At 41.8% G+C, this 61,003-nt stretch overlaps 1 protein-coding gene across 3 annotated transcripts; it reads left to right on the top strand.

Moving 5' to 3' along the window:
* Positions 1-2,454: 2,454 nt before the first annotated feature.
* mrc2 (mannose receptor, C type 2) lies at positions 2,455-54,988 on the top strand. Of its 3 annotated transcripts, none has more exons than XR_004569358.1 (30): positions 2,455-2,732; positions 7,994-8,398; positions 10,482-10,655; positions 10,794-10,958; positions 11,643-11,756; positions 11,971-12,114; positions 12,206-12,397; positions 12,860-13,014; positions 13,166-13,270; positions 17,020-17,135; positions 17,223-17,371; positions 18,228-18,445; positions 19,174-19,316; positions 19,408-19,501; positions 19,620-19,749; positions 20,938-20,970; positions 21,095-21,261; positions 21,501-21,669; positions 21,754-21,893; positions 28,264-28,372; positions 28,731-28,897; positions 28,988-29,096; positions 29,201-29,439; positions 29,569-29,731; positions 30,165-30,314; positions 30,549-30,662; positions 31,273-31,452; positions 36,757-36,780; positions 36,875-38,906; positions 54,944-54,988. XR_004569358.1 is itself a non-coding variant. In XM_034220039.1 (29 exons), the coding sequence occupies exons 1-29, from the start codon at positions 2,606-2,608 to the stop codon at positions 37,093-37,095; spliced, it is 4,419 nt and encodes a 1,472-aa protein (XP_034075930.1). In that variant the 3' UTR covers positions 37,096-38,942. The 3 variants fall into 3 exon arrangements, 1 of the variants encoding a protein (XP_034075930.1); XR_004569357.1 differs by having other exon boundaries at positions 21,751-21,893; XM_034220039.1 differs by lacking the exon at positions 54,944-54,988 and having other exon boundaries at positions 2,606-2,732; positions 21,751-21,893; positions 36,875-38,942.
* Positions 54,989-61,003: the final 6,015 nt, after the last annotated feature.

Raw genomic sequence — 61,003 nt, 5'->3', positions numbered from 1 at the left:
CTGGCGATTTACTCGGAAGGCTGCTGGGACTCCCAGCAGCTTCTACTGAAGCCAGTCCCCAACTCCGGGGACTTCCGGCCGGGGACTTTGGGCGGCAGTATACGCCGTGAAGTGGTTTGCGGCCTGCCAGTAAACCCAAAGCAGAAGAAGAAGAAGTGACGTCAGCGGCTTAATTTGACTAATCCACCCCCAGGTTCAAAGAGTTCTCATGAACTAAGTTCTCATGAACCTTTGTGGGAAAAGTACTGCGGTGTGAATGCGCCTAATGGTATACTAAAATCCATGTGAAAAAAATTGCTTCTCACTGTTCTTAGGTCAAATATTTATATGTGATTAAAAATGCGATTAATTTCGATTAATTAATTACAAAGCCTCTAATTAATTAGATTAATTTTTTTAATCGAGTCCCGGCCCTAATTTTTATGTATCGAGGCTAAGTTGCTTTGTTTCTTGACATACACTGTTCCATGTTCTTTCACTCTAGCAACCGGTTCCAGCTCCTCCTGAGGGATCCTGACGTGTTCCTAAGCCAGATAAGATATACCATATATTCAGCGTGTTCTGGGTGTACCATGAGCTCTTCTACCAGTCCTGCCCACAAATCTTTCAATAGAATGCACACGCTCACTCACCTCACTGAGACCTTTCTCCTAATGACCCAGAGGAGCACCGGTTCTTATTTGAGCTCCCTCTGGACATCTGAGCTCATTGCTTTATCTCAAAGGGTGAATAGTTACAGCTGCCTACAATCTTATTAGTTCAGTCCCTATGCAAAGCTCAAGATCATGGATATAGTTCAAAAATAGATTGACTAGGAAATCAAAGCCTTGCTTTCAGACTCAGCTCCCTCCTACCGAAGCACTACTGACGCCCTACCAATCCTCCACTGCTGCACGACTGGTGATTTCTGGTGATTGGTCAGATCCAGGCAAGTGCACAGATAGACCTCAGCACCTGCCCTTTTGCCCTCCTGTTAGGAAAGAGCCCTTTTTTTAACAAATCAATTATCGATATGTGAATTATATTAAACAAATTATTTGGCACATAGTAGCAGTATCTTAGCCGTACAATATCAACATCTTCTTATTGCCTATTACAGGAGCATTGTGCCTGACGCCTGAGAAATATGGAGGCGAGAGAGGACATGCGAGAAGAATTAACCGAAATATACTTAATTTCTTTGCATGTATCATTCATTAACTGGGATGTAGCAGTGTTTGAACCAACCCCATTTTTGTTTGAAAAACACACATTTTATTATCCATTAAAGCTGTCATAAAAGTAGTTATTACAGGCATATATTTATTTAAAAGTAACACAAATGGCCAACTTGCCCTTTTATATATTTGGGCCTCTGCTCCTCTACCATCCTCTGCACTTGCCTGGTGGATAGTAGCCATGATATCACCCTGGTTCCAAGAAACTGCTGACCACAGTTGGTCAGAGAATTGTCAATAGAGTGATGCGGGACATCCTGCAAAACTACGCCACACATTTCGCTGTACAGTTGGCGAAGTGAGATATGTTTTGTTGCCGTTGAAAAGATTAAACAATTGTCGATTTTATGACGATTTTACAGCAGTTTCATTAGGCGTCAAATAAGAAAAGGCCCAGGTATGAAGTGATGGGTACAAAGATATGTAATTGATACAATTTGAAGTTTCTCAAACTGTATGTTAATGTTGTAAGGATAAGGATAAACCTTTATTACGTTTTCAAACTCAATCCAAACATAAGCTTTGACTGAAATATACACTTTGATATACCAATTGATATTTGATTCACACCCTCCCTTCAAGCACCATCATATTAGCTTTCCAAGAGAGGCAGAGGAGTATGATGCCTGGATAATGTTTAAATAATGTCCACATCTGCATCAGCATCTCAGGGTGAGTCCTATCCATACTTGGGGTGAGGCCAAACATTTGGTAGAGCTCCGGTTCTTTCTCTGCCAGAGGTAATCATCCAGGTCTCTAAAATTGTCAACTGGGCCAGGGGTCAGCAGACTATGCGCCCAACTTTGTGTGCCAAAAAGACACATGAGTAAAGAAACAGAAATGCTATAGAATTGTTTTTGTGCAAAAGACTGAACATAAATACTTAAAATAATCATAATTATGTCCAGAATGGATTTCGGACGTTTTCAAATATCCGAATCAGATTTGACATGTGATTTGTGTTCATCGTTACTGTATTTGTTTCATTTAGTTGTATTTTAATATATTTTTTCCGACAGCCAAGATTAGCTTTAAATGACTATTTTCAGAATGGTTTTGTCGGATTCTTAAAGACTTTTTTCTCAAGTTGGTGTTGTTTTCTCCCTGACACCAGTCATCGGATGCTATTGGGGGTTCTATCAGGCTCCTGGAGGTCCCCGGACCACATGTTGGGAAACACACACACACACGCGCGCGCGCACACGTTGTTGACGCTGCTCCATTCATCTCACTCTCCTCTGACTCAGGCAGACGGATCTCTAGCGGTCAGACTCCTCTCCGTCTCTGCATCACATCAGAGTCAGACACTGGGGCAGTCCTGCTCCGGATCACTTTTTTTCTTGGGACGTTTTTTTTGCAGCGTGTGTTCGTGGGTTGCAGTTGTGAGCATGCAAGGCAACGGACGTCACCGAACTAAGGAATCAAAGAGAACATGGACAAATTGGCAACTTTTATTTTACAAATGCACTTTATATTTATTCATCTTTAGTCTGGAACTGAAGAGGAGCGTCACTGGTGAGCAAAATATCAACTTTCGCTTAATTCCAGTGATATAAAAGTCGAGAAACCAAGTCGACGTGTTACCTGTTGGGCATGCTTTCTATTTTTGGTAACGACTTACAGTTGGGAAATGTGTTAGAAAGCCGACACATAAACATAATTTCTGCGCATTCTGCAGTTAGTGCTTCGGTATGCCACGAACCAAAAGTCCGAGCAGTGAGTGGAACCAGATGTGGAGAAAAACGGAGGGAGGAGGGAAGGGGCTGCTGGCTTACTGTCTCTATTGTGATTTCTATTTATGTATACGTTTATGTAAAGCCGCAAAACAACGCACACATTGCTTTGTTTGTTCTATTTTCGTGCCGGGTGGTGTTTTTCTTTAGGCTACATTGTAAGGGGTGACGCTTGGTTTGGCACCCTGCGGGCAGATGTGACCTTTACATCCGGTTACAGGCTGCAATTAACACATTGAGCCGACCCTGAGCAGCTACTACACCATTACATGTTATGGGATGCTTTGGAGAGTACAACCACCCACACAATGTCTTCTAACACATAGATTATACTTTTTTTTTTTTTTTAAAGTGTTGTTATTTTTCATCTCGTGTTTAATGTTTCCAGTGTCCAGGCTTGTTTTCAACATGTTATAACTTGAATAAGCTCTCTGCGATGTATTAGTATTATTATACAGTGAACTGTGCAACTTCAAGATGGGTTGCATCATGATATTGTTTGTAGGACTATATTGTCAGTATTAAGTAATTTCAGCATAAATACTTTAAACTCTGGGCAAACTAGGCTACCATAAAGTATGTTCTCTTATTCACCAACACAATACATTATCATTTTTTCCTTTAATCTTACATTTTCATGCACATTTATTGCAAATGCTTCAGCTTCTCTAATATAAATGTTGCAATTGTTTCTCTTCTTTTGTCAAATTAGACTGAATATCACTTTTTTTCTATTTATTTAAAGACATAACCTTACATTTTGTTTTACTTTCTGACATTTTATAGTCCAACCAATTCATCAATTAATTTAGAATACAATAGGCAGATTAATCAATAATGATAATCAATTTGCTGTCCTGGCTCCAAGATGGTGGAATGAGCTCCCCATTGACATCAGGACGGCAGATAGCTTGCACATCTTCCGGCGCAAACTGAAAACTCATCTCTTTCGACTCCACTTCGAGCGTTAGAACTATTAACGAAGCACTTTTATACTGATAAAGGACTGGATTACCTAAAGCCAGTTGAGTAGCACTTGAAATGTTTGGCTCTATGAAACCTGATGTACTTATATGATTCTGTTTTCTTCAAGGTTGTGTCTTCCTGGTCGAATGTACTTATTGTAAGTCGCTTTGGATAAAAGCGTCAGCTAAATGCAATGTAATGTAATGTAATGAAATTAATTGTTTGCTGCAGTCCTATTATGTACTCTTACTTTGATCTTGAAGTTGCATCGAGATAGATACTAAGATTGGTTTACACTTCTACTTTTTACACTCTTATCCCTAAAAAATTGGCTCCTGCTATATAAACGATGTTTAGCTGCTTTATTTTGGAACAAATGTTGCCTATATGCCATCAAATTCCCCTGTTGCCAAAGTTAACAATCCCTCTTAAATTCTTTGCACCACTGGACGGGCTGCAGAAGGATCGAAGGGAAAATAGTCTTTGTGGATTTATTTTACGAAATGTGTTTTTGGATTTTTATTGTTTGCGCAATTAGTTAAACGTTAAACATCTTAGCCTTTTATTATTGAACTCTCATATTTTGTTCAATGTCATTCTAAATTAGTTTAATGCTCTGTGGTGGTTTCTGGTGTCAAACTCACGAGAAACACTGTCATTGATCTTACACTAAACACCTTTCAGAAATGATTAGATCATTTATCTTTATAAGTCAAGGTTCAAGGTTCTTTATTTGTCAAACGAACAGAGCTACAGTGTAGTTATGTCGATGAAAATCTTGTGTCACAGTCCTTACCAATACCATGCATGAGTGTGAATAGAGGAACGTGATGAAAGATTGCACCTTTTTTCACTTATGTTTCTACATTTCAAACACACTTTCCTAGAGGTTCCAGTTCGCTCCGTTTGTGAATGTGGCTGAGAGATGCATACACTCTCTCCAGATAGCCCTCTCTTTCTCTCCTCTGCCAAGGTTCTTGGATGAGCTTAAACCTATCCACAGTTTGGGTTGCTTCAGAGGCCAGACCACCATAAAACACCAAAGAAACAAACACAGCAGGCTGGAATTTCCTAGCTATTTGTTGATTACATTACATCACGCTGGCAAGTTAAAGGCCTGTTTTTTATCGCAGACATCTGTCAAAAATATGGAGAGGTTACGGGAAAAGCCTGCTTGAATGTCAATCCAGATCTTAATATACAACCTTACGAACAACACATTTGAAAAATAGGCTATGTAGTGGTAACTATTTGGCAACAGCAATGAGTCACACTCTACCAAACAATGTGATCTCGAGAAGTGTGTTGAACTTGTATGGTTTCATATCGAAACTTGCTTTTGAGCCTTCACCCACGTTTGCAAGTATTGTCCTCAAACCTGGTCTAGCAGATGACCCCATAGTGGAGGCGGAGGTTCTGGGAATACGTGCCTCTCCTGGCGCGTGTCCTTGGCTGTGAGTTTCAGCCTCTTTCTTCAGCAGGAAACGGTCTCCAACATTGAACAAAAGGTGTGACAGGGCAAAGAAGAGGATGAGATCACAGCAGGAGAGCTGTTGTGGCTTAGCTTCCACAGGGCTCAATGGCTTAAAGTAAATCTGGAATTCTGCTCTCTCTCTCTCTAAGTGCCCGGGAGTTTTCGCACATCAAACATCCAGTTGTGTGCCCTCCAGACTGGAATTCAAAGTTATTTTTGAATTTGCTTCTTGCTGTCAGGATCTGTAGCTTCAGGTTGTCTATAGTGGTTCACAAGCTTTTGCCAGGAACTTCTTATATATTCAAATATTAATACTGAGCTTACATTCATCTATAGGAGTTCATTTAACACTCTCTGTAAGGCTAGGCTGGTACCAGTGTTGGAATCTAGAGCTGACACTGATGTATTTATTTTGTAAAGCTTTAATTCCCGTAGTGAAAAGGACAAAATGTCATACGACCGATATGTTGGCACATGTGTTAACAAGTCAGTGTTGTGTAACTCCAGCTATTCAAGTAGGTGTAGGCTACGTACATCCTGAGCTTAGTTAATAACGTTATTTGTCTATAGTGGAAGACATCACTTTAATTGTATAGTGGAAACAAATTACAGCAGAGAACTGAGGACAAGGCACAAAGGGATTTATATAAACTATCCTGAGGGCTTAAAAGTTTAAACTCAAAATGATATCCATCTTTATTCCATCTTTTTAATAGTTGATTCATCTGTTGCATGACTTTTTAAGCAGAAGTTCCAAAAAGAATGACTAGTTATTCACTTTTAATTCCAAAAATATAATGCTCTTTTTTTTCTTTTTATAAAATAGCTTCCAATTTTAACAGATTCACCAGACAGTGATTTTCCACCGGTTTTTACTGATGTTTGATCGAGGAGTCACTCAAAGATCCTACTGCTGGAAAATGAAGACCAACTGAAATGTTTTTTGATAACTGAACCAGTGTTATATGTTTAACCCCCCTGAGATGTTTTGTGAACAGATTTGAATCTTTAACGATCGAAACAAGCCGAACAGCTGGGTGTTACTGTAAGATATATGGAGTTATAAAAAGAACATGGTGGTGATTATATCTGATTAACCGTAAAGAGCACTTTCAAACATATGCATAACCACTCTCCCACTGCGCTCTCTTTCTGCTTTGCTACCGACCAAAAGACATACACACAGCTTCTGAGAAACTCAACCGCAGAAGCTGAGAGCAAGGAGAGAGGCGTGTCTACCGTCTCCTCCAGATTACAGGGCGTTTTATGGGGGGGCTCTTGATGGGACTCCATTGTCTTTGTGTCTATAAAAGCAGCACAGGAGGTTTTGAGTGTTTGAGCTTAGAAGTAGGAAACAAGAGAGAGCCGCAGAGTGGAGTGAAGTTTCCACACATAGGAGAGTTATGTTTTTCAACCAAATGCACAGTGATCTTTTCCTACCTTCCCCACTTCCTGGCCTCTCACAGGAGCCCGGCGAGAAGGAATGCTGTAGGTCTCATTTTTTTCTCCTCTGATTCTCAGGTCTTAGAGAAAGGATTTATGTGAAGGCATATTCCTTTAAATCCTTTTAGCACAACCTTCATTTAGAATCACTCCTACACTCCTGATTTGTCTCTCTGTTTACCAACTTCACACAGACTCACTACCACGCACCATTATCTTCACAATTATGGCCTCTGGTTACCAATCTCTAAATCCTTCACAAAGAAATATCATAAAGGAATGAAGGAAAACCACATATATTTTTGAGAAAGGGTGTTGCATTTGTTCCCAGACTTCCAGTCACTGAGGCTTGCGCCCAGCCACTGCTCTGAATGTGTTAAGTTCAACACTTTTTTCCATGACTCAGTTTTCTGGTAACATTTAGTTTCTATTTGATATTTTTGTGTAGTATATGAGTATTTGAGAATACTGCAACACTTTGAGTTAACAGCTTGTAGTAAACCATAGCTCCTATGAGAATCACATTTAAGTTGTGTCAACAGTGTACAGCAGTGAGAAGTCAGCAGAATGAAAACAGTCATTTCTCCCCTGGGGATAATTACACTTTCATCAATGTACTCAAGTTGAGAACTGTTAAGTAATTTTTGGTCAATTGTATCACCTAACAGCTTTTTATGATAAAGACCTTTTATATTATGTGTCTCCCAAAACGGCATAGTCAAACCCAACATAAATAGACACCACACAATGCAATGAGAAGCAAGGCCAGGTCAGTGTTGGGTAATTCTTGAAACACGGTACATGTTGATTCAACCCTGATTGCCAACCTTGCATTAAAAACATGTGTAACCACTTTTCACAGTTTCTTGCATGCCATTTCTGCAATCTCTCCCTACTGAAAGCTCTTTCGTGTCATGTGTACACAGGGATTTAGGGTTATTACAAGATTATTATTATTATTATTAATACCACTGACTGAAGTGTATTACGCAGGAACATCAGAGGGCGAATCTCAAACTACTCCCGACCCAGCACTGCAGCCATTAATGGAGATATTGATCCAGCTGATGACCTCTTCTCTGCCACATGTGCTGCTAACACGGAATGTTGCTTTCATCAGTGTTATTGACTGATGCCATTGTTTTCCTCTCTCTGCACAGCGCCGCTGGACTCTGACGATTTCGCTTTCTTCCATGAGGGCGCCCAGGGGTGCCTGGGGGTAAGGGATCACTCCCTGGTCCTGGCATCCTCCTGTGAGGAAGACAACCAGCGCTGGAAGTGGGTGACCCGGGGTCGCCTGTTCAACCTGGGCTCCTCGCTGTGCCTGGGCGTAACCACGGGTAACGCCAGCGCCAGATCGGACAGGTCTCCTCTGGGCGTGTACACCTGTGACCACGAGCCCCCCAGAATACGCTGGACCTGGAACTGTGGCCAGGTGTTGGACAACCTCAACATCTATCTTCCCTCACCCTCATTTTGGAACTCCTCCTCAACCTCCCCCCCTTCAAAGCTCAAGTGGACCATGCATGGTGGGGTAGAGGACCTGTGCTCCAAAACATATCGTGGTAAGCATGCTTATAATCAAATGCAATTTCAATTTGCATAAGAAGGATTCTTCAGACACCTAAACATGGACAACTACACTCAATAATTCCTCTTAAAATAGCTTAATTTTTTTAATATCCTTAATCGTTAGCAAATAATACGGATAATACAATAAACAATAAACATTTGTATTGATTTTTGAACCAAAGAAAAAAGAGATTGTTAAGTAATTCGTTTAAAGACAATTTTTAAAGTTAACAATTATATGGTGAACACATAAACAACTGAGATTTAAATAATATTTTACATGAAGCATGTAGAGATCTGTTTTTGCCTCTGTTTGTGAAAACGTAATTAAAGAATTGCCTATTAAATAATGTAGAAAAAGGGTAGGCTTAAAAAACCTTAGCTTGAAAAAATATCCTCTATGACTACTCTAAGGACCAATAAAATATATAGATATACTTTAAAATATATGTATTTGAACATATATAGAAATAAAGAAAAGATTAAGTAATAACAAATACATAAATAAAAAAACAAGTAAAATCCATGCCAAATTAAGAAATTAGATCACACTGGAGCATCCATTCGAGGTGTACAAATCTTTCTCTATTAAACTGACCAACGCCCCTCACTTCCCAGCTGTGGTGATTCAGCTCCTCTTCTGTTTGGCCGCTGAGTGAGGAAGATAGACTTACTGTTGTGAAGGCCACAGCTGTATCTGATCAAATGGATCTAGCAAAACGTTGCTTCTAGGGCATCTTTGAGGACAAGTGGCTGACTGCCAGTCACAAAGCCAAGGAAAACATAGCTGGTGTTTGTAAACTCGCAGTAAACACGGAGCTGTCCTTGCCCTCAACTTTATTTGTATTTATATATAGTTTTCAGTCCAGATTAAATCTAGCCATGGTGATTTACTGCTAAGCCTCATTTCCGCTGTCAGTATACCATTCTTACCGATATCAAATGTCCCAAGTTGTTAATTGACAAACTGTGATGGAAGACCACAAGATCTCCTGTTACTTTCTTCTTTATCCGACCTCTTCTCAAACTCTTTCACTCATTTGTGGCTTTCTATACCGATCTTCACACATTTCTCTGTAAAGTCAACTCGCTGCTGGAGAGGAATGCCTCTGCCATTAGTCAGCAGAGGAGCGACTCCGCTGCAGCCAGCCAGCAGCGGAGAGGGAGTTTCAGAAATCTGTCCCCCCTCGTATGTCTGCCATACTTTCCATTGGTTTAACATGCTCTGGAAACTACAGATCCAGCCTCTCCCTTGCTTTCTTTGCTTTGCTCTTTTCTCCAAACCAGACCTGGGGATTTTCAGAATCAGAATCTGAATACCTTTATTCGTCCCACAGAGGGGACATTTACATTTGTTAAAGCAGAAAAGCGCCAAAGACAGCTTAATGTTAGTGTTAACTAAGAAGCATGCATAAAAAGAAAATATTAAAGATTAAAAAAACGTTTTAAATGACACAATTTACACAATACACATCCTGTAACAGTTTTGAAGATATAGCAGCCAGGTATATATTGCACAGTTATTAACGGATATTTATATATTGCACATCATTTGTATTTCACAGCACGGGGTGTTATAGTCTGTGTTGTTGTGTGTGTGTGTGTGTGTGTGTGTGTGTGTGTGTGTGTGTGTGTGTGTGTGTGTGTGTGTGTGTGTGGGGGGGGGGGGGGGGGGGGTCTACCAGGTGCCGTGGTGGTTATATAGTCTGACCGCTGCAGGAAGGAAGTATTCATAATATATATAATTTATGGTTCAAAAATTGCCTGTGATATATTACAGATTGTGCTTTGCAACATCAATATTTACATCTAATCCCTTTTGTATAATAATATTTTCCGGACAACCTTCATATTTCTGTTTGTTTACTCTTCCTTCTTCTGACCACTGTTTGACTTTACTGTTTGGACTGTAACATCATCCTCTGTTTTTCGCCGTGTGTTTGATTATCCAAATCCTTGAGAAAACAGATACGGTATTTCAGTTCAGCACAGTTCACAGCAATCACTTTAGGCAACACGAGCACGTCGCTCCTGCTGCGTGCGGGGATTCAAAGTCTCTCCTGTCTGTGTTCCCAGAGATCTACACAATCCAGGGCAACTCTAACGGACGGCCCTGCTATCTGCCCTTCCTGTATGACGGCCAGTGGTTCCACAGCTGCACCAGCATCGGGCGTGAGGACGGTCACCTCTGGTGCGCCATCACCCACGACTACGGCAAAGACGAGCGTTGGGGCTTCTGTCCCGTAGAGAGTGAGTTATGACTTTGAACTTGATCAAACTCAGCAAGCTTCACCACAGTATCCTCTCTCCCAACTGTTTGCTTTGCTGTTATTTCCCTGCTTTCTCCCTTGGCCTAACCACCTTCTTATCTCCTCGCCTCACCGTCAGGCAGTGGCTGTGAGACCTTCTGGGACACTGACCCGCTGACCGACAGCTGTTACCAGTTTAACTTCCAGGCTACGCTGTCGTGGAGCGAGGCTCGGATCAGTTGCCAGCAGCAGGGATCAGACTTGCTTAGCATCACTAAGCTGCATGAGCAGACATACATCAATGGTAAAGATAATGTGCAAATGAAGACATACGTGAACAGAGGCATCCATTTCTGTTTTATAGTAGCTTTATTTTGGGTACACTCCAATCTACAAGACAAAATACACTAGCATATAAAACCTCAGAAAGATACAGTACAAATAAATCAATACTGAGCAAAAGGTTAGACAATGTATCATGAATTGATATACCTGCATAGAAAAGATTGAGAGACATTTTAAGACTTTTCTATTTGTTTATAACCTTCAAGGATGTATTTAAATTGACAGTAATAATGAAAATCTTTTTGAATGTCAGTGAGCATCATATTGTATTTAACAAGTAGCTGTGTTTTCAAGCCTATAAATAGAGCCTTTTTTTCTTATCTTGCCTGTGACAGACATGAAAAATAATCTAAAATGATTAATCTATAAGCCATTTTAGCAATTAAGGAAAATGTTGATAGCATCATGTTTACTTGTATTTGCTGTGCACGGTAATAATAGATTTCTGAGACGTTGTGACTGTTGTCAATCATATAACAATCATGTCGTCCGCCCAACAGTTGACAGTTAAATCCACAGATAACTGGAGAGATTAATGGACTGGACATCAAAGCATCAAAGAGTGTTATCTTTCATTCACCAAAGAAAACGTATTTTTGTCATATTTCCAAAAAATTAAGAGCTGTGTTTTTCTTCTGTTCAGGGTTACTGACAGGCTACAGTGCAGCTTTGTGGATTGGCCTGAATGACCTGGACATCAGTGGAGGCTGGCAGTGGGCCGACTCCTCACCACTGAAATATCTCAACTGGGAGCAAGGTTAGACTGTAAAAACAACTCAACGTTTACTGCCTTTTTTAAAACCTCAAAGCATCTGTGGGCTTTTTGAAACATCTATTTCCCACAGAATGCTGAATAAGCTTGTTTGCTCGTTTTCACCAACACACTGCTCTGAGTTCAAATACACTCTTTTTGGTGATCCCAGTGCTTTTTCAGTCCTTCACTGTTTCTTTTCTTAACTCTCTTCCTACAGACCAGCCAAACCACGCTGAGGAGGAGAACTGTGCCGTGATAAGAACTGAGTCATCAGGTCGTTGGCAAAATCGTGAATGCTCTGTTGCTCTGCCATATGTGTGTAAGAAGAGGCCCAATGCCACCCTGGACCCCTTCACCACTGGTCCGTGTACTGACATTAAAACTAGTCCATTAAGTGAAATGCATCAGTTTAAGTCCAGAGTTTGAGAGGTTTCATCTTTTTACTCCCACAGACTCGTGGGCAGATGATGAGAAATATGACTGTGATGTGGGCTGGCAGGCTTTCCAGGCTGGCTGCTACAAGCTGAATTCAGACAAGATAGAGTGGGATACAGCTCAGAAAAGCTGTCAGAGGATGGAGGCCAACCTGGTCAGCATCCACACACTACCTGAGCTAGAGTTCATCATACGCAACCTCAAGAAAGGTGATGTGACCTGATTTATGTACTTCAAAACACTTGTTAATGTATATTCTTCAGTTGAAATGAACAAAGTGGGAGAACAATGAACCAATCAGTTAGCTGTGCTTTCTTCAGCTTCAAATCTGAACACTTTCTGATAGATTTGGATACATTTCCATTAAAAAAAGTAAACACTCCTGTTATTTATATATATTGTATCTGTTTTATTTGTTTTATGTCCTATATATATTCATGTTGCACTGTTGGAGGAGCCTGTGACTTAAGTTTTTCATTGGCATGACTGTAGCTAATGTGCACATGACAATAAAGCCTTAAATCTTATATAATATCAACACAAAAGGGCATTTTCAAGGTGTTTTCCAGTCCTTATTATCTTCCTTCTTTGACCTTCTTTCTTATTTTATCTTATCTTATCTGCATCCTTTTTCCAGTGGTAAAATGTTTTCTCTCTTTTGCTTCTGTCAGACATTGACCAGCTGTGGATAGGGCTCCATGATACTAATATGCAAATGGACTTCCAATGGACTGACCACACGCCCGTTATCTTCACCTACTGGCACCCCTTTGAACCCAACAACTTCCGCAACACCCTGGAAGATTGCGTCTCCATCTGGGGAGCTGTGAGTCGATCCCCTTCACCCTCACACTGACCCCCAAAGTCAGGGGACTTAATCACCTCAAAGTTATCTCACTGACAGCCAGTCTCCGACATTTGTATATATTTAACAGCTGTGTGCTCTCTTTCTGTTTGTGTCTTGCTTAAATATGCAGGAGGGCCGCTGGGATGACAGCCCTTGTAATCTGACTCTGGCCTCCATCTGTAAGAAATCGGGCACAAAGACTGATGGGAAGCCAAAACATCAAGACTGCAAACAAGTAATACTCTCTTTGCATTTAGTGCTTCATGCTTCATGGTGTTAAAAAGGAAACAAAGAGCAGTATATTGTAGCACTCTTTGTAACTGAAAAACACTTAAAAGTTACAATTTCATGACAAACCGATTTTTTGCCATCATGCAATAACATTCAAACGGCATTGCACTGCATTTATAATTAAGAGAGAAACACGTTTTTACATTTTTCACTGTATCGTTGCTTTGTTTTAAAATGTTATGGGTTTTCCTTTGTCATTCTGTATCAAAACTGGCTTCCTTGTGACAGTTTTTTTATGGCAGCTAATAGATATAAAAAATATATACAAATGTGGCCAATCAAAATTACATTTAGATTTTTGTATACTTATCATAGTAACATTTATTTGTATTAAAATGTTGTTTTAAATATCTTGTACCCCCTGCAGTACTTCAAAGTACCTGTAGATGTACCCATTTGAGAAGCACTACTTTAGATTACTGATTTTGTTCCTTCAGCTCTGTCCTCTAGCATTTCTCTCTCTTATTCCAGCTGCTGGCAGTTTGTAGTGTAGCAGGGAACATAACTATTATTTAGTATTTCAGCCGTTCACCTTTGACCGCCTTCCCCAGAACTCTCTTTCATCTCTCACTTGTCCACTGGTCCACCAGTTCACCCCCGGCCTCTAACTGTAATATAAATCAATCCATTAAGACGGTGAGCATGCAGCCGAGACACACTGATGCTGCACACTCACACTCTTCCTTTGTCTTAAGACATGGTGACATATTTGTCATTGCCCCCCCCCAAAAAAAGAAGAAAAATCATTATATATATATTTTTTTAATTGTCATTGTGTCTTCCTTCAACAAGTCCGGTCAGTACAAACAACAAATTGTACCACCACTGCTTGTGCCAACATGATGAACAAAATCCCATCTGGAGAATATATCTACATCTGTCTCTGATTTCCCGGACCATAATTCATTCCATATGAGACTTTAAGCCTCTCATACCTGACTTATCTGTACCTGACCACTGTTTTCTATGGTCACTGGCCAAGTAAGTTTCCCTGTCCTTTTTCCTGTAAAGTGTGACATATGTTATCACATATAGGGATAGAAGCAAACAAAGTGTGTGTTTGTGTTCTTTATACACTTCAACAATGTCATATTTTTGCTAAATGTTTTTGATGAGTCATGCTGTTTCTCAGCTGTCACATTTAACAAAGATCTTTGTACGGACTGTTTGGTGTAATGAATCTTCCCTCTCCCTGGAGAGCAGGACATCATGTGATGAGGGTCATTAGGCATGGCACATGCTGCAGGGCCCCGTGGCAGTTTGCTCTGTATCGAGCAGACGAGATCAGTTCACGCAACATGTGAAACAACAACGCCAGAAAGCCCGCTGACTGCTTTAGCAACATTACACCACATGATCCCCAAATCACATACCCCATCATGCACTCGGCTCATTACTCAACAAATATAAAGGATTGCTCATCACTGTAATGTTGTCATGTTGTTTACTCACTGGAGCAGTCACTCATCATACAAGTGTTGCGTCTCTGCTTCCAAAGATAGAGATGTTATCATAAGGATAACTCAGTTTCTTCATGTGTGAATAAACAGAGTGATGAGACAACACTGATCAGCGGCAGCCTTCGGCGTTAGCAGCTGCTAAGACCCCCTCAGTCGCCAGGGGGCCCCTACCATCATTTAAATGTGAGCTTTGTTGGTTGTGTTCATTTTTGGGGATTTTTTATTTTCTGTTTTTAAAGAGACCGTTCCTGATTAAGTTCTAGATGTATTCCGAGATTGGATTTATAATAACTGAAAACAATGAGAAAGGGGTTGCTATCGACTAACCTTCCAATTACAGTACATGTAAAGCACTTTGAATAGCCTTGTGTTGAAAAGTGCTATATAAATAAACTTGCCTTGCCTTGCCTTGCCTTGCCTTGCCTTGCCTTACATGTCATTTGTTAGACGCTTTTATCCAAAGCGACTTACATACATGTGGACAATCCCCACAGGAGCAATTTGGGGTGCGGTGTCTTGCCCAGGGACACAACGACATGCTGACTGCAGTGGGACTCGAACTTACTATCCCCTGATTCGAAAGTCCAGCACACTATCCACTGAGCCACAGCCGCCCCTCACCTTCCAATTACTTTCTAGATTAATCAATGAATTGGTTTAAATTCAGAATAAATTGATAATGTCTCTCCCAGTTACCGTGGAGCCCATGTTGATGTGTTATACATTATTTAGCGGCTATGGAGACAGATATTTCACTCAGGAGTGGGTAGAGACCATTAATGTATGCACTTTCCATAAAAAAGACAATGCTTCTTTGCTGCATAGGCCAGGCTTATATTACATTACATTACATTACATTACATTACATTACATTGCATTTAGCTGACGCTTTTATCCAAAGCGACTTACAATAAGTACATTCGACCAGGAAGACACAACCTTGAAGAAAACAGAATCATATAAGTACATCAGGTTTCATAGAGCCAAACATTTCCAGTGCTACTCAACTGGCTTTAGATAAGTCAGTCCTTTATTAGTATATAAGTGCTTTGTTAATAGTTCTATCGTTCGAAGTGGAGTCGAAAGAGATGAGTTTTCAGTCTGCGCCGGAAGATGTGCAAGCTATCTGCTGTCCTGATGTCAAGACATAATTATATATTGCTTATTTTCAAATCATTTAATTTACTTGTTAATTGAATCAGCTTCTGTGTTATTTTAGTGAAGGATAATACAAATACATAATGGACATATGGGTGGAAATAAGTGTGGTGTCTCATAGCATTACTATATCGTAATAGATTCTAGTTGCAATTTGTGTTGATGATGTAACATGTTATAGGTATTAATAATGGCATGTTATAAGAATTTTATAATTCAACACTGATGTAGTGACTGTAGGGAAAGAAAGGACAATAAAGAGAGTCAACAAAACTAGAGTTTGAACGGATCAGACCTCTCCAGCTGTAATCTTTGAGGTTTTTGACTAGATGCCAAACGTGGTTGCGCAAAAAGCCTGAGGTTGGGCTTATTCACACAATGCTGTATATTAACTGTCTCTGACTATCATTCTCCTGCAAAATATCACCTCCTCTGACCTCCTGCGTGTTGGCAGCGCTGTGCATCTGTACACGTCCGCAGCTACAGTAGTTCTGAGCTGTCAGCAGGAATCGAGGCCAGGGAAAAGTTATTTCTGCATGCCTAGACGTGTTCTTTTTATTGTTCTGTACTTGGCATACACTTGACTGGCTTAAATAGACCCTTTGTGACTTTAAGGATGTTCTGAGTGAATCATGTATGGTTTTACCTCTGTAAAGCAGAGGCTGAAGTACATTTACTCAAGTATTGTACAACAGGTACTTTACTTGAACATTTCCATTTATTGTAGCTTTATACTTCCTCACCAATACATCTCTGTGGAAAATGTTGTATTTGTTTTGCTCCACAACATTATCCTGGTAGCCTTAGTAACTTTACAAAGATTTATTTGTAATTTCCCTGTTGTCCAGTAAAACTCATGTAATTGCAGATGATTTTAAGTGTTTGCGATAAACTGATGGATGAAGTGTCTGTTCATGTGTTGAGAGAATTATTCTACTTGTTAAGCCGAATAAACTATTGAAAACACCTCTCGGTTAGAGTGTTGAGAAGCGTTGTAAAATTATATTCTCTTTGAAAGGTTAACTTATTATTTTTTAAATTGTCCATATCCTGTTAATCTCCCTTCTCTCCACAGGGCTGGAAGTGGCACAGTCCAGCGTGTTACTGGGTGGGAGAAGATCTGTCTGTCTTTGATGAAGCCAAGAAGGCGTGTGAGGACCATGGAGCCGCCCTCGTCACCATTACTAATAGGTAGGAACAGTAACACTTACAGTCCCACTCACACAGATATCAGTTTAGTCAGTGCTGCCTTTCTAAAAGAAACCCTGTAAATCTAAGGTTCGAGCAGGCCTTCGCCAACAGCCTGGTGCTGGGACGCTCTGGAGACTCCTTCTGGATCGGCCTCCATGACCAGACCAGCCCCGGCTCCTTCCACTGGCTCAGCGGGGATGAGGTGTCTTTCACCAACTGGAATCGTGATCAACCAGGTAAGTCACTTATTGAGTGTGTGTGATTATTTGTATTGTTCATGACCTGCAAAATGATCTGATTATGTGTACAGGATGCAGGATGACCATACTGGGATTGTTGCAGTATCTTTTCCACCCACTGCCTTTTCATTTCTTCATTCTTTATGCTGTGAAGAGTTCTTTTTAAAGTCAATAATCATAACAATTTTTAATTTAATCTATTAATAAGAAACTGGATAGGTCCCAGGTGTTTCATCTTTAGCCAAAATATAGACTTCGAATGACTATATCGTGGTATCCTGATTTGGCTGTGAAGCAGACTTGGTAAGATCCAAATCTATGAAAATGATCAGCAGTTAAGAAAAAGTCCCAGCAAGGGGTATGAGGAATGAGTCAGCACACTGGCGAACACTGCTTGTACAATTCGGGCTATCAGGAATCTTCGATTTACTGTCATTTCCAAACCAGACTAGCTGACTCAAAAACCAGTTGTGGGCGAGACCTCTGGCTTTCAAGTCAGAGATAGATCCAAAAAATATAAACTGTCTGAACTCAGCAGGGACTATGGCTGCTCTTTGATGCTTTAGTAGACTATGCTGCGAAAGACTTTGGTGTGAGTTATAACTAAACAAAAAAATGTCATCATGTAGAAGACTATTCCTATGTACACACCATTAGAAAAAATATGATCCATAACTAAGATCAATAAGGAAGATTAGAGAAAGAAAAACCTAAAAAAGGAAACATTGCCTTTGTTTGGAGAATGTAATCTAACATGCAACACTTAACATACATTTTCCTCAAATATTTTACATTTCTTTATTTCCACAAGTTTCACCATGGATGCCTCATTCTCTATCTTTATCTATTTCAGTCAGCATCCACGGCGGATGCGTTTCCATGGCGATGGGCTCCGCAACAGGTCTGTGGGAGGTGAAGGAGTGTGCGTCATCAAAGGCGAAATTCATCTGCCGTCAGAACCAGGACACGTCTCTGAGCCCCGAGCCCCCCGCCCCGCAGCCCACCCCCAGCCTCAGCGGCGCCTGTCCCAGCGGCTGGAAGAGCAACAGCAACCTGCGCTACTGCTACAAGGTGTTTCACAGGGTCACTCCAGCACACTTTGGTTTTTAGTCTTTCATTTATTCAGTGTTAGACTTAAATGGCTAAACTGGGTAATAGACCCATTTATTATTATTATTTATTAGATCAATCTTTTCTCATTTTATTGTGTACACATCTGAATGGGTTATATGTAATCTGATCATTCTGACAAAGTGGAATAACTATTTTTTTTTGTGATTTAGAAGCAGAAGTTCAACTTCTTCATAGTTAAAAACAAGATAGACTTCATAATGAAGTAACTCTAAAAGTGTTCATTATGAAATGCTGAAATACATCTTGCAATATTCTGTCTTTCATAACTAAAAAGGATAACATATCTCATAAAAACATTAGGCAGGATAATTTCTTTAACATTTCTCATATCTGAAAGTGTATTTTTCAAAGCTTATAATAATGTATAGATAGTTAATGAAAATGTGAATATTTTCAGAACCAATACCAAATCCTTGATCCAATGAGTTACTCATTAATATTGTGAGCTGCTATGCATAAACTTTACCTACAATTATATAGTGTAGAATTTAAAAAAGGACAATTGAAATCATTAAAGTCTATAACAAAAAATAAGTTTATCACAGTTTTCACTGTCAAGTAGTAGACACAAAAGTTTAAGTGACACAACTGCTAATTCGAATGCTGTTACACTAGTATTGCATTTCATTTAAGATCTATTTAACACCTCTATCTCGTGTGTGCAGGTGTTCCATTCCTCCCAGCTGGAACAGAAGCTGAGCTGGCTGCAGGCTCATCTCACCTGCCGGAGACACGGAGCCAACCTGCTGAGCATCAGCAGCCCCGAGGAGGAGCACTTTGTCCTGCAGGTCCTCCACGAGGCCTTTGGGTGGGTGTGCCTCTCTGACCGGGGGGCATGTGGTGTGATATGGTGATGATGACAATGATGATGATGATGGTGATGATGATGTGGTCCACAGGGAGTCAGAGGATGAGCAGCACTGGTTTTGGATTGGATTGAATCGCAGAAACCCGATGGACAACGGCAGCTGGAAGTGGAGTGATGGAGTGGCTGTGAGTAAAGACAAAATGCAACCTAAAGATAGAGAATGAGGCGTCCATGGTGAAACTTGTGGAAATAAAGAAATGTAATTTTGAAGCATAATCTGTTTACTCTTTGCTTGTGTCTTAGTTCACGTACCAGAATTTCGGCCGCTACTACTACAATGTCCGGCAATGTGCTGCAGCAGACCTGGGCACCATGACCTGGCTGGCCATGCACTGTGACTCTGAGTTAGACTGGATCTGCAAGATCCCTCGAGGTAAAACAACACTGGAACACTTCTTTGATCTAATAGTTTGAGAAACCGGCTCGAGATACACTTTTTGTTATATTCCATGGAATGCTCTTAACATCCCGATAGCAATGAATATCTAAAGTGCTTTGACAAAAAATCCATTAAAAAATGCCATCTGTGGAAGCCGTAGTACTGTAAAAAGTACGACCAATCATTTTAGTCGGCTCGGCTAAAGTAACTGGATGGCCTACCTGCCTGTCAGCCTTCCATCTGTGCACAAACTTATCTCGTGCCCTCATTGGTCATGTGCGCGTTCGTGTGTGTTGGAGGAGGGGCTCTGTAAGGAAGTGGCAGATTTTCTCTGGTCGTGTATTTTCAAATTCTAGCGATCTCGAGCTTACATACCCTACCTTTAACAATAGACATAATATGTAATTTGTATTCTCTTAATCAAAACAATAATAAAAGAGCTTCATTGACAATTCAGTCTTTCATTGTTCATCGTTCAGTAGGTTTTTACCAGGAGCAAAATTATCCACAGATGTTTTCTCTTTTACAAAATCAATGGACTTACTGATTGAAAATGGTAAAAACTTTTACAACTTTTTCAGCGGTTCAACAGTAGAGAGGAGAAGCTGCGAACCATCCAGAAATGTTTGCTGAAAGTCTTTTTTGATTAACTTAGGTTTATTGAATAAACATTTTTAAATATAAAGTCAAAATGACCAAGATCTAAAAAAGTGTACAGTAAAAATGTTGCTCAAATTGGATAAAATGGTAATTTAAGACAACTTCTGGCAGACAACTTCAAGCTGACGTATGTGCAAAAGGATGACAACTCCATATCTGGTTGACTTATCGTAAAAAAAAAAAACAGTTACCTCAAAACAAATATGGGATTCATCTTAATCTGAAAATTGTTGGGATAATTTCATTAAACAACTCAAAACATTTTCAACAAAGGTCTAGACATTTTTAGACATTTGAATGCATAAATGTTAAACACTTTACCTTTAAATCATCTGCCAGAATTAGTCATTTTTGTATTCGTTTTCACACTGAACATTTTCTAATAATCTATATATATACCCTCTCCACCCATAGCATCACTCTGATACAAGTCTCTCAAGATTTACAGTTTTCATTCATTGCATTTAGAGTCTCCCACATTATGTATTTCATGAATGAAATCTATGATGGGTGTTGTTTCAGGTACTGTTGAAGCGGAACCAGAAGAATCTGAAGGTCAGTGTTTTTCTCTAAGCTTTGAACTTCTCTCAGCATGCTGAATTGATTTCCAAAGGGCTTCTATCTAAACCTTCCTATTATGTCTCATGACTATCTATCTTTCTTCTCTCCCCCCTGTCAGGCAGCACTTCCCCGGAGTGGGTTGGCTTCCAGGAGGCTGAATATAGACTTTTTGACCATCGCAGCACTTGGGACCAGGCCCGGAGGATTTGCTCCTGGTTTGATTCCTCGCTGGCCTCCGTCCACTCAGCTGAGGAAGAAGCTTTTCTCGCCAACACTTTAAGCAAGGCACTGCACACTTTATCAAAAAGTTCATAATTGTTTATACGAGATGACATTATCCAAAAATGCAAATAATTACTTGTTGTTAAGCAGGCAGTTCCGTTTAACGAGGGCAAAACTCTGTGAAATACCTTACAAGCAGCAACCTGTTTGTGGTCTTTGTAATTATTGTCTTTATTCTGCATGGCAGACTTAAAGGCTGTGAGGCCTCAACACGCCTTTCACAGTTTCTATCTCACGTTTAGATGTCGAAGGCACATGGGGACAACTGGTGGCTGGGGCTTCACACCTACGAGAATGATGGCCGTTTCCACTGGTCCGACCACTCGGTACTCAATTACGTGTCCTGGGCCCTTGGTAGGCCCCACCCAGTCAGCCGTGATCGCAGGTGTATCCACATGTCTGCCAACAAAGGTAAGAACAGCCGAAATGTGAGACCTCAAAAGACATATTTGAATACACATACATGAACATGTATTTTCCACTCCAAAACAGCAGATTGGGCTGATCAGAAGTGCCACTCTGACCTTCCCTACATCTGTAAGAGAGTGAATGTCACAGGCACCATCCCTCCAACCCCCTCAATCCCACACCCACCTGCAGGCTGCCATGACGGATGGTCTTCCTTCCAACATAAGGTAGAGCTTCAACACACTATGAGATCATACTGGGGGTTTTATCATTTTTATTAATCTCATTCTGAATATTTATGTTCCGAATAGGTACCACTTTACAATAAGACTACCCTTATAAAGGGTTTACGAATAGTTTGTAATTCATTTATGAATTAGGTTGTGAACACTTTATAAATCATTAATAAGCTTTTATAAGACATGAGATAAACATGGCAACTGTGACCGGTTGCTTGCCAAATAGTGAGCCCACATTTATCTGTACTGCTAAGCCTTATATGAGCTTACTTCATCTTCCTCATCAGTCAGCCAGCATCCTTGGTGTCTGTTGTTCACCGAGTTGATTCTCCCCCCTTCCATCTTGATGTTTCTTGGCATCTCTTATGACCATTTATGAATGAGTTACTAACATGTATAACTGCCAAAAGGGAGCCTTATTGTAAAGTGTAAAACACATTCCCATGTATTAATGAGTTACTACCATTTATAATTGGTAAAAGAGAGCCTTTTTGTAAAGTGTGAAACACATCACCATCTATTAATGAGACACTAACATTTATAACTACTGAAAGGGTGCGTTGTTTTTAAGTTTAATACACATGTCCATTTATGAATGAGTTATAACATTCACGCTGACCTAATACACATTTTTCACATGAAATGCAAAGTAAGATACAACAGAACCAAGCAAAACATTTTATTCACACATGAAGAAAATCAAAATAATGACTATTTAGTATGACTGATACACATATTTAAACATCAAAGCTTTTCTCAGACATAAATGAAAGACTTGGTAAGACATAATGGTACTCAGACTGGAAAGGCTTTGTGTATATTCTTGAACAAGCGTCCAAGCAGTCCATCAGGGTGAGCAGAGCCAAGCCAAGATGACCATTCAAGAACCTTGAGGTGTTCCTCCAACAAACTCTCTGTACGGTTTCCTATCAGTCTACGGACATGTCCTTTGACGGTCGACCAAGCTCTTTCACTATGTTGGGTATGACTGCCAGTCTGGGGGTTCACAAACCACCTGCTGTGGTTTATGGTGTAGTGGTTGTACCCCATGTTCCTCATCACTCTCCTGTATGCCCTCCACTCATCACTCATCATGCTACTTCCTGACTTAACATGCCGTCTAATCAGAGGGACAAGGTGGCATCTTGATCGTTTCTCCACTAGTTTCAACACTAGTCTCCGCCTTTTGTCTTTAACTCCCATCATTCCGAAGACCCATTTATTCCTTCTCCAGGTATGTCCAAAGCGTCCACGATGTGCATACTAAAAATCATAACATCATCTTAGTTAACAACAAAATGCACACAATTTACAGTTAAAATTGTTGCACATCATGTTTCAAAATGCCATACTGTATAACATCATTTAAGGATAATTATACAGTAATGGTCCATATTGATTTTTATTATTTTGTGTTATTCTCTTACAAGAAATCCCAGTCTATAACTGCCAAACATAGGAACTGGGTACAGTACCTTCTCCCAGACATAAATACTCAAATAAAATAGTTTACTTTATCAGCATTGGTATTACCAATGCTTACTATTTATTTATTTACAATTAATACAAATTAATACAAATAACAAGTTTTGGGTTCGTTCTTCAGATATGACTGTGACGTTAATGTGTAAGCTTAATAATGAACTACAGCTCAACCAACCATATTGTAATATCTAAGTAATCATCTTGAAATATCCATCCATCCATCCATCTTCTCCCGCTTATCCGTGGTCGGGTCGCGGGGGTAGCAGTTCCAGCAGAGAGCCCCAAACTTTCTTTTCCCTGGCGACATCAACCAGCTCTGACTGGGGGATCCCAAGGCGCTCCCAGGCCAGCGAAGAGATATAATCCCTCCACCTGGTCCTAGGTCTACCCCTTGGTCTCTTCCCAGCTGGACGTGCCTGGAACACCTCCCTAGGGAGGCGCCCAGGTGGCATCCTAACTAGGTGCCCGAACCACCTCAACTGGCTCCTTTCGACGCGAAGGAGGAGCGGCTCAACTCCGAGTCCCTCCCTGATGACCGAACTTCTCACCTTATCCCTAAGGGAGACACCAGCCACCCTGCGGAGAAAACCCATCTCGGCCGCTTGTATCCGAAATATGACAAATTATTATTATTATTTGTAATATACACACATCTTATTGTGAGGTTAATTTCACATATACTACACCGCTCTTCAACACTACTTTGACGTTAGCTTGTCTACATAATCGAGCATAGCAAATTTAAACTAGAGAATGCAATTCCTGAAGAAATTGCTAGTGGGAATGCTTTATGCTGAAAAGCTGACGCTAAACTGCTATGCTGAAATGTAATGTGTAAGAAGAAAGTAAAGAATTTAGATTGAAATGATACATGAACACTGGGGGCTTGAATGTGTGATGAGAAAAGAAAAGAAAGTAAAAAGGCTTGGAAAAGCAGCAGAATATTTGAACTGCAAACTTTTGAACTAACTTGATGGTGAATGATCTATCGCCATGCCAACGGCATTTGATGACATCCCATAATACACTTAGATGCGTTGATGCTGCATCGTTACCAAATATGTGAAGTTTTGGGCCATTTGGAGCATTTTCACTGAAGTTATGAGAAAACCGTGTTTCATGGCGAGCATTGTGTTGCCATGGCAACGACATTTGAAGAAATCTCAAAACTGTCCCGTAGATGTCTTCACGGCTAGACTGTTAGCACACATGTGAAGTTTGAGCACTTTTTGAACATTTTCATAGGAGTTATAGCGACATCATCTTCCATGGAAACGGCATATGATGAAACCCCATAATTGACGTAGAGCTGTTGAGGGCTGGACCGTTAACCATTATCTGAAGTGTGGTGCTGTTTTGACCCTTTTCATAGGCGTTACGACAACATCGTGTTTTATGGAGAGGGGTGCGTTTCCATGGAAACGGCATATGGTGAGATGTCAGATTTGACGTAGAGCTGTTGAGGCATGGAGAGGTGATATACAGGTGAAGATTGTGGGACGATCGGACCGTGTCCATTGGAGCTACAGCGACATTGTGTTTTATGGCGAGGGATGCGTTTCCATGGCAACAACCTATGGTGAGATCTCAGATTTGGCGTAAAGCTATTGAGGCATGGACCGGTGATATACAAGCGAAGTTTGGGGGGCGATCGGACCGTGTCCATTGGAGTTACAGCGAAATCATGTTTTATGGCGAGGGATGCGTTTCCATGGAAACGGCATATGATGACACCCCATAATTGACGTAGAGCTGTTGAGGGCAGGACCATTAACCATTATCTGAAGTCTGCTGCTCTGAGCATGTCAGTTGGAGTTATGACATCGTCGTGTTCCATGACACAGGTGTTTATATTTGAGCTAACGACGTGTCCAGAGATCAAAGGTTTCCATAGTGATCAAATAAATGTGGCAAAGGCTCAAATTTGTTGAACAACACATTTGTAACAGGTTTGTTAATTGACCAAAAAATATGAACAGTTGGAAGATTGAAAATGGGATTATTATTATTAGGATTGTTTGTGGGTCATTGAAAAGTAGAATAATTTAGAAAGATGTGAACATTGAAGTTTCTATTTTAGAAAAGCTGACACTGTAGTGCATCGCTGGTTTTAAAAGTGATTTATAAGAGTCATGTTTAAAGATGTGCAATACTTAAAACGTTTATAAAGATCCTCTGAGTGTGTGTCATTAGTTAGCTGATAAAATGTTAGGGATAGATACCTTGACATATTGACTACAAGAGCTTGAATCAAACAAGCAACCTTGTATTTGAAAGATTAACTCACATAGCAACAGTCGCACCTGGTATATAAGTGGTGTGGCTGAGTACTTTAAAGGGTTCATGAATAGAGGGGACTTGAATGTGAAATAAGAACAAGAAAATAAAAGTCTAAATGCATGAAAAAGCAGCAGAATATTTGAACTGAAAACTTTAGAACTAAAAGCATACATCACCAATAATGTCTAAAATATGTGGAACATGTTGAAGTCAGTATGAAGTCTCCATCAGACGGAAAATAATAGGCTGACACAGTCTGTTAAACTCCAGTGACCACGTCATTAGTCTGCTGCTCTAATTATGTCAATTGGAGTTATGACATCATCGTGTTCCATGACACAGGTGTTTATATTTGAGCTAACGACGTGTCCAGAGATCAAAGGTTTCCACGGTGATCAGTGAGAGGAGAGCATTTTCATTGTTCTGAATGAGAGATAAACCTGTTACATGTGAACGTTTTGTTGAAGAACCCTAACAGATATCTGTGAAATTTGAAAGCGTGAAGCATGTCAAGGAACTTGAGCATCTGAAGTGTACTTTTTTGTGTACTTTTTTGTGTACTTTCGGGTCAATAATGTGGCCTTTTTGGCAGATTAACTAAAGGTGTGCGGCTGCTGTGGTGGGGAAAGGTGAGGCTGCACTTACAATGGGTTTTAATGGAGACATGTTGAAAGTTGTTGTCACTTCATGCCCTCAAGAGGCATTTTGTTTAATTATTTAGTTTAATTTTTTTTTATCTTTCAAGCTACGAGATGTTTTCCTACGTTTGTCATGAAAATGTATGTCTCGGGAATGTAGGGTTTGGGAATTATGGCAGGTTTAAAAGAAAATATGAAGGCAAAATTAAATCTGTCCTCCACTCTAGCTGTGACATCACGCACTCTAAAATCTGAAGAAGGCCTCTTTTAAAAGTAAGAATCAGATTTAAATTGTTGTGTTACATGAATACACGAAAAGATGTGTAACATTTTAAAGTTGGAATGAGGTTTCTGAGTGAAAGTATGAAGGAGCAGTTAGCAGTTGAAGAAGGAGTAGTTAGCCGTTGAAGTTGCATGAAGATTGTTGAAGTCTGAAGAGTTTCTCCATTGACTTCCATGTTAAAAATATGATGTATTATGGGATGTATCTCTGGAATTATGAAAGTTATGAATGATAAAAGTAATAGCCATCGATTCCGACCGAGCTGAACGTTTTGATGTTTGAACGGAGTTTCTGCGATGTTCAATGTGGGAGGAGAAGTTGCGCAAAATAACCCGGCGGAATAATAAAGAATTTTGTGCGTAGCATAACAGATAGTTGGAATGCTGTGTCAGCATTCCCACTAAATTAACCTTAGCAATGCTTAAAGTTACCTACCTAATAAAATATCTCTCTAACTTACAAGGATGACCTTATTTTACCAACCTCAACCAAAAGCGATTTATTCAACAGTAGCCTATTATCCGACTTAATGCTTAACACTTCTCTATTACGTTTTAACTTGGACGCCACGATTAGCATCGATAGCACAGATGTAGCTACCACTTGCTTACATGCTAACCCAAGCCTTAACATTCATTACGTTAGCTGACTAAAAACATAAGCAACACATAAATAAAGTACTCGAATTTCACTTACCGCAAAACCGCATTCATGCACCGTCTGTTTTAACCGCAGAGCGAGTCACAATAGTCAGATATAAGCATGAAGAATAGTCCACAAGGCACCAGCACAACAAACACGGCCCGAGTTTAAGTTATGTTCCCCGGATGAGCTGAGCAGGCGGAGCCCCTGTAGCATCACGGAGCTGCTAGCAGAGAGACAGAAAGCTAACCACAGCAGTCACTGGAATTACCTGTCACTCAATGTGACCACGCCCTAATGTATGCATAACTTTAAGGCTTAATATGACTCAAACAAATTATAAATGGTAGTAACTCATTAAAAAATGGAAATGTGTTTTACACTTTACAAGGCTCCCTTTTGGCAGTTATAAATGTTAGTAACTCATAAATAAATGGTCATAAAGAAACATCAAGATGGAAGGGGAGAATCAACTCAGTGAACCACAGATGCCAAGGATGTTGGCTGATGAAGAAGATGAAGTAAGCTAGGTAGCCAATATAAGGCTTAGTCATCTTGCCAAATAGTGAGCCTGTGTTGATGTATGAAAACTATGTTAGAACTGGTTTATAAATGGTTCTTAATGATTAATAAAGTGTTTACAACCTAATTAATAACCTAATTATAAACCCTTTATGAATCTTTTATAAGGGTAGTCTTATTGTAAAGTGGTACCCATGTATTTGCATTGCATTTGTTCTCAACTTTGACTATGTACGTGTTATCTTGTTTACTTACTTTAAACAATGTGTGTGCAAAGTCCAACTGAACAAAATGTAAGAATGTGAGTTTATAAATAGTACAGTGCTTGGTTAATGATAGTATATAGAAATATAAAGGATTCAGGGTGTATCAAATGCATCAAAGAAATATATCATATAGGCAGGTAAGAAAACTGTTGTTTTCAGGCACCTGCTCTGTTTCCAACTCAACCTAACCTGATCAATATTAAATTAATAAATGATTGCAATGACTTGTGGTGTTTCTGCAGTGTTTCAGAGCATTTGATCAGTCACACCGACTCACATGGTCTGCAACCAAGTTGAAATGTGAAACGCAGGGAGGTGTACCGGCAGTGGTGTCCAATCATTTGGAGCAAGGTAATAACAGCATAATACAAAACATCCAGCACAATGTTAAACAAAGGTTCATGAATTAATCTCTCTACTTGAATGTACATTATTCATCTTTCAGATCCTACTACTTTTAGTAGATAAATGTCTGGTCTGAGATGGTGAGCATCAGATTGATGTAGTATGTTAGAGCATGAGTCTTTTTATTGACCCTGCCAAGCAGAATATGTTGTCGGCTAACTGACAGACAACCGTTTGCATTGCTGCATCCCTCTGTGCACTCCAAGTGTCATTTTAGTTTCAATTGGAATCGCTTTATTCATTACTGAGTCTCACTGAGTCTCACTGCCAACATTCACACTGATGCAATCAATTCCTTTCTCAGCCTTCGTCACCACCCTGCTTCAAAATGCCAGTGTTGACCTATGGGTGGGTCTGACCTCAGACTCTAAAGGTCATTTCCAGTGGGCCAAGCCAGGCCTGTTGAGCTACACCAACTGGGCTCCTGGAGAGCCCCTCGACAACAGCGGACCACACCACAACAGGACCCCGGTACTCCCACAACACTCGCATATAAGCACACAAGTTGTGATGTTATCCTCGACCTGTTCCTGTTCTGAAAATGTTTCTGTCCTCTCCCAGGGAAACTGTGTGGTGATGATTCATGGGAACCCACAGAAGAACACCGGCATGTGGGCCTCCCGAGCCTGTGAGATGGAAAGTAATGGCTTCATCTGTCAAAGGCAACAAGGTATGATGTCCACAAACGTTTTCTGCTTTAAAAAAGTGTGGAGAATTTGGACCACAAAGAGAAGTTGACTTGAACCATTCTATGCAACTTTGTAATTTCTTCAGATTCAGGTCTGCCCCCAGCCCCGGTCCTTATCCCTGCCTCCCTGTCAACGCCTGTTGAGCTGGGTGGAGTGACTTACCGGGTTGTGGAGAAGCGTCTGGACTGGATCGGAGCCCTGCACCTCTGTGAATCTTTGAATGGGACCCTGGCCATGTTGAAGGATCCCTACCAGCAGGCTTACCTCACACTCCTGATCAACAGACTGCACCGGCCCGCATGGATAGGACTCTACAATTATGGAGTGAGCCTGTTACCTCACCGTGTGTCTGCTTATAATATTAAGACACATGTTAAGACGTTTAGAGGTACACAGTTGCAAAGTTATTGTCCTGCCTGAGGAGACTGTTTATAGCAACTTTTTTTTTCTCAGGGACGGAGATTCACCTGGCTGGGTGAAGAAGAAGTGACGTATACAAACTGGAAATATGGGGAGCCGCATCAGACAGCTGGATGCGTTCACATGACCACTACTGGGCAGTGGACCAAGAATTCCTGTGATGATAAACTGGACGCTGCTATCTGTCAAATGAGTGGTACGTTTGTAATGTAACAAATTAATACAAATCAATTGCAATTTTGCAAACATGCACAAACCAAATCACCATAAAGCCACACACAGTGCTATTGTTTGAAAACACTTTACCTGTCATTTTCTCTGATAACATGTCCGCATCCACTAAATATTTGTCCCCCTTTATTACTGACTCAAGAAATGCAAAGTTCAAACAAAGGAGTTTTAACAATGAATAGACAAAGTTGTACTACTTTTTCACCCCCTCCAAACCAATATACAGATCTAAACCAACCGTTTACCTGTGCACCCTCAAACAATATCAGGCCTAAACATTATTATGAATTGTGACACTTTTTTACCCATATTACAGCATTTTCTGTGTTATTATTTTGCAGTCTAAAAAACGTTTGTTGCATTAACTGTATTAACTATTTTGTTTTTCTCCTTGCCAGATGACCCTGTGCTGCACGACTGGGTCTTCCCTGGCCAGTGCCCCCACTCTCTGGGAGAGTGGGCGTGGGTGCCTTTCAGACACAACTGTTATGCCTTTAATCTGCAAAGTCTTAGACTGCAGCAGGATGCACGAACATCCTGTAAAAAAGGTAGGAAAGAGTTTCATAAACTCCCTCGTCCGTACAGCTCGTGATCCTGAAAGCCAATTAAGTGCAACACTTCTGACCTTCTGCACTGCAGACATAATTGACAAAATGCATCAATATGTCTAAATTTAGAACAGCTATTCACTGAACTGCACCGTTGTTAGACATCCTTACATGATCAATTCCATTTTCTCTTTTGTTAATTCTCTGTGTTTTCTTCCCTTTTCTCTCTTCTAGTGGGAGCTGAACTTCTCTCTATCTTGGACGAGACAGAAAACGGATTTGTGTGGGAACACATCCAGAGCTATGCAGAGCAGGCGCATGGAGCTTGGCTAGGCATCAGTGTCAAAGGTCCTGCAATGTTGCATCAGACAGTTACATCACCCTCTACAGCTGCAAACTTATTAACCTTCAGATTTTCAAAAGTTGTTATAATACAAGGTTATTAATTTAAGGCTGCTTATAAAGATATTTTGTAATTCTTCTTCCAGATAAGTCAGAAAGTTTTACCTGATCGATTATAATTTCTTTAATAGAATAATCATGAAACGTCTTAATTAAATACAGGAAACCTAATTAAGACTAATGCTCTTCTGTCAAATAAATGTGATAAAGGTCAAATTGATTAATTCCAATTGAATTATTATCTCTTAGTGTAATTGGATAATTAAAGTAAAACACCCTGAAATGTGCTTGATAAGCTAATGGGAAGAACTGAATATATTGGCTAAAAAATAAATGTGAAGCAGAACAGGATGTAACTAATTATTTTGTCTTAAGATAACACTATTGAAACAGTTCTGCTTGAATGTGTTTGACACTCCACTGAATGTGTTTGTGTGTGTGTGTGTGTGTGTGTGTGTGTGTGTGTGTGTGTGTGTGTGTGTGTGTGTGTGTGTGTGTGTGTGTGTGTGTGTGTGTGGTGTGTGTGTGTGTGTGTGTGCTTGTGTTCCTACTGCAGGTAGAGGTTTGGTTTGGGCCGAGGACACAGAGATGTCCTACACCAATTGGGAGGCACATGATGTCGCCTTCTCTGTTCTATCTCCAAACTCCTGCTTCTGGATCGAGAGCAACAGCGGCCTGTGGAAGCCAGGCTCATGCAGAAACCGAACACATGGAGTCATCTGCAAACGCCCTCGAAGTAAGCACACACTTACAGTATAGCCATGGGGAAGTTATTCTCAGAACCACTGTAGTGACCAAATTAAACAATTTTTAAGGTTTCATGAATGCTGAAGAAGCTAGAGAAAAAATATTGGCTTATCAATTGAAAGAGGTTCACAGGGTACATCCCTATTTTGATTGTATTGTTGAAAGAAAATAAGTGAAAAATGAAGCAGCAACAGAACAAAACACATGTGTGTAAGGTTGCAGAAACAGTGGCACAGGAAAACACACAGGATGAGATGAAGTGCAATTAAAACTAGAGAATGCAATTCCTGAAGAAATTGCTAGTGGGAATGCTTTATGCTGAAAAGCTGACGCTGAATTGCTATGCTGAAATGTAATGTGTAAGAAGAAAGTGAAGAATTTAGATTGAAATGATACATGAACACTGGGGGCTTGAATGTGTGATGAGAGAAGAAAAGAAAGTAAAAAGGCTTGGAAACTGCAAACTTTTGAACTAACTTGATGGCGAATGATCTGTCGAAGTTTTGGGCCGTTTGGAGCATTTTCACTGAAGTTATGAGAAAACCGTGTTTCATGGTGATCATTGTGTTGCCATGGCAACGACATTTTAAGAAATCTCAAAACTGTCCCGTAGATGTCTTCACGGCTGGACTGTTAGCACACATGTGAAGTTTGAGCACTTTTGAATATTTTCATAGGAGTTATACATTACATTAGGAGGTTACATTACTCTCTCTCTTCTCTTGATCGCCCTCTCAATCTTCTATCGCCCTCTCTCTCTTCTCTCGATCACCCTCTCTCTCTTCTCTTGATCGCCCTCTCTCTCTTCTCTTGATCGCCCTCTCTCTCTTCTCTTGATCACCCTCTCTCTTCTCTTGGTCGCCCTCTCTCTCTTAGAGAGACCCTAACCCCTAACCCTAACCCCCTAACCCTAACACTTCACTGTAGGGTTTTCTGCCATGTCTCCACTTTAGTTTGACTCTCTCTCTTATCTTCTCTCTCTTCTCTTGATCGCCCTCTCTCTCTTCTCTTGATCGCCCTCTCTCTTCTCTCTCTCTCTCTTCTCTTGCTCGCCCTCTCAATCTTCTATCGCCCTATCTATCTTCTCTCGATCGCCCTCTCTCTCTTCTCTTGATCGCCCTCTCTCTTCTCTTGATCACCCTCTCACTCGATCACCCTCTCTCTTCTCTTGATCGCCCTCTCTCTTCTCTTGATCACCCTCTCACTCTTCTATTACCCTCTCTCTCTTCTCTTGATCGCCCTCTCTTTCCTCTTGATCACCCTTTCTCTCTTCTCTTGATCGCCCTCTCACTCTTCTATCACCCTCTCTCTCTTCTCTTGATCGCCCTCTCTCTCTTCTCTTGATCACCCTCTCACTCTTCTATTACCCTCTCTCTCTTCTCTTGATCGCCCTCTCTTTCCTCTTGATCGCCCTTTCTCTCTTCTCTTGATCGCCCTCTCACTCTTCTATCACCCTCTCTCTCTTCTCTTGATCGCCCTCTCTCTCTTCTCTTGATCACCCTCTTTCTCTTCTCTTGATCGCCCTCTCTCTCTCATCTTGATCGCCCTCTCTCTCTTCTCTTGGTCGCCCTCTCACAGGAGAACACTTCACTGTAGGGTTTCTGCCATGTCTCCACTTTAGTTTGACTCTCTCTCTTCTCTCTCTTCTCTTGATCGCCCTCTCTCTCTTCTCTTGCTCGCCCTCTCTCTCTTCTCTTGATCGCCCTCTCTCTCTTCTCTTGATCGCCCTATCTCTCTTCTCTTGATCACCCTCTCACTCTTCCATCACCCTCTCTCTCTTCTCTTGATCGCCCTCTCTCTCTTGATCACCCTCTCACTCTTCTATCACCCTCTCTCTCTTCTCTTGATCGCCCTCTTGATCTTCCATGGAAACACATCTGAGGGATGCGTTTCCATGGAAACGGCATATGATGACACCCCATAATTGACGTAGAGCTGTTGAGGGCAGGACCATTAACCATTATCTGAAGTCTGCTGCTCTGAGCATGTCAGTTGGAGTTATGACATCATCGTGTTCCATGACACAGGTGTTTATATTTGAGCTAACGAGGTGTCCAGAGATCAAAGGTTTCCATTGTTCTGAATGAGAGATAAACCTCTTACATGTGAACATTTTGTTGAAGAACCGTAACAGATATCGGTGAAATTTCAAAGCGTGAAGCATCTTAAGGACCTTGACGGCCCGTCTACACTACCGGCATCAAAAAATCTTGAAGCTGGGCGTGTCTGAGGCTTGGCGATTTCTCGCACCCAAGGCGACCAACAACCAATCACAAATCTCCCGCCCGCCCCCGACATACAAAGCAATAGCAATGTTAAAAAGAAGTAAACTGGATATAAAATCCCCAAACAGGCAAAAACCTACCAGTTTCATCCACTGTCTCTGCCACCTCCCTCCATGCCTCGCTCCTCCGGTTTGTATCCCGGTAGATGAACAGAGACTGATCATACAGCACCGGGTGATTCACTACCGCTATAATGAATTTTCCCTCAATTTTTTTGAATATGAGGAAATGACCTGCGTAGTCTCTCCCAGCATACACGAGGTTTGATTGGCTAGCGCTTGTACTGTCAGATTTGCATACGCGGGATTTGATTGGCTGATGCCAAGCATCGAGCCTCAAAAGTTGAACATTGTTCAACTTTTGATGCCGATAGATGCTCGTGATGCTTGCAAAGCCATGCCATGCTCGCCACAATGCAGTTCGGCGAAGTTTAAAAATCTTCTACGTCACCCCATTCAAATGAATGGGCGAAGCGTTGAAAGCATTTTTCGATGCCTGTAGTGTAGACGGGCCGTGAGTATCTGAAGTGTGCTTTTTGTGTACTTTCGGGTCAATAATGTGGCCTTTTTGGCAGATTAACTAAAGGTGTGCGGCTGCTGCTGTGAGGAAATATCAGCCTGAAATTACAATGGGCTTTAATGGAGACATGTTGAAAGTTTTTGTCACTTCATGCCCTCAAGAGGCATGTGACGCTGACAATTGAGCGGCCCGACCAAGCAAGGAGGCAGAGGCAGAACGTCCAAAATACAACCCGGTGTGGGCATTTATTAAGTCATGAACACATGACACACAGCCTCAATCCTGCTGTATCTCCCTGATCACAGCAACAAGGATCTCCCACCCACCACCCCCCACACAGACAGGGAAACAGAGCCTAAATACCCACACACTAATCAGCAATTAGACACAGTTGAGGGGGGAGCAATTAGACACAGGTGAGGGGGGAGGAGACAACACAGGGCACCAGGTGAACACAATCAGGAGCAACAGACAAAACGGGTTTGGGGAACACCCCCAAACCAAACCACATGTGCAATGTTACAAGGCCCGAAGCCGTCAGTCCACAGTGACGAAGTTACCTTCGTCACATTTCCTCCTTCCTCTCCCGAAAGAGAACAGTACCTCATTCCTGCGACACTTATGGATCTTGGCCATTTTGCTCTCCTCCATGTGTCTCCACTCCGCCCGGTGTTTCTGCGTCTCTTTCTTCTGGATCCTCTGTCTCTTCTTCAGACTCAGTTTCTTCCGGAGACATTTCTTCTTTTTGCCCTTCGCGAGCAGAGAGGCGTCTGCGTTTGTTGTCTCCGGCTCCTTTTCCGTCTCTGCATCGCCCCCTGCTGGTTGGTCCTCAGACTACACCTCCTCCTGACCGTCCACCTTCTTCCCCCTTCTTCTTCTTCTTTTCCTCCGCTGTCGTTTCAGCTGGACTCACGAGACCCTCCTCTTCCACTGCACCCGGCTCCATTTTACTTTTCTTACCCTTCTTCTTCGATGGAGTGGCCTGAGGCATTTGTTGCTCTGCAGCCGGCACTGCCTTTTGTCTGTTCTCTTTTGTCAGGGAAACCTGTGCCTGTATCCCTGAAAACGGCTGCTCCATGTTTCCCAAATGGCACTCCTCCCGCTTGAATCTGGCTGTCTCATACTGCATGTATGACTTCATAATCTCCCTCAGTTCCTCCATCGTTTTCACCTCCTCACTTGGTCAATCCCACTTCTGACACCAATTGTGACGCTGACAATTGAGCGGCCCGACCAAGCAAGGAGGCAGAGACAGAACGTCCAAAATACAACCCGGTGTGGGCATTTATTAAGTCATGAACACATGACACACAGCCTCAATCCTGCTGTATCTCCCTGACCACAGCCTGCAGCAACAAGGATCTCTCACACACACCCCCCCACAGACAGGGAAACAGAGCCTAAATACCCACACACTAATCAGCAATTAGACACAGGTGAGGGGGGAGCAATTAGACACAGGTGAGGGGGGAGGAGACAACACAGGGCACCAGGTGAACACAATCAGGAGCAACAGACAAAACGGGTTTGGGGAACACCCCCAAACCAAACCACATGTGCAATGTTACAAGGCCCGAAGCCGTCAGTCCACAGTGACGAAGTTACCTTCGTCACAAGGCATTTTGTTTAATTATTTTTTGCTTAATTATTTGTAATTTTTCAAGCTACGAGATGTTTTCCTACGTTTGTCATGAAAAAGTATGTGTCAGGAATGTAGGGTTTGGGAATTATGGCAGTTAAAAAAAAATATGAAGGCAAATTTCAAGATTTCCTATACTCTAGCTGTGACATCACGCACTCTAGTTAATGTTAAAATCTGAAGAAAGCCTCTTTACCAAGGTCTGAACAATGTTTAATATCTTTAAAAGTAAGAATCAGATTTAAAAGTTGTGTTACACGAATAATGTCATAAAGACGTGTAACATTTTAAAGTTGGAATGAGGTTTCTGAGTGAAAGTATGAAGGAACAGTTAGCAGTTGAAGTTGCATGAAGATTGTTCAAGTCTGAAGATTTTCTCCATTGACTTCAATGGTTAAAAATGTGATGAATTATGGGATGTATCTCTGGAATTATGAAAGTTATGAATGATAAAAAGTTATAGCACTCGATTCCCGACCGAGCTTCACTTTTTGATGTTTGAACAGAGTTTCTGCAATGTTCAATGCGGGAGGAGAAGACCGGCAAAATAACGGGCGGAATAAAATTAAAGAATTTTGTGCGTAGAATAACAGATAGTTGGAATGCTGTTAACAGCATTCCCACTAAATGAATGCCAAATACCAAATCAATCAAGGAAAAAACATACTCTTTGGGACTCCAAAATATATATATTTTAATAGGTGGGGCTATATAAATACAGTAAAGTGATCTAATTCTTTCCACTTCTTCTTAATCATAGATGTATGTTACACCACTCCCACACTAACAACACTAGACTAACAAACTGAAGTGATCCAATTTTACTCACTGTCAATTTTACTATTTTCAGGTGCTGAAACCGCAGCTGTCACAAGTAAGTATGTTTACTCGGGGTGAATAATAAATTATTTCACCTGAAAGTGGATTATTGAAACTAATCCTGTTTTACATCTTCCACCTCTACCTAGTGGACAGTGACCACCTGCCCACTCTGATTGTTGTCATTGTGACGTCCCTGGTGCTGTTGGTGCTGATCGTTGGCATTCTCTACTTCTACCGCCGGCGAACTATCGGGTCCCGGGGGTCCTATGAAGGGGCCCGGTACAGCCGCACCAACTCCAACCATGCTGAGCAGGTAGAGAAGAACATCCTGGTGTCGGACATGGAGCTGAACGAGCAGGCGGAGTAGCACCATGACACTGGAGAGGCTGAATTCAAAGTGTGGACTGTTGACTGATCTTTTGTTGTCTCATTTGAAACCAAAGAAAGATTTTTAAAGTGCTGAAGGGCTGTGTAGAGCGCAGCAGATGTTTAATTTTTTAATTGAATTCCCGCCTTCCAAATCCTCTTTTGCCAAGACTTAACAGCCCTATCAATATCTCTGCAGGAAACCACAGATCCTTCCATATGTACATCTTTTCCCCAAAAGCATTCATGGATGGATCCACTCGAAGCAGGATAATTCAACATTACTCGTTTTTTATGAAATAACTCCACAGTATTTACTCTGGTGCCAATGTCAGCTTTTGTTGGTGTATATTTCCTTTGTGGTTCCCTTTTTGATTGAAAAACATACATAGCAAAACATACAATCACAGATCGACACCATTTGGCTCTGTCCTCTAAATACACAGTCACAGTTTTCTTCAGGAACAAATTCACTTTTTAAATGTTTCTGTTTTGCCATGACAGTATTTACCTGACATTGGGGTGTTTTGTTGTTATTGCATTCCTGTTATTCCCATTCATTTGTCATGATCTGTACTGCTGTGGGGAACTGTTACTGATGATGCATGTCTGTTTTTTGTGAGTCTGCCTCTCTCCTCCTCTATGATCTGACACGTCAGCACCAGCTGTCAGACAAGTAGAGGAGGAACAAGTCCAAATTTGAATGTGTGGAGGGTGACAGGGACCATTGTTAGTGGTGACCGTCTAAGGGCAGTACACTAGAATTGTGGACATTACTGATACTAAGTTCTGTCCTTAGTATTTAAAACTGGACTTTAAGTAGACTACACAATCAGACTTTCAGCTTCCATGGAATCACCTACATTTAGGCACTTTCTACTACTAACTTGATGTTATTAATCCACTTGCCTTTCGTCATTTCCGCTAAGGTATAGTTGCTGTTCAATGATGCCAAACGTTTTTTTTTGTTTTTTTTCATCTGGTGCTGTTTCAGCATTTGTAAGGGCAGTATTCACTTTGTATGCACTATTGAAAAAGTAGTGCATCCCGGGCGCTGTACACTAGCTGCCCACTGCTCCTAGTACTAGACTCCTGGTACTAGGATGGGTTCAATGCAGAGGCCAAATGTCACTGTGTGTGCTGTGTGCTCTGCATGTGTGACTATTAAAAGAGGGTTTCATCCCTCCCCAATTCTTCTTCTTCTAAAAAGGGTTTGCAATTTGATATTTTTCTGATGCATCATTTGCATGAGCCGGATTTCACTTCTCTGTATGGGCTTTTTGTAAGATATTCTTCTGTATCTCTCTCTTGGGATTGATGCTGGTCTCATTAAGTGTTTTGACTTTGCATACCACTGGTAATGCTTCGCTACTTTAATGGGATAACAAAGAAACTTGAACCTCCCATTGCCCCACAAAAGAAAACTTCCCTTAGGTGAATGACACCACTTTGAGCCAAAGAAAGTTTTTTATGAGTACATTCACAATTTTGTAAAAACAAAACCTCATTCCGTTCTTCATCCCTGTCATTTCATGATTTCACATCTGTGCAGCGTAATGACCACATTTTTCTGAGTTCATTTACTTCCCCAAACTTTTTTTCCCTTGGCTGAAGTCTCTGAGTTCATTTCTGTCTTTCTGCTTGCACAAATGCTTTGGAGACATTTCAGTCTTTTGGTGTCTTAAAGAGCTGCTGTGAAAAAAACTGCTTTTTTTGCTCTGTGAGTTGGACTTACATAGAGGGGGAGGGGAGGAGGAGGTGTGTGTGTGTGTGTGTGTGTGTGTGTGTGTGTGTGTGTGTGTGTGTGTGTGTGTGGCCTAGCATTACTATACTTGTGGGGACCTAAATCTGTTTACACAGTCATGTGTGGGGACTCGCCTCCTTTATGGGGACAAATTGGAGGTCCCCATGAGGGGAATCATTCATTTTAGGGTAAAGACTTGGTTAGGTTTAGGATTAGGGTTAGGGTAAGGTTAAGGGTTAGGCATGTGTTGGTTATGGTTAAGGTTAGGATAAGTCTCCAGGAAATGCATGTAAGTCAATGTAATGTCCCCTGAAGTGATGTATACATGGTATGTGTGTGTGTGTGTGTGTGTGTGCACGCACGCGTGAGTGAGTGTGTGCAGTCTCCAGCTGTGGAATGTTGAGTCGGCAAGAAGAGCTCAGTGGCACGTCTGGAACCAATCAGAGAAGAAGGGCTCAGGGACATGAAGGGTCAGAAAGAAGATTGAAAAAAAGGAAAATGAGAAGAAGGAGAAAAATGGGGGAAGAAGAAAGAGTGTGAGGAGGAGTCAGGGATGTATAAAGAGAGAAAGGCAGGGAAGGAGGAGTGTAAAGAGTTCAGTGGTTTGTCCCAGCCTTAGGCCGGCCTCTGCTGGTAGTTTTACTGTACAGATGTGTCTTTATTTGCAGAATGATGTGAACTGTTCAAGGGGATGATGTGAAAGTCAAATACCCTTCGGCGTCTGCAATGCAGGCCAGCTTTTGTCCCCCGAGAATATTAGCTGACACCTGTTCAACTTTTTTGAAAGTTTCTGTTGCAATTTTATATTAAATGAATAAAGTCTATGTTCTCAAAACTTCTGATTTCACGGTTATTTCAATTGTATTATTCTTAGTGGAGCATGGTCTCATGTGAAATTGTAACACGAACAGGGAGAAACATTATTCTATCAATATCAGTCATCTATTTGGTTAAACATAATGGTCATTTTTCTCTGTTGAGAGTTTTAGAAGTCAGATGGAAAATGAATTAAGGACGTGATGCATAAAATGTGGCGGTAATGTTGGTGTCTTTCCACAAGATGGCACAATCCGCCTGCTGTATGGGACACATCCTCTCACACAATTGTCTCTCAGTGCCCAGGAAACTGTGTTTTCCATGAACCTTTACAGAAGGGTGGGTTTATACAGACAATGTGTAATTTGTACCTGATAAGATGTGGCTAGTTAGCATTAGTTAGTTAGTCATTGTTTTCCAAGTCACAATAAAGTCTCAAGTTTTTGCAAAAAAGACTGATGCTAAGACAGGCACGTCACAAGGCATTCACTTTGTTTTATGAGGTTTAAAGTCAAAATGCACTCATAACAAACTCTAATCTGCACATTTTGCACATTGTAGTTAGTTCCCCCTTGATCTGATGATCAGATGCACAGGCCACTGCGCCACCCGTCCCCCTCATGTGCCTCAACTTCTTCAAGTCAATCCCTCTGGTACTTAAGTAATTGTTGCAGACAGGGGCGGACTGGCCATTGGGAATTTTCCCCGGTGGGCCGGTGCCCTGTTGCGTGGGGGCCGGAGGGCCACATTTAGGGAAACTGGGGTTCAGGGGGAGTGCTGTTACGGCTGTACACCCGTAGTTTAGAATAAGGGGGAGAGAGTGACGTCTGCACTTCAGAAGTTACGCGGCATGTGGAGAAGAACGTGTTGCCCAACATTCTGTTATTGAGTTTAGGCTAGTTAGCTAGCAGGTTTATTTGTTTGGGTGCTGCAGTCCACTTTGTGCCTCCACTTGCTGTTCAAATACCATGTTGAAAGAAAAAGTAAATCTGTTTACCGTTCTGTTTTACTATGGGTGGTTGAAGAGAAGAAGCAAGAACGAAAAGAAGAAGAGAGAAGAAGACAGAAGAAGAAGAAGAAGAAGAAGAGCAGCCGAAGACCGAAGACGAAGGAAGCAGAAGACGAAGAAGAAGAAGAAGAAGAAGAAAAGCAAGCCACCGAAGACGCAAAGCCTCCGCCGCCCGCCACCGCCCCCGCCCGCCTTGGGCGGGCTGCACCCCTCTTTTAATGGTCACACATGCAGAGCACACAGCACACACAGTGAAATGTGTTCTCTGCTTTTAACCCATCCTAGTACTAGGAGTCTAGTACTAGGAGCAGTGGGCAGCTATTGTACAGCGCCCGGGGAGCAATGGGAGTGAGGGGGGAAGGGGGATGTCCGGTGCCTTGCTCAAGGGCACCATGGCAGGGCAGGAGGTGAACTGGGACCCCTCCAAGTAGAAGTCCACACTCCAAATGTAGGTCTAGTCGGGGACTTGAACCGGCGACCCTACGGCTCACAGTCCAAGCCCCTACTGACTGCCATAGATTTAGTCCCTAATTTTGCTCTCAAAGTGCACCAGATTGATGCATTTAACTTCAACATTTTGCCTGCCCACACCTCCTGTTAAATTGTCTCACCCACATTGAGGATGCTTCCTACGACCATGTTTTATTCCATGCGTCAAGTCAGGCAAATTGGGTCCAAATGTTATTGCATCAATGATCTGTTAACATTAAAATCACTAAATATATGCTGTAACTATGTTGCTTAGGCAACTCAAGGGCTCAGGTAATGTGATTACTATATGAATAATGGTCCAAGATAACATTAAATGCATAGGATTTTTTGTTAAGTAACATACTTTCTTCGCCGGCCGGCCGATACATGCCGCGCATTAAGTGGGCCTGTCTGTCAATTAATCCCCGGGCCACTTTTTCCCCCCAGTCCGCCCCTGCAGATGCAAGCCATACTTCCCCCCCCCCCTCTATCATTCGTACAGGAAGGCAACACAAAGTGGATATTTTATACCCAACACCTGGTGCACCTCTGCAGTATCCAACCAAGCGGCAAACTGTGGGGTAGAGCCGGGAAGCCAATACGGAAGTGCCACACACTGCAGTTCATATATTGGCCGATAGGCGATGGCTGCAGAAAGGAGCAATTTCCATAGACCCCCCATGTTAAAATGCCCGATTTTACAGCAGAAAAAAAACATGTTTCTTACCCCTGGCTCCATACATTTTATTATCGATATAGTTAGATTCCACCTTCATGATTATGGATCTGTGAGTGAATTGTTTTCTAACGCGACCCTTTATATTTATATTAGGTCTTAAAGTTTGTGCATACATTAGGGCGTGGTCACTTTGATTGACAGATACGTGCCTCACTGTCAGCTAACAGCAACTTGTCCAATCTGCTAGGCTACAACCATAGAGGCTACAACGTTAGTTAGTTGTAGTTACTGTACTTGATCCTTTAGCTGTGTTCGTGGTGATCGTGCCTGTTAGGGAATATTGTTACAAATACCAGTTAATTAAAATGTCGTGCTGTGCGCTTGATGTACTAACAGATCTTCCAAGAAGTCTACTTTCAGCTTTTTTCGGTGAGTAAAATGATAATATTACACATGTTAACCCCGTTAGCAGGTGTTTGTGTGCTTGTTAGCTTAGCCTGTTATGTAGCTTATTAGCCAGCTAAGGACGTAACCCGTAATACATATATACAGTTTAGTTTATGATTCAGCCTTGGGTAAGACTTTTATACTATATGGCTATGACCAGGGGCGTCGCCTGGACCTGGAAACATTCGGGGCTTAGCCCACAGTGGCAGCGCTACAGTCACATTTTCTACTGCAAGACTCCCCACACGCACATACACAATTGCGCCATCTGGTGTCACAAACGTGTGCCTGCATTAGCTTTGTTACGGCAATGGATTGTGGGAGATTCTCATAACACGTTAGGATCTCTTGAGGGTAAGGTGCCTGTATTATCTCGGTGGACAAAATGTATGTTTTTATTTTATAAGGACAATAACGTACTGTTGTGTTTGTTTAGTTTAATGTTAATTGTTTAATGCTCACAGTCACAGCAACATGTTTTTAGTGTGATTGGCTATTTCTTTTATATGATTTATCAACGTGATCATCAATAGCTAATCTGAGCACCAGAACCCAGCTCACGTGTCCTTTTATGCTGTCCATTGAAATGCAGGTATGCGAGTTTTGTACACCAGTTTATTTATGTTTAATGTTTCACATTGCTCCACATGATGCCTCGACTACAAAGTCTTCCATGTTTCTACGCTTCTTCCTCTGTGTCTCAGTTTCGGGAATATCAAGATCATTGCACAGGGCCTTGGTCTTGTCATAGACCTCATGTGCTTTCTCGTTACTTTGGTAACTTTTCAGTGTGTTCTCAACTGCTGTTTTGTAATCTACTGCCTGCACCAAGTCAATTGTTTCTTTCTGCAGGTATTTGTGCAGGCCCTGAGTGGTTGAGAGCAGTGTCTGGAACAGGACAAGCATGTAGATGGTACTGAATTTGCAAAGCTTGCTTTCCAGTCCCTTTACTAGAGGGGCTGAAAGGCTCCCTAAAGTCTTGATCAAAGCAGGGAGGTTTTTGACATGCCCAGCGAACAAGTTGTTTGTCCCCTACCTCTAGTTGTTTCTGAAATGTTTGCAATCTCTGATGGTGGACAAGAGATGTGGAGAAGAAAGAGTAGAGACACTCCAGGAGATCAACGCAGGTATGTGAGTTTTGTACACCAGTTTGTATAAGTTTAATGTTTCACATTGCTTGTGAAAAATATACTACCACTATACGATCACTGATGTTTTGTTGTTGACTGGACACTTATTTTGTAAAAGAGATAGCATGAGAGGATCTCTTAAGCAATGCAGCTCACGTGTCCTTTTTATATGCTGTCCATTGAAATGCAGGAAAGTAATCACCAGCTCTGAGTGATCTGTTGACGAGGGGACACTACACCGGAGTTACATAAGCAGAGATAAAGTGCTATTTTGGGGGGAACTCACCTCCTCTGGGGTCCCCCAGGAAGACTTTTTTTAAATACTGAAGTTAAAAGCATCAATCTTGTGCACTTTGAGAGCAACATTAAGAGATATGGATACATCTCTCAACACCCATATGTCAAAAAGAAATCAAAGAATCAGAATCAGAAACGGGTTTATTATTTAAAAAACACTTCATTTTCCAATTAAATCATAAACTATGTCAAATTATTAGAAGTAGTTAGTAATCAGATTAAACAGAAAAAAGGGATGGAAGGAGGAAATAATAATCCCTCATCTCTTGCTGTTTGCGGTTGAAATGATCTCTTTTGCTGGCCAAACATGCTGGATGGAAAGCAGTGGTGTCTCACTTGCCTTGGCCCTGTATCTGCAGTCCCTAAATCAGTCATGTTACTCATTGACTCTTGTCTGTTCTGGTGTTCCTGTTCATTGTTGTCTCCATTGTCGTTCTTGTCTGTTGTATCTCCTTCTTGTGTGTCCCTTTCTCCTGTTCTCCTTTCTTCATCCTCTACTCTGTTTGGCTCATCTGTGATGACTGTGTAGGTAAACACAAACAAGTATGTATCAGTTTCCAGCTCTGTCAAATAAATGAATTTCAAGATACACACATTTGTCTTCATTAAAATGAGTGTCACCACACTGTCACAAAATGTAATACTAACCAATTGAAAATAGTTACATCTCTTGTAGATATCACTGTTAGAGTAGTTATCTGCCAATAGGACAGAATCATTCCTATACAAATGCAGTTTGAGTAATTCACTTAATATATTTACTTAAAACTTGAATATAGTCATTTTCACTTAATACTCTAATATAGTCATCTTTCTGCATTCAACACTAAGGAAAGCTGTACAAATTGACATGATAATGAGGAAAAAAGGCCTCCGACAATGCAGATCATTTTTTGATCATATCAATTTTAAGATGCGGGTCAAGGCTTAATATTTGGGAGCATAGTGTCCCTTGCTCCCTTTCCCTTTGATCTGAAATATTTGTATAAAAAGCTTGTTAGCTGGCTGTCCATCTCATAATGTTCACATATAAACTAGCTGTCAATAGGAAATATAAATCAGAATAATTATATTTTCATGCAAAATCTGTCACAAAAAGAGGTTGCACATTTAAATGCAGGTGTTGTTATGGCAACGTCAGTGGCCAGACAGCCACAGTTACTGCTGCAAATACGTTCAAACATGCTGTCGACACGTAAAGCAGTGGCAACTATGCCACCATTTCAGCTGACTTTTTCTCAGAAATACTGTCACATAACATCCATATATATATATATTTCAGTGCTAGGTTGATGCTTAGCTAAGCTAACTATGAAACACTTTAACTGACAGGACTCAGGAATCAGGATCAACTGTGTACTACTGTAAGGTAGCTTCTAGCTTCATGTCGAACACAGACAGTAAGTCAACATTTCCCAGAGAGCTTTCTTTGAAATCACCAAGTAACGCTAAAAAACACAACATTTAGATTGTATGACTAAGTGTTTATTTAATATATCTGGCTAGCTATAGCTACTTGCTAACGGTTTAGCTTACCCGCGCGATTCAAATTAACGTCAACGTAGCTATAATGTATGCTTTGCTTACATGTTCGCATAACTTGTAAGTTTACTGACAGGTACATACCTTGTTCATCTGGCTCTGGGGTTGTTGTGTGAGCCACCACCTGAGAATTGCCGTCTTTTTTATTAAAGAAATGTCTAATCTTCAGAATCTCCGCGTCCGGGGCTGACAGTTTAAAGTTTAAAGTTTAAACATTGTCACAGAGGAGATGTACGTACCTGTCAGCCAATAAAACACGTTTATTTCCATGCAACTCTCTGATTGGTCTGGTGGCGTCGTCTGCCTCTGTGTTGCATTCACTGAACATGGGAAATTACATTCCTGCCGTCCGTCCTATAGGTAAAGTAGGTTAATGTATTATATTATTGAGGGAGAATTTGTCCGGGGCTAAAGAAAAAACATCCGGGGCTAAAGCCCCGGATGCCTACCCCAGGCGACGCCCCTGGCTATGACGCCCATAATGCTAAACGGGAGCAAATGTTAAAAGGGGTGGGCCGCCGGAGTCCACGCCGCCGAAGCTAACGGGGCTGCAGGGTGCTAGCTCGCTAGCGCGTCCCGGCGGCCGTAGCTAGCACCCTGGGGCTCCGTTAGTTTCGGCCAGCGGCGGAGTCCGGCGTTATAACTGGAGATCAAGGAATGCATCGTAACGCGGACTTGGTTCGCCTGCAGCCCGCTGTAGTATTAGCTAAATAAATGATGTTGAGCAACGCTTATTAAGCTGAACACCGCCACAATTATTCTGCTATGTATCGGTACTTCTTTTATTTTATTAACGTGTGAATGACAAGCATTAAGAATAATACCAAATAGCTAATTATCTTGCAGATTGTCTCGTTTGATTTTGAATGTAACGTTTATATAGTGGAACTACACTGTTTACATTTACCAACACAGACTATATAGAAATATTTGTAAAAGTTGTTCATGCGTTACTAAGTGAATATGGCATTAACCCTCCTGTTGTCTTCGGGTCAAATCTGACCGATTTACTACTTTCATCAATCATGTTTTACATTCGATTGATACTGAGAGCATGTTAGCTTAGCTTCTTAGCCTGAGCTAGGACTCGAACGTCACGCTCGTTGGCAGCAGGTCCCGCCTCTTTGCCCTTATTTGGAGAAGGCGGGAGCTAGACTCTGACGACACCGTCGAGCCGCCTACTAAGGGCTTCACGGGCAACTCTGCAGAATCCTATGGGTGACGTCACGGACCCTACGTCCATTTATATATACAGTCTGCAACCATAGACAGGCAAAGAGGCGGAGCCTGCTGCCACCGAGCTGAAAGTTCCAGAGCTAGCTGAAGCTACCAAGCTAAGCTAACATGCTCCCCATCTGCACGCTGCCGTCGCATTTTACGTTTCTAAGGTAAGCGGACATGAAACTATACAGCAAAACTATAAATAATAATCTAAGTTATTGAGTTTTAACATAATACTTCAGAATCTTAAAACCCCTTAACGTTTGTATGCAATTGTGCTAAATTCAACACTGGAATCAAGCAAATATTAATATGTTTGCATGACATTAGTTAATTATATTTTGATATCACTTAACTATACGTTTAATACATTTAAGTCAAGCTAAGGTACATGTGATGGTAGCTAGTTAGCGCTCTTACCTGTGAGGCCTCCTCCAAACAGCATAATAACCAGACTATATCATTAAAACTAAGTACCAGTTCTAGTTCATTGACTTTAGACAAACAATTCAAAAGATAAAATGTATTTAAAGACCAATCTTTATTTGAATGTGCCTCTTAACCTGAGATATTAGTTATACAGTAATAGTATTGACAATCTAAAAAAACTGAGCAACTCAACAGTCAACTTTATGTTTCTTATTGTCTAAAGCATTTATTATTTTCATTTTCCCAATCTCATATTCAGTGTGGACGGATTGAGACAGCGTGGTGTCCAGAGAGCTGCAGAGACTTCAGGGAGAAACCTCCGTGTGATGGACGTCCTGTCTGTTGGTTTGGAGAGGACCAGGCCTGATGGAGGAGCCCATGCTGGGCAAAGCTGATACCAACTGCACAGGCCTAGTCGGTCACTTTATTTGACTAAATGTGTTTAATACATTTAATAGGTTTACACCTTCTGTCCATATGTGCTTTTTATTTAAAACATTTGATTAACTTTTGGTTCACATTTCAATAAATTATATTTGTATTTGCACTCCTTTTGTCCATTATTCTTACTGAAAATATTAGATTACACATTCACATCTGACTGAAGATTGGCCCCATTTATTTATGACGTTGCAAAACAAGGTACATGTTGTGAGGCAAATATAAATAATCAGCTGATGGAGTGTAGATGTGGAAATAGCTGCATTCGATCAGCTGACTGTTTTTACAATAAAAGTAGTTTCTTAGTGAATGTCCTGTACTGGTCTTGAAATCTCATAACATCAGCTTTTAATGTTCCTCTTGGATGTTCTTCTTGACCCTCAGAGAAGGAGAACATGTCGTGTCTTTCAGGCATGTCCTTTCCTAACAAAAATGACAGGAAACATAAAACATATTATTGCAGAACAAGTGTGTTATTTATGAAAGCGGTGTGTTTGTGTGTTTAGGGGCTGTAGATATAATTATTTTGTAATTGTAATGTTTTTTTTTTATTTCAACAATGAGCTACAAAGACAATCAGATTATGAATGAACAGTATGAAGTTCATCAACATTGAAATATATGTTATTATCAACATAATATTTAACTGTTATCAAAACGTAGTGCAACTGTAGAAGCTTGCTCTGTTGTCTCACTGAAAGAATAACTTTTACCACGTTTTTTACAGACAATATTGAGAGATAAATAGCAGCAGTTCTCACTATGTGTTAAATATATTTGCCTTCAATACATTAAATTAGAAAGCTGACAAAGTCATATTGATTGTTATCATCTAAATGTAACTTTTTGCATGGAAAAAACCCTCAACTTAACTGATGTGTAGGTGATCTAGTATTTAGTATTGTTTAATGGAATGTATATCAGTGTATTCAAGTCAATACTTCATTCATTTAAATCAATATATTTCTTGATTCTTTGTACAGTATGAAAAATAGAGTCTTTGTACCTGTGCTGAAGTTCACTGCTGTGAGGAGTCCAGTTATGTCTCTCACTCTCTGGTCCAGCCTGTCTGCATCACCTGGACACCTTAAACAAAGAGATATATATATATATATATATATATGTAAAGTACCATGTGTACAAACAATATAACTGATTCTCTTCTGTTGAACATGTTGGATTGTGTATTGTCCGAGTCAGGGTCCTTTTTATTTTACTGTAACTTTGGAAATTGTGTTACCAATGCTTACTGTTTATTTGATACCCATTTGGTAATGCAATTAATAAAAACAACAAGGTTTGGGTTCGTTCTTCAGATGACTGTGACGTTAACGTGTAAGCTCGATAATGAACTCCAGCTCAACCAACCATATTGTAATATCTAAGTAATCATCTTGAAATATGACATTAATAATTGTAATATACACACATCTTATTGTGAGGTTGATTTCACATACACTACTTCGACATTAGCTTGTCTACATACTTGAGCATAGCCAATTTAAATTAACCTTAGATGCATACAGTTCTACCTATATAATAAAATATCTCTAAGTTACAAGGATGTAACCTTATTTTATCAACCTCAAACTGAAGCCGTTTGTTCAACAGTATTATCCCACTTAACACTTGTCTATTTAGTTGTAACCTTTATACAGTCTATGATTTTAACTTGGAGGCTACGATTACAATCGTTAGCACCGATGTAGCTACCACTAGCTTACATGCTAACCCAAGCCTTACCATTCATTACGTGGCTGATTAAAATCATTAATACATAAATAAAGCACTCGAATTTCACTTACCGCATTCATGCACCATCTGTTTTAACCGCAGAGCGAGTCACAATAGTCCGATATATAAGCATGAAGAACAAACAACCCCGGCCGGCTACAAGTTGTGTTTGCTGGATGAGCTGAGCAGGCAGAGTCCCTGTAGCTAGCTACACGGAGCAGCTAGCAGAGAGACAAGAAGCTAACAGCGGCAGGCACTTGACAGAGCCGTCACTCAATGTGACCACGCCCTAATTTATGCACAAACTTTAAGACCTAATATAAATAAAAGGGTCGCGTTAGAAAACAATTCACTCACAGATCCATAATCATGAAGGTGAAATCTAACTATATCGCTAATAAAATGTATGGAGACAGGGGTAGAAACATGTTTTTTTCTGCTGTAAAGTTGGGCATTTTAACATGGGGGTCTATGGAAATTGCTCCTTTCTGCAGCCATCGCCTATCGGCCAATATATGAACTGCAGTGTGTGGCACTTCCGTATTGGCTTCCCGGCTCTACCCCACAGTTTTCCGCTTGGTTGCAACATCATATCGGAGCCAGTAAATAGCTTGTTATTCAAATCAAACTGGCTCTCTGTAATCCATCTCACTTAAGATGGGTGTCACAACTCATCCAACTGCATGCCGCAGTCACTCAGTTTTAAGCATTCAGGGGTTATGTACTCCAGCATTTGTTTATAAGTTTCACAGCCTCGGCGCTTGTCATTATTAATGTGTCCCTGGAGTATGAAATCTATCTACTGTTATTCTGTAACACCACATATTTCTATCTGTTGAATTTAAGACTTGGCTCTAGCTGTGATAAACATTTTACCATTACCCTTATTTGTATGATGTAGTTGCAACATGTAGTCTAAATATTCTTGTATGTTTGTTGTGACACAACGCTTGACATTTTTACAGACATATTTTTCTTGCTAGTTACCTGAACATTTCAGGTGCAAAGTATCCCAATGCTGAGGAAAACATTTAAATAAAAATGTTTCCCTTGCAACAGCTAAAGGAGTTTGATCGTGTGCGTGTGTGCGTGTTTGCATGCTAAATGTTGCCATTGTGGTGACACGTTATTGGACATAATTCACCTCTCGTATTGTGTTGCCACACGGACCCTTTAGTGGGAACACCTGTAGCGTTAGCTTCCATTTCTGCTAGCTCATCAAGCAGAGCAGTTGATGTGATAACCTCTCTGTTATTAATGGCTAATAAAGATTAGAACTCTGTTCTTAATACACCGCCTCCGACTCCCTTTTCCTGGCACTACACTGGTGACCAGTACGGGGGTGTTTTCTAAGGTGGACCTGGTGCGTGGATACCAGCAGGTGCCCATGCACCCCCTGGACATTCCCAAGACAGCAGTGATAACGCCTTTTGGAAATTTTGAGTTCCTGCGGATGCCTTTTGGACTCAATAATGCCGCTCAGACGTTCCAGCGCCTGATGGATTCGGTGCTGCGGGACCTGCCGTTTGTGTTTGTCTACCTCGACGACATACTCGTCGCCAGCGCTTCAGTGCAGGAGCACCTGTCCCACCTCCGAGCCCTTTTCACACGGCTCAACGAACACGGATTAATCATCAATCCTGCAAAGTGCCAGTTCGGGGTGTCGGACATCGATTTCCTGGGACACCGCGTCACCAAGGGCGGTGCGACACCTCTGCCAGCGAAGGTGGAGGCTGTTGCGGCTTTTCCTCGCCCACTCACAGCCCGGTCGCTTCGTCAGTTTCTGGGGATGGTGACTTTCTACCACCGTTTCATCGCCCGGGCCGCACACATCATGCGGCCGCTGTATGAAGCGCTGAAAGGCAAGACCCCCGTCCAGGAGATCGACTGGACAGCAGAGGCGGACGGCGCTTTTGCTGAGGTCAAGACCGCGTTGGCTCAGGCGGCTTTGCTGGCACACCCATCATCTACGGCTCCCATCTCCATCACCACGGACGCGTCGGACTACGCGGTCGGCGCAGTGCACGAGCAGTGGGTGGAGGGCGCTTGGCAGCCGCTCGCCTTTTTCAGCCGCCAGCTGACGCCTAGAGAACGCAAATACAGCGCCTTTGACCGGGAGCTCCTCGGACTTTATTTGGCCGTGCGGCACTTCCGTTTCATGCTGGAAGGCCGTGAATTTACGGCGTTTGTCGACCACAAGCCGCTCACCTTCGCCATGTCAAAAGTGGCAGAGCCTTGGTCGGCACGTCAGCAGCGGCAGCTGTCCTACATATTGGAGTTCACTACGGACATTAAGCACGTGGCTGGCAAGTCGAACCTGGTTGCTGATTGCCTCTCCAGGGTCGTCATCTGTGCCGTCCAGTTGGGCCTGGACTATACTCGCATGTTGGCGGACCAGGTCACAGATCCCGGCGTCCAGGCTCTGAAGGTGGAGAGCGCGGGGCTGCGCTTGGAGGACGTGGTGTTCGGCGACGCAGGCATTACTCTCCTGTGTGACGTCTCTATGGGCCTGGGGCGGCCTATCGTCCCTGCCAGCTGGAGGCGTCCTGTGCTCGAGGCTGTGCACGGCCTGTCACACCCCGGCGTTAAACCTTCAGTACGTTTGGTAGCGGCGAAGTTCGTTTGGCAAGGACTGAAAAGGGACGTGAGGACTTGGGCCAGGGAGTGCGTGGCTTGTCAACACGCTAAGGTGCACCGCCACACGAAGGCCCCGTTGGAGCGTTTCCTGGTGCCTGAGAGGAGGTTTGATCACGTCAACATTGACCTGGTTGGTCCATTGCCTTCCTCTCAGGGGTTTTCCTACCTCCTCACCATGTTGGACAGAACGACCCGTTGGCCGGAGGCGGTTCCGCTCGTTTCGACATCAGCCGCAGACGTTGCCCGGGCCTTCATTACAACATGGGTGTGTCGTTTTGGCACCCCGTCAGACATTTCCTCAGACAGGGGCTCTCAGTTCACGTCCGAGCTCTGGAACGCTGTGGCAGACGGTTTGGGGGTTAAGCTGCACAGGACTACCGCTTATCACCCTCAGGCTAACGGCCTCTGCGAGCGCTTCCATCGCTCCATGAAGGCGGCCCTCAAGGCTGGCCTTACGGACGGTAACTGGGTCGACAAGCTGCCCTGGGTGATGCTGGGCCTGAGGACCGCACCTAAGGAAGATCTGCAGTGTTCTACAGCGGAGATGGTCTACGGTCAGCCGCTGAGAGTTCCGGGGGATTTCCTCCCAAATGCATCAGCTCTCTGGTCTGCCATGGCCCAGCGAGTTTTTCTGCGTGACGCGGCGGAGGCTTTCGCTCCAGTCCCGACTACTCAGCACGGTGCGCCAGGGTCTCGAGTTCCCGCGGAGCTACGCTCGGCTGGGCACGTCTTCATTCGTCACGACGCACACAGAGGCCCCCTGCAGCCCCCTTACGATGGACCTTTCCGGGTTTTGGAACACGGTGAAAAACACCTGGTGGTCGACATGGGCGGTAAGGCTGAGCACGTCTCGATTGACCGGGTGAAGGCTGCTCACTTAGACGTGGACCGGCCGGTGGTGCTGGCTCGGCCGCCGAGACGGGGCCGACCCCCGGCTTTGATTCCTGTCAGGGAGTGTGGACCTGTTGTTCCGGTCCCTCCTCTGTCAGGGGACGCACGGGCGGAGGTCGCTGTACCGACTCCGGTGCGCAGGTCTCGTGGGGGCAGGCGGATTGTTCCTCCCCGCCATACGGATTTTGTTTACACGTGAATTCTGGGGGGGCTTGTGTGGTGACACGTTATTGGACATAATTCACCTCTCGTATTGTGTTGCCACACGGACCCTTTAGTGGGAACACCTGTAACGTTAGCTTCCATTCCTGCTAGCTCATCAAGCAGAGCAGTTGATGTGATAACCTCTCTGTTATTAATGGCTAATAAAGATTAGAACTCTGTTCTTAATACACCGCCTCCGACTCCCTTTTCCTGGCACTACACCATCATCTTTCATGACAGGAAGACCTGACCTATACCTGGATTCTTTGAAGCCCATCTTCTGACTATACAGTTTTTGTTTTAATGAGTATAGGATTCTTTACTATGTTGCTTTCTCCTTATTTCCTCAATTCATGATGCAGTAATGGCTCACAGAAAGGTCACCTTGTTAATGTAAAAGTGTTAGTGTGAGGTTAAAAAGGTTGAATAATGAGGATGATTTCATGGTAGTGTGTGGGCTTCTCTTTGCACATGCATAGCATCTATAGCTACAGCAGCAGGCCTCTTGAAGGCTTCTTGAATTCATCTGTTTAGGATTTTGGAATTTAAAGATATAGCTGTGCTGGTGGTCTCTGCTCAGGGAGTGGAAGATCAACATCACTGCTTTATTCCTCCTAGCCTTCTCTGAGGTACTTGAGTAAAACACTTCAAAATGGATTAACCAACAAAAGAAAATAGAGAGGAGAATAATACACTTCAAATAGCTCAGCTCATGCCTCATCAATGTCTTCTTAATTTGTAGGTTTCACTCTTAGATCAGGCTCTAGTGTTTTTCATAAACCCTTGCTGTTTGCTCCTCCTCTTGCTACTTCCTCCGATCTGGCAGTGTTGTCATTACAGGTTTAGGGAGGAGAACCATAGAGAAAGCAGCGTTAACAAGTACAATTAAAAACCCATTCACCCTCCTCAGTCTCACATGGAGACTGGCCAAAGGAGAAGCAGCTGTTAGGCAGCAATAAAGGAGGCAGACACAGAGGAGAGAGAGAGAGAGAGAGAGAGAGAGAGAGAGAGAGAGAGAGAGAGAGAGAGAGAGAGAGAGAGATGAGAGAGAGAGAGAGAGAGACGAGAGAGAGAGAGAGAGAGAGAAAGAAAGAAAGAAAGAGCGAGCGAGGGAATAATTCAGAAATAGACATAAAGAGTTTTGAAAGAATAGGATTATGCACTTTTCCCCTTGAACACTAATATTGGAGTGGGCTATAACGACAGAATTGCTGTTGGAATACAGTTTAATCAATTGCTTTTAATGCTCCAAAAAGGAATCTAGGGGATTGTCCATGCACTTTCAGCAAACTGCTCATGCTGATAACCACACATCCCTTCAATTTAATTCCCACTCACAGAAGAATATGTAATGAAAGTACAAGATGCAATGTAGTTTGCATGCACAGCAATGTAGGTGGACTTGGATGTGATCTTAACACAAATGTGTTTTGCTCTTTATAATTTGTATGGCTTAATTCTTTAGTTGTAATTTAGTCCAAGCACTAGACACAATGTCTGACCTATGGTTAATTCTTATTCTCTCTTTCTCTACAATAATTCTCCATTGCTTTTTGTCATATGATGGCTGATTAAAAAACCTGTAGGTTACCTCTGGTTTTATATAGCCGTGCATAACCTAGTTTCAGTTTACCTGCATGACTGCATGCCAATATTGAGATATGTGGCTCTGACATTTCTGCTACAACCTCCATGTCTACAAGGGGTTGGTGATATAGTAAATGTGTCTACTGTTTATCACAGTGTGGTATTTATTTGCGAGGGAGTGGTCAACACTCAACAGTGCCAGTGTGAAAAACGCAGGCAACAACAGTGCAATACAATAACGAATTATGTCATAATGGGTTAAGTTTAACATTATTGTTAAACCGGCGAGAGTTCCTAAACTTCCTGAACATTTAGTGATTTGAATGCACCGCCCGGCCACTACGCTAAGTGACCCGAATCGAACACACCCAACACATTTCGTTACCAGCTACATGCTCACGGTGGCTAGCATGCTAAACATCAACAATGATAACTGGTCATTTCTGCGTTCGCTTCTGAGAGGCTGAGTGCTGTGGAGGAGTGGGTAGAGCAGACTGTGGACTTCGCGGTGCTCGCAGTCATTTTCAGACAAGTGAGGATACACCAACACTGTAGCCTATCTCTCCAGAGGTGTGTGTGTGTGTGTGTGTGTGTGTGTGTGTGTGTATGTGTGTGTGTGTGTGTGTGTGTGTGTGTGTGTGTGTGTGTGTGGTCTAGCATTACTATACTTGTGGGGACCTAAATCTGTTTACATAGTCACGTGTGGGGACTGGCTTCCCTTATGGGGACAAATTGGAGGTCCCCATGAGGGGAATCATTAATTTTAGTGTGAAGACTTGGTTAGGTTTAGGATTAGGGTTAGGGTTAGGTTAAGGGTAAGGGTTGGGGGTTAGGCATGTGTTGGTTATGGTTAAGGTTAGGATAAGTCTCCAGGAAATGCATGTAAGTCAATGTAATGTCCCCTGAAGTGATGTATACATGGTGTGTGTGTGTGTGTGTGTGTGTGTGTGTGTGGGGGTGTGTGTGTGTGTGTGTGTGTGTGTGAAGCTTACAAACAGCAGCTCTTTACTTGTGTGGTTATTGCTGCATCCCCTGTGGAGTTATATTATTTGGACATGTCCCTGTTGTATGCCTTTGTGAGGTTTAATTATGCTGTTAATTCTACAAGAACGGTCAAGCTATTAATTGTTGTAGCTTTGCTTAAGATGCTTGTTGAACCCACTTGTTATTTAATGTATGTTACGCTTGTTGTGTTGTCTTGTGTGGTTGATACCAATAAGGGTTACACTGAGGAGGCCGGTTGTGTGATTGATACTGAGTTGTTTAGTATGCACGGCTGAAAAGTGCATAGAAAAAGGGTATACGATAACGCCTATTTCCAACCTGCCTACTCTCTACGTTCATCTGGATTCAGTCACTTGTTGTCTACTAACCATACAGTCTATGCTACTAACAAACCCTACTTTTACTTGACTATAGTATTATCGTACCCTGTTGATAAATAATCATGACATTGAGCACTTTGTGGAAATTACATTGAGACATAATATTTAAGTAAATTAACCAGAAAAAAGTATCTTTTGGTGGTTAATCCAGTGAAATTAGTTCAAGGTATATCATCGCATTAAAGCAACAACCGCTTGAAGCTAACAATGTCATTTGTCAAAATCTTGCTCATTGAGCTAATGTATAATACTATTAAAGAGATAGTTATCTATCACTATAACAACATTTCTGAAGGTTGACACATTGATGTCATTATTGCCCAGTCTCACACAATACATTATGGATTGTAATGGGAATTGGTGCACAATGCAAAATGAAATTTGAAAAACAAATCTTGACTCATTGCTGCCTTCACTTAAGCTAATTTCTACAAAACAAACAATCTTAGTGACTGATACGTCAAATCCCCATCCAATAAAACCTACGCTATCTGCACGGTTATATAGGGACAAGTCAGAACACTTTGGGTGTGTGATTCAGATGAACTGCAGCTTTGAACCCAGCTGCTGTGCCTGGAGACTTCTACAAGGGAAGCATTTCTAATAGTCTGATGTTAGCCTTTGACACCATAAAGACGATAATGTCCCTTTCCTTGTTATCTGCAGTGGCTAAAGCTCCTAGCTGAGATTGCTTCTGGTGTATCTTCATGCAGTTACGAAAGCTCTCTATACACCTGTTGCAGGGTGCTCAACCAGTCGATCGCGATCGACCGGTCGATCGCGGGGAGATTCCCAGTCGATCGCAAGATGTGTCTAAAAATAGAACAACAATATTCTGTTTTATCGTTAATGTCCTATAACATAATCTTCCTGTGCCAGAATAATGCACTTGAACGCATCAAAGCTTTGTGATTGGCCGGTGTGACCCCATGTGTCGGGGCGTGGCTGGTGGGCAGTCAGTGGGCACTATTTCGCTGACTTCTGCTTCTCAGGTCGATTAAATGAAATCCTTGCTTCCCTCACTTGCGTCGTTTCCCTGCGTTTAGTCCCTCCCACCAGGGAAGCATGGAGGGACGCAAGGAAACCACGAGAAGCAGGGAAATTAGTTTTAAGAGCAATGGGACGTCCTTTCCTCCGGAGCGTCACGTGAAGCGACGTCCGTTTGTGATGACGCTGCACAGCTGATCGTCTGACAGCAGCTCATGTCCCCGTTATTTCCACACACCCCCCCCGCCTCTGTTAGTACACATTTACTGACACAAACATTTGTATCATCTGTTGTAGACCCCAATAAATAAAATAAGAACTAATTCTCAAAAAAGATAAACGCCATTCTTAAAATGTATAAACGAACAATAGTTTGATTAATATTGATTAGAGTGCACTAAAGAAATAACATAATTGAGAGAAGAAAAAGAGATATGTTATCTATCAAAACCCAGTTGGATTAACATTCATTGGATTGCACACTTTGTGTGTTTGTGTGGATATGTAGCATATTAACATTTCAATAGCACTTAATGACTGACTGAATGGAAATGACAATAAATGAAAATGTAAAACGAAAAAAGCGATCATGAAAATGTTTCCAAAAAATGAATTAAATGATTTTTGACCACTTTGTTGTTCAGATATATCACATATGTGTAACTAAATGATACATGAATTGAAACAAAACACGGTATAAACTGAGGAGTGACTCTCGTGAGGTTCATGTGTTTTCTTCACTCTGCTCTCATGTCAAGAAGCATCAGATCAGTGCATGCACTGCCTCGTCCAATCAGTGAGCGATACACAGTAAGGGGGCGGGGTGAGTATCTGAGGATTTCATCGAAGGATGGTCTGGTGGTTCCTCGGTTATCGCTCCTCCATGATCGCTCCTCGCTCCTCGATCCTCGGTCCTCCGGCAGAAATAAGAGCCATGGGACGGTACTCAAGATGGCGCAGGCAAATCAACTTCCGGTGAGACCGAGGACCGAGGAGCGAGGAAATGAAAATAGTCGACCTGAGAAGCAGCCATGTCCGTGTCAACAGGAGTGACAGTCCGCACACACACAAGACCGCAATTATGGCAGAAGCAAAAAAGCCCAAAATATATAATTTTTACTCCGAGTGGGAGGATGATTATGTTTGTATCTCTTCCAATTCAAAGTCCATCTGTCTCATCTGCAATGCGAGCGTGGCTTTATCGAAGAAGGGTAATTTAGGAGCGGCATTTCAAAACAGTGCACAAACGCAACGAGACGGAATTCCCTCCTAATTCTGCCCTACGCTCCCAAAAGGGGAGGGGCCTGAAAGGACAGCTAAATGCACAGCAGTCCATTTTCACCAGGCCCAACAACAAGAGCAAGGCTGCTACCATAGCATCTTATCGTGTCAGTCACGTTCTTGAGAAACACATGAAGTCTTTCGAAGACGGCGAAGTTGTGAAAGAAGCTTTCCTGGAGGCTGCGACGCACTTTTGGGGGACAGTAAAAATAACAGGTTTCAACAGGTTTTTGATATAATAAAAACTCAAGTTAGATACCGTTATTAATCAGCTGTAAGTTTTTGTTTGTTTGAACTTATTCATTATAATTATTGTACAAAATGGTATAAGAATGCAAACTTAAATTGATTATAGTCTATTATCAATTCAGGTTAAGAAACTAGAGTTGCTTGCATTCTATTTTAAAGGCATTTATTTGTATACTCTACTAAAATGCAAGAAAAAAAGGGTTTGATTAATTGTGTCTTTGTTATTGCACTTTGGCAGCAGATTCCTGTGTAGCTTCAGATCTGAGTTGTCTTATTAGTAAGCCTAATTTATACTTTTGTAGCAACACTATTTTTATATAATGGCAAATAAAGAGTATTTTCTTTTTTCCTGTGTCATATGTGGCAGCACTGTTCAATGTTTCTTGAAAACATTACTGTAGTATGTGACGTGTGAATAAACTCCAACTCTGTATCAACAACACTGTTGTGTAACTTCAGTTAAATACTTGTATGTGTGTAGATTAGAAAGAGGTAAGATAAAGGATCTGCAGTATTTTATGAAGTATTAATCGTACAAAGGTCAGTTTTATACAAGTAGAAGTGTGTATTTACCTGGTAGTAGGCTGTCAGTAATGGCTACGCCTCTCTATTTGGACTGGTAGATCTCTGCAGACTGGCAACTTTAAAAGTAGCTCTCGGTTCAAAAAAGGTTGGGCACCCCTGTGCTAGATGCTTGTCATTGCCGAATCCCTCTGAACTGTGAGTGAGGAGTCAATATAATAATCTCCTTGGCCAGTGGGTCGCCTGATAAACACTTTGCCGCCACACTGAGACACACAGAGATGATGCACTTCACTCTCAGGAGAGAAGGCCAGCGAGAATCACCCATTGATTTTTTGTCAAAGTGATTTTTTGTATTGCCATGAAAACAACCCTGTGTGCCAACTTCTTTAAATTGGGGATCAAATGCCCTAATCTTTGTCCAAATCAAAGGCTGCACACTTCAAAGTGGCTGGGTCAGCAGAGATACTCAGAACAGCAACGCAGAACAGGAGGAAGAAGTAAAAAAAAAGCTTTGTTGGCCAAACTTATTTCACTTTCTTTCTTCCACCTCGTCTTTCCAGTGAGTTTTCGGTGGCGTTTTTTTTAATAGTTTAGGTGTGTGTGTGTCTCTTCCAAGAGAGAGAATTTGGCTGGGCAAAAGGATGGATGGTGTGTAGAGGCCATTGGTGGAGATGGATGGGGATTTGCAGGACTGGAGGCCGGGTGTGGTGCAGTTATCTCCTCTGTGCAGATGAGAACATGTCTTTGCCTGCGGGACGCTGCTCTTTCTCAGGCCAAGGACAGCATCTGTGTGGTGAAAGGGATTATGGGCTCCCTGTTCCCAGCCTCTGCCTGTTGGGAAGCTGGGATCTGCACTTGGTTGTTTTGTGTGTTGCCCATTTTTCAGGTATGTAATTAGCATCCTTAATGGGTGTAATTAGGGCCTGCACAGCTTGTGCTAAATTCAAAAGCAAACTCTTTTATGTACAGATGATAAAGCGATAAGAGCTCTGAGAAAAAGCCAGAGAAAAATGTCCCACCGCCCAGGGACAATATCAATTATTATAACAACCAAATTCAATTTGTACCAAACATTTTTGCTGTTTATCATTATCCGTTTTACTGCCCCAGAGACATTATTTATTGAAACATTTTGGCTCTTCAACAACAGCAATTATAACCCTAGCCAAAGCCACACATTGAATTGAAATAGCAGTCACAGGATCACTCCCAGTGCCTAGTCCTCCACCTGCACAAAGATAATTCTTTACTGTAAACAATTAAAGGTACCATTATCACCCCTAACCAGGGACAGGATTAGACCTCCTTATTTGCATGGTTTTCCACCCGAAAATAATAATAAGGAGGCATAAATAAGAAATAAAGACAAAAGCTGAAGTTAATTTATGGAAAGCTTGGCTGCACAAATGCTCACTGCTTTGATGCTTAATCTGTTATCAAACCCCACAACATTGGGCACTCACACATGAACAAGCCTGTGCACACACACCTTGAAGAGCTGAGTATTCCTGAGTCAGGGGAACCAGGTATACTGAAGCCAATATTACCCCTCTGGGAAATAAAGATAGGGCTGAGGTGCAGAAGGAGTGCGATGAGGCTACTGTGAAGACACGCTGAAGAGCAACAACCCAATCCCACTTGTGTTTACTTTCGCTGGTTACCACGGCAATGGCAGGAGGCTCTGCCTTTCCTGTAGAGGCGAACTCACTTAGAGGATATATTTCCTGCCTTGAAAATAAATCGGGTTGGGGGGGAAATGTTCTATTAATGTTAGCTTTTTCTCTTTGTTCATTCGATTTCTCAGAATGTGAATACACCACCCGCATGTGTGTGAGACGCTCCTTTTCTAACCAGAACGTTTCTAGCCTTTATCCTGTTATTGACCTACCTTTTAGCAAGACATGAACATTTCACATCTCTGTAACCATTGACAGATTTAAGCTGTTTCTACTAAAAAGTACAGCCGCTGTCAATTTTGGTGAAATTAGGTGAGATAAATGAATGAATGTGCAGCTATGATTGTGTCTTTCTGTATATGTGTGTTCTTTCCAGTGGTTTGCGTCACATTGTTTTTCTCTGTGAAGCGGTCAGGATATGCAGAGATGAGCTTCATTGTTGGCATAAATTGCTTGGCTGCCTCTCCACTGGGTATCTCCCTCTCATACTGATCGATCTAATCCTCAGCTATAATGAGTTTCTCTGT

This window comes from Gymnodraco acuticeps, unplaced genomic scaffold (assembly GCF_902827175.1).
Source record: "Gymnodraco acuticeps unplaced genomic scaffold, fGymAcu1.1, whole genome shotgun sequence".
NCBI classification, from domain to species: Eukaryota; Metazoa; Chordata; class Actinopteri; order Perciformes; family Bathydraconidae; genus Gymnodraco; species Gymnodraco acuticeps.
Note: the sequence above shows the minus strand (reverse complement) of the source record. Positions and strands in the feature narration are given on the sequence as shown.

Bases quoted from the DNA above. Each gene is read 5' to 3' on its own strand.
- mrc2 (XM_034220039.1), top strand. From the start codon at position 2,606: ATGCAAGGCAACGGACGTCACCGAACTAAGGAATCAAAGAGAACATGG. The intron at 10,959-11,642 runs GTAAAGATAATG...TCTTCTGTTCAG, and splicing joins TGAGCAGACATACATCAATG to GGTTACTGACAGGCTACAGT. The intron at 21,670-21,750 runs GTAAGAACAGCC...ACTCCAAAACAG, and splicing joins CCACATGTCTGCCAACAAAG to CAGATTGGGCTGATCAGAAG.